The sequence below is a fragment of the Suncus etruscus genome, chromosome 14 (genome assembly GCF_024139225.1).
Source record: "Suncus etruscus isolate mSunEtr1 chromosome 14, mSunEtr1.pri.cur, whole genome shotgun sequence".
In the NCBI taxonomy this organism is placed as follows: domain Eukaryota; kingdom Metazoa; phylum Chordata; class Mammalia; order Eulipotyphla; family Soricidae; genus Suncus; species Suncus etruscus.
The window spans coordinates 16839391-16911479 of record NC_064861.1 but is presented as its reverse complement, the minus strand read 5'-3'; the positions used below and the strand labels follow the sequence as shown (position 1 = coordinate 16911479).

The window sequence follows — 72089 nt, the reverse complement described above, 5'->3', positions numbered from 1 at the left end:
AGGGGAGATGATTCCCTTGAAGAATGAGATTTATCAAACCACCAACACAGGAGGTATTTTTGCAAGCATGGAGAGCAGCTTAACTGATGGCTGACTCCTTAGGAAACAAACCCAGGAGAGAATAAGTGCTGTGGGCTGGAAGGAAGGAAAGTACCTTCTGAAGGAAGCTGCTGGTCCACTTGTCTGCAAGTGCTGAAGAGGAATGTGCAAAGAAACACCCAACAAGGTTCCAGGGAAAGGATATTGCGTGCTTTGGCAGGGAAGAAAGAAGGTTTTCTAGATTCAGGATCAGTCTCATCCCATTGCTCCTCACTTCACTGACCATATGTGTGGGGTGGTAGCAGACGAGCATGTCCACCAGCTGGAGACATGAGCTGGCATTTATTGATGGAGGAGGCTGCCTGCACACACAGACAGAAAAGGACTGTGGCATTCCTGTCAGGCTTCTGGATGGAAGCTGAGTCTCTCGGGCTTATTTTTCTGCTGAAAACATTTCAGCTCCTTGGCAGATGCTGGCTTTCCTGCCTGCAATGGCCTGAAGGCGGGGTTCCTACTCCTAAACTGCCTGAGCACCAGTCCTTGGTTATGCCTCCCCCCTGCTCCAGCTGACCATGAACTCTCTACTGATTCCAGAATGCAAATTTCTCTCATTTGTGCTTCTATTCTGTCCTCCAAAGTAGCCTATCCCAACCACTAACAGAACTCCACCTTCAGATGCTCCATGGACTATGGCCATTTTCCTCTGTGAAGGCAGCTCTCCTGGCCCCTGACAGAGTGCTCTGTCCAAGGTAACTATGGTACCTACAGTAAGAGGAGCACCACCTCTTCATTCTGGCTTGCTTTGCTATTCTCTTGTCCATTTGGATATGTGAAATAGTCGTGAGAATATTTTCATGTCCGTGGAATTATGGCTACTTGCCTAGTTTACACCTCATTATTTCTGGGGTCAAATAGAGGAGATGAAATAAACTGTTAGGAACTAACCTCTGATGATTCTGCAATATTCCTAGTGCTCCACAGGTTATGCCAGAATTCTTTCACCTTTGACAACCCATCTAGTCACTCAGTTGGGGCCAATACCGAGTCTATGGTGCAGGTATTTTAACTACTAGACCTTTCCTTTTAGGTGACCAACTGGATCCTCCATCCTTCTTTTGAACACTGAAGTGACTGAAGACATAAAACTGGACAGAGACTTGGGTGGGGGTCATACCTCATTCTCTTGCTCCAGCTACAGTTACTGCAACAAATACACAAAGGCATCTTCAGAAAGAGAACAGCTGGAGAAGGGGATATTTCCAGGATCTTTTCAGAGGGCTATGTTTGACTGATAATAATACTTATGATCCTAGAGACTGTTGATAAAAAGAGTGAGAAAAGAGAGAATATATGCACCTGTCATACTTGGCTGAGTTTTTGATATGGTAGTCACTTTGCTAAGCACTTATTTTATCACATTTAATGCATCCACCACTTGTATTATTGGATATTGTTTAATCCGTTGTACACCCGAGGAAACTGAGGCAAGATAGCATTAGGAAGCTTGCCTGAGGTTTCAAAGCTAATGAATAGTAGAGTGAAAATTTGCATTATGTCTTTCTGACTCCAAATGAAACAATTATGGTGTCCTTCAGAATTTCAATTAGAAAAGTGAACAAGTCATAAAATGCAAAGGGAAAGCACAAGTCATATTCTCCTGGACATGCACTTTAGTGATACACTAGGGGACTCAACTCCTATTGAGAACAAGAAAACAGAAGCAAAAATACACAAATGGAATCATATTCTGTTGTAAAGCTCTGCACACTGAAAAGAACTTGCACCCCAATGAAGACCTCCCATGGAATAGAAGAAGATAGCTGCACATCTTAAATCCAACCACGGGCTGATAATATATACAGAAACTCAGAAAGTTCAGCATAAGAAACAACCCATTCAAAAAGGAGCAGAAGATGTGACTCATCACTTCTCCAAAGATGCCCGAATAGATGGCAAGCAGATACATGAAAGGATGATCTTGCTAAAGCATCCAGAGTCAGTCTCCCTTGCTAAAAAGACTCATTGATTGCTTACAGGTCTGCCACACTTTGGAAACCCTTGTGTCTTGTGAACAGTCTGTTCAAGACCTGGAGAGTTCAATTTATTTCTAAAAGAGGTAAATTTCTCTTAAAGAGGAAAAAAATGAAAAGAAATTTAAAAAGTACAGTTAGAAGAAACAAACAGAAAGAAATTCAAGAGTATGGGGGCCCCACAGGGGCAATGGTTAAGGGTCTCAGGTACATTAGAGTGAGAAAGCAGCAGTAATGCTATAATTCAAACTACAATAAAATCAAGAAGACCCAAGCTACAACAACCAAGCATCAATATATGCCTATTAGGGACTGGATTGATAGTATACAGTTGGTAGGGGACTTGCCCTGCACACAACTAAACTGGGTTTGATCAACTGAACCCCATATGGTCCCTGAGCCTGCTAGGAGTGAGTCCGGAGAATAGTCAGGAATAAGCCCTGACCGCTGCTGGTCCCCAAACAGAAGTAAACAAAGTATTTCAACTTTTGAATTTATTTTGGCAAAATTATTATTTTTTCAAAAATTTCAAGCCATAGTTATCAGTCAAATGGGGTGGGGTGGAGTGAAAGAACCTGGGGATATTGGTGAAGGGAAGTTGACACTGGTGTTGAGACTGATTCTTAAAATCAATTCTGTGTAAATCACATTGTAAATTACAGGATAAATATATATATATATATTATATAATACTAAATAAATACTAAATTCTACTAAAATAAGGGGCTGGAGTGGTGGCACAAGGGGTAATGCATTTGACTTGCCTGTGCTAGCCTAGGACAGACCACAGTTCTACCCCCGCCCCCCCCCCCCCGGCATCCCATATGGTCCCCCAAGCCAGGAGCGATTTCTGAGCACATAGCCAGGAGTAACCCCTGTGCATCACTGGGTGTGACACAAAAACAAGCAAACAAAAAAGCTAAAATAAAACACCACTGTATTCTGTTTGGTACCTCAGATATTACTCTCCTTTCATGAAAATTACTCTGAGAATGAACTCTTCATTGGAAAGGACTGAGTGATCCTTTTTAATGGTGGTGATTGAACACAAAATGAGCCGGCCAAATCTGATGAGAAACTGTTTTTCAGAAATCTTCCTGACTTTCAGAGCAGAATACATCTCCTTACCCACAATCCACACTAAGAAATTGAATTGCCTAAACACTCTTCATGACTTAACTGTTTTAATTTAACCCTTCTTAACTGTGCTCCTTCTAAGCTCCTGTCTGCCAAAGCTGGTCTCTAACATTTTAATTCTTGGAGGCACCAGGGAGGCTTATCATCAAGTTCAAGATGTGGCCCTATTAATGACACTTATAAAGTCTGCTTCAGTTATAAGATACGACAGAGGGCTGCCAGGCAATGTTGCTTGAGCATGCAAACCCTATGGGGTTCTACAGGCCTCCACAGTCCACATGCCCCCAGTTCTAGCCGAACAGTGATCATTCCTCTGCTCAGACAAGCCTCTCTTGAAAATTATAGGACCCCTCCAAGTAAATGAGCTCCAGAGCCTCCAGACATGTGCTAACACACAGGAGCTCTTCTGCCTAAAACAGAGGTCCTGCTCCAATTTTCCATCAAAATCAATAGGCAATCTTAAACAACAATCTCAATCAAGACTTCTTGTTTTTTGTTTGTTTGTTTGTTTTGTTTTGTTTTTGGGTCACACCCGGCAGCGCTCAGGAGTTGCTCCTGGCTCTACACTCAGAAATCGCTCCTGGTAGGTTCGGGAGACCATATGGGATGCTGGGATTCGAACCACCATCCTTTGGCATGCAAGGCAAATGCACTTCCTTCGTGATATCTCTCCGGCCCCAAGACTTCTTTAATACAAATATTAAAAAGCCATGTCTTAGAAATTTCAAACCACTGTGCCAAAAAGAAAGAAAAATCCTAGTCTTTGCCAATATATTGAGGAAAAATAAAGAAAATGATTGAATGTTAAGAGAATGGTTCAGAAGCAAAGGATTTCACTGATGCAACTAAGGTTATGTGCTAGGGATGGAAACCAGTTTCAAAAATTGTCATCATTGTGTAATTGAGTTTTATGTTGAGCATTGAGAAATAGGATGAAAACTTCCTTCTGAGAGATGTAGGCAAATGGCAAACATTAATTGAATGGAAGGGAGGAAAGAACAATTAAAAAATATCTTCTTTTCCCAATGGGTCATACATAAAGAACGCTGATTAAAACTGGGAAAGAGTGATTGCTAGAGCATGAGCCCTATCTGCCCTTGGTCCTGAGTTCAATCTCTAGCACTGCATGGTCTCTGCCAGCACCCAGGTGCCCCACCAATAATAAGCACTAACTGATTAGGCCCACATGGGTCATTGAATATCACAGGAGTGGACCTTGTACCACTGAGCAGTGCTTAGGAAGCCCAAATAGAGAGGAGAAAAAAAAAAAGAACAACAAATGATACTAATAATAAGGATGCATGTAAGATCTTCTACTAAATTGAAATGACACAGAGCCACTTCTTTCTTCATTCTGATTGAATACTTGAGGACTAAAATATAAGTGATTCAGGGTTTGTTTTCAATTACCTTTACCCAGTCTCTCCTCCTTTTACCCCATAAATAACTGAAAGAAACTTGGGTCTACTTTTCCGTAATGCTTAACCACAGTTAATTATATCTGCACAAGATATAACCCATCTCTATATTTCTTAAAGATTTAGCTACTTCTCTCCATGCATTGCCCATAAAACATACTTTAATTCTATAAAAATCTGCCAAAGTCTGTTTTGTTATTCATTCTACTGCTTTTATATATTTATGATTCTTTTTAGCCAATTTTTTCTTCTGTGCATTTTTGTGTTACATGATTCCTCGAATTTGGAAATTATTTTCTTATTTTTATAAAATATTTTACAGGGTCTACACCCAGTTTTATGGATGCCAAAGATTGAAGCCAGAATCACAAACATGCTAGGCACACACTATCGCTTTAACAATATACCCAAGTCATATTTTCTTAGTGAACTACATGAATATTATAACAGTTTGATAATATCAAAAGGAAAACGACTAATCCTTCATTTTATTTTACATTTTTATTCATTAAAAATAGATAGAGATAACGAGAAGGTTAAGGCATTTGCTTTCCATGTGGCCAACAACAGTTTGATTCCTAATAGTATATATGGTCCTAAGAGAACAGACAGAAGTGATCCCTGAACACAGTCAGTAGTTAGCCCTGAGTAATTTTAGGTGTGACACTCAAGTCAAAATTCAAACAAAACCAAAAGATATAATAAGATATACTTTCATTGACAACAGAACGTAATGTGTTATAAAATATCAAAACATTGCAATGGTGAAGGGGAGTGTTCTTTTTATGACTGAAACCCAACTACAAACATGTTTTGATCATGGTGCTTAAGTAAAGGTACTACTTAAAAAAATAAAGTATCAAAAACACTTCAGGCCTATTTTCTCATTTTGATTCCATTATCACCATCATCTTCCATTCACAGGCTAATTCCCTCACACACGTAAGCACACCTTCGAGAGCTAAGCCAGTCATCCTCACTGCTAACATCTGATTCATCCAAAATCTCTCACATGGCATTGGAGAAGACAAAGACAAAACTGATTTCCGGCCACAGCAGGGACAGTGGACATCACATTGTAGTCCTATGTTGGATTACTGGTCCTACCCTAATCAATATTTATACTCCACCCTAGGATGCATCTGTGATGGGATTATTGAATTATTTATTCCTTACTTGATATTTGTCTTCCACCCTAGGGTGTGGCCTGGATCATGTCAATAAAAGCAGGTGTCTTAGGAAGGCAGATGCTCCACTAAGCTGCATTTCTTCTTAGGAGTAGAAAACTTATCTGGTTGGGTTCCTTGCTTGAGTGCTGGATTTCCTAAATGCATTCTTGTACCTCATCACTGTGTGGACTTTTTCCTGTGTCAATGTTTGCTTCCAGTCCTGCATCTCACCAGATCCTCATATTGGAACCCTTGGCTCTATACTAGCAGTCCTATGGTGTTTTGGAGGGTACAGTGGCATTGAGAAAAATAAATTTGGCATTAGTCTTCATATCCAGGGCTGGTCATGTCTGGGGTTGGGTAAAGTTCAAATGACAGCAGTTCAGGATTGAGATAATCAAGATGAGAATTTTGAGATCTAAGGTATCAAAGACTCTTAAGTCTTTTGTTTGTTTGTTTTCATTTTGGAGCAACACCTGTCTGTGTTTAGGGATTATTCTTGGCAGGATCAGGGAACTATATGGGATGTCCTGGATCAAATTTGGGTCAGCCACCTTCAAGGTAAATGCCCTGTCCACTATACTATTTCTCTGATCCAGACTCAAAAATATTTATCTTTTTGTTTTGTTTTGGTTTGTTTTGAGTCACACCCAGCAGTGCTTAGGGGTTACTCCTGGCTCTATACCCAGAAATCGCTCCTGGCAGGCTCAGGGGACCATATGGGATGCCAGGACTCGAACCACTGTCCCCCTGCATGCAAGGCAAATGCCTCCAACTTCATGCCACCTCTCCGGCCCTCAAAAGTCTTTACCTTAACAAATCATTCATTTTTTCCAGTTGATAGGCCTATTGGGAATAACTATTAATAAAAAATAAAGTCATTTGTTTGGGCATAAAACTTGTGCCCCAGGAAAAGAAGGAATATCATCAAAGCAAAGAGGAAAAGATGGAGTTTCCACTATTAGTGTCCAGTGTGTGAGGAAATAGATGGCCCTTGTCCTCCCTGAGCTTCAAAGTGTCCTTACAACATTTCTCTATGCCACTAAGATCAGATCAGATATTTCAATATATTTATTCCTATTCCTTCATAGTACAAAATGCCTACACATTACATACATTTGTTGGAACCCACTTTGCTTCTTTAAGAAGACATCTTGAACAACTTTGCTTATCATTCATCACTAAAGAGTTTCCTCCTCTTTTCTCTACTGGACATCATGTATAGAACAGCTGTATCAAAATGGAGTTAACCAAGCTTTTTATGGGTTGCTCCCAAACTTCTAACAACACAGTAATGAAGAGTTTGTGAAAGACGATACAGTCTTACACGTGGCACTTCATAATAAGCAGGGTGGAGTCTCAGAGAACGCAATGCATCAATGGCCTGTGTAGCTGTAACTCTGCAAAGTGATCCCCACAGACTTGCACCCACAGACTCTTCTTCCAGGGCCCTGATTGTTTACACTAAGAAAGCTGTAACCCAGGAAGATCCAAGCACCTGCTGAGTCCAGGCAGCTTTCCTGTCCACCTGAATCTCTCAGAATGCATATTTGGTCTATGCTGATCTCCAGGAATTCAACTAGAAAAATTCCTTTAATCTCAAATGAAATTAACAGCTGAGGAAGACTAAGTCCATTTCTCTACTGAAAGGGGGGAAAATGGTGATGCTGGAAAGTGAGAAAGAGTAAAAGGAAGCAGAAGAAGGAGCAATAACATAAAATTCACCTTGTGCAATGAAACAGATGGATTGTATTAGCGTGCATGTCCAAAAACAGCAACCTCATTAACAAATGCAGTCACAATTCACGTTTTCTTTTTTCTTTTCTTTTTTTTCTTTTGGTTTTTGGGTCACACCCGGCAGCGCTCAGGGGTTCTTCCTGGCTCTATGCTCAGAAATAGCTCCTGGCAGGCACAAGGGACCATCTGGGATGCTGGAATTCGAACCACTGTCCTGCGTCTAAGGCAAAAGCCTTACCGCTGGGCTATCTCTCTGGCCCCCCAATTCACATTTTCAAACATTGCAATACCCACTTGATTTTCAACAGTCTCTATCTCTTCTGGTCAAAGCTGGTCTTACCTGTATTCTTTAAATTAGTTTGAAAATTATATTTTGAAAGCTGTGAACCTCCATATATTCAAATCAATAACAAGCTCCTATGTTTACTTTATTTGTTGTTGTTGTTTCTTAGCCACACTCAGTGACACTCAGGGATTACTCCTGGCTAAGCAGTCAGAAATCACTCTTGGCTTGGGGGACCATATGGGACTCTGTGGGATCAAACCACAGACTGTCTTAGTTAGCATGTGCAAGGCAGATGCTTTACTGCTTACGCCACTGCTCCGGCCCCTCCTGTGTTTTCTTTCTTTTTTTTTTTTTTTTAAATATCTTTATTTAAGTACCATGGTTACAAACATGCTTGTAATTGTGTTTTAGTTATAAAAAAAGAACACCCCTCCCTCACCAGTGCAACATTTTCACCACCAATGCCCCTCAACTCCCTCCTCCCCCTCCCCTTGCCTGTATTTGAGACAGGCATTTTATTTCTCTCACTCAGTACCATTGTCATAATAGTTGTCAGTGTCGTTATTTCTCTCATGGGCTGGTCCTTTTAGCCCTCATTTACATTGTCTCTGGGTGTATATACAATAATGTCTTTTATTTTCTTAAACCCCATAGATGAGTGAAACTATTCTGTGTCTATCTCTCTCTCTGACTTATTTCACTCAGCATAACAGTTTCCATGTCCATGACTTCATTTTTTCTGACAGTTGCATTGTATTCCATTGTGTAAATGTATCACAGTCTCTATAGCCAGAATATAGTCAGAATCTGGAAACAACCCAGATGCCTGACAACATATAAATGGCTAAAGAAACTCCTATTTTTTTTATCTGACCCTCTGCCTGCTCCCTTGACTCCTTTAAAAGAGCTTATCAAGATTCCCCTGCCAATGGGTAGGGTGCTTGCCTTGCACACAGCCAACCCAGGCTCAATCTCCTGCCATATATGGCCTTGAGTCTCACCAGGAGTGATTCCTGAGTACAAAGCCAGACGTAAGTTCTGAACACAGATAGGTATAGCCTAAAAGGTGGGTCTCCCTCCCTGGATCAAAAATTGTTTGGCTTAAATGTTTTAAATGCTTAAATAAAAGACATAAACACCCAGTTTCCTGTCACACCCAAATATCTTGGCCTAACTGGTATCTTGGCTCAAGTACAAAAGGTACACATTTGTCCTTGGTCACAAAAATTAGAAAAATATCTTAAGCAGTTTGCACCAAGAAGACATTAAACAAACGCAGGTGATAAGGTCTGAGCAATAGCAAATAAGCAAACAAGCCCCTATGCAGAGCCAATATTTATTTAAGAGATAAGTGGGGCGCTGCCGCTCAGCCGCCATCTATATTAGTCACAGGAAGTAGACAAGGAAAGGTGAATGGCATGGCAGTCATTGATTCTGCAACTCCCAGATTCCAGAACCTACGGGCAGTTGACAAATCTTCCAGCAGGGGGCAGTGGCAGGCTTCACAGTCAGATTACAGAGAGCAAAGCTGATGGCGACCACCTATAACACCTGAGTTTTGCAAGTGAAACGAAAGTTTCCACAAACAAATTGTTGTTTTTTTGTTGTTGGGTTTTTTTTGGTGGGGGGGGGGCACATCCAGCAGTCACAAATAAACTCTTATGTCCAAATCCAGTTTTTGGACTATAACTCAGAGGGAATATAACTCAGTCCCTTCTCTCCTCAACACACATACAACTCACATCTCAGCTGAGGGTGACCACAAAGAGAATTCTGCATCTAATTGAATTTTCTCCAGGCTTTTGATCTACAAATTATTTGGCTTGGAAATTATGCATGCTCTAGTTTGGATAATTAATTCAACTAGTAGCAATTTCTCACTTTAATGAAGGGAGGATGAAAGAAAATGCAAAATTTAATGCACACTTAAAAGGTGTTAATTTCTTTAGGTATCCACCAGTTTGAGAAAGGTAAGTAAGGTACCTACACCCTCTCTGTCTACTCTACAGGATCCAAGAGGTGACTTTGTAGAGAGCCTTAGCTGGGCTCAGTTTCTCTTGTTGTTTCATGTTCACAAATCCATAAACCCTTCCACAAGAACAGCCTAACAGAACACCTGGAAGGGTTACTATTAATTTAACTATCTGAGTAACACAAATATGCATGATTGTTTTTAGGTGTGGAGGTGACATGAGGTCACCTTCATTTCAGTCATTCTATTGCTTTCAAAGAGACTGAAAAAAAAAAAGTATGTTTCAGGGGGCTTGGTGGTGAAGCTCTGCAAGCCTCAGAACATGTGTTGACCTGTGGTGTCACCTCAGGAGTGTGTGTTCCTCAGCCATATCACTCTGTACAAAAGTTGAAAAAGAGGCTGATTTCAGCTTATGGCTTGTGCAAAATAATAATAATAATAGTCTATGTGTACATGTATGTGTGCACACATACAATAAGAATTTGGGAGGACATGCTCCAAATGCTACCGGAAAGACTGAGTCCTGTGAGAGGAAGTGGTGGCTAGGAAGAAAACAAACTCCAGCCATTGCGCAAATTTCGAATAAAGTCAGACTGTATTTATGGATGACTTGGAAGAAAAGGTGAGATTTAGCTCATTGAATTCAAATTACAAAATAAAGTTTCAATTGATAAAGCAAAGTCTGAGTGCTATTCCATATAAACCATCCAGAAAAACCTTTTTTTCTGGTTTTGCATCCTTTGCCTCAAAAGGAGAAATCTAGGGAGACAAAAGCATCTCTTGAGGCTTGTTCTATTGATATAGAACAATAGTTAGGATGTTTGCCTTGCATGTGACCAACCCAGGTCCAATCCTCAGCCTGGTTTCTCAAATCACCACCAGAAAGAATTCCTGAGTGCAGAGAGAGGAGTAACCCCTGAATACTACCAAGTGTGGCCCCCAAACAAAACCAAAACAAAGCTTCTCTTTTCGTTTATTGTCAGAAAGACTCTGGTTAGAAACTATTTCTGTCAATGACATTCTCCTGCAGAGAAAAAGAAATATCATCCAACTTTAGTGTTTCCACTTGTCTTCTCCTATGACACAGGAGAGACGCTGGACAATCAATTCCAATCAAGTTTGTTCCTGTGTCCTTTTAGTTTCCTTCAAAGAATGTTCTTTTTCGGAGCCAATCTCTGTGCGCTATTAACCTCTGCACCGAGCAGCTCAGCAGACTGAATTCTGATCACTCACCCCGAGACATATCCCTGATCACTGATTGCTTTGCCTGGCTCTTTCCCAAGCCTGCAGTTCAGCCCTGGCATTCTGACGCAGAAGCCTTCAAGAAAGCAAGACTCTGAGAGCATTTTCTTGATGTGATCAGAAAATCTACTTCTTCCTCTCCTCCAGGAACAAATTGAACTGGAAAGCTCTGTCACCATTATCTAATTCAATTCTGCTTGGAGCATTGGAACCTGACTGTGTCTAGACACTCCATCAAATGTGGCCTTTGTGTGGACAGGCGTGTCTGCCTGTCCTCAAGCAGCTTCCCCTCCCCAAAACCAAATCAGCATCTCTCCATTTCAGACGAGAGCTATCGTGATCAGGGTGGTATGGCCATCGACAGCATCTCTCAATTTCAGACTCTCCTCTTAGAGCACATGCACTCTGAACTTCCGATATTGTTTAAAGCTAAAGTGGTAAAGAAAGGAGCTTTTATGTGTGTGTGTAAATATACACACAGGCACACACACATATATCATCTGGGAGGTGCATATAAGAGACAATATGATTGGTCTTTAGCTAAGTAATCTTATAGGATGTTCTATAATAAATCAAATCCATTGGTTGGTTTGTTTTTTGAGTTTGGGAGCCATACTCAAAGGTGCTCAGGGTTACCCCTGGCTCTGCATTGAGGGATTGCTTCTGGTGGTGTCCAGGAACATATGAGATGCTGAGGATCAAATCTGGGTCAGTATTGTGCAAGGCAAATGCCTCTCCTTGTTTAATGTACTATAGTTTGGGCCAGATCCATTGGTTTTCACACTCATTGGCTTGAACTCATTGAAGGATGTAACCGAGATAGCGATGCTACCCACTCTAGTTCAGTTGGGCAGGCTAGCACATGGAGGAGAGGCAAGACTGAAAGTAGAAAAAGTTGTCTGATGTTTCACAATTGTAGGAAACACCATGAGTCCCAAGTGGATAGAGCCAGATCAACATGCCAAACATCATGGTGACCCTACAGGAGACCAGATACAAGAAGAAAAAAGATCACAAAGAGTGATCAGTTATTTATGAAGGGAAAGTGATTGGACAGATACAGACTTCACAATAATACCAATGATAAAATAAAATAATTCAGGAACAGTTTCTGAGAGCTTACGGGAAAGGTATCATTCCAAATGTCAGATAAAACAACCACCCTAAGAAATGAGAGTCCCAGAGGTAAGTTTGAATCAAGATTTTTCAGACAAAGAATCTAAAGAAGATTCTACACATGCTTCTTTCTTATCATTTACTCAACTGGTGACACCATAAAATGGCTATTTCTAGCTTACTAGAGTCAATAAAATTCTAACTCCAAAATATTTACCCTCAGAAGAAATAAAACAAACCACCAATGACTGTCTCCTTCTGTGCAGAGCATCCTGACAATTGTTTATGACATGAAGGTTCCTACCACAGCAAGATCTGTGGGGGAATCTCCCCTCAATGCACCTTGGTGCCAAACATCAAACCTATGTTCAGAGTCAGAAAATGTATGTCCAGGCCCCCAGTCCTTCCCTTCACTGGTCCTGTGACTCTGGACTTCAATATCAAATGTAGAAAGAGTACTGAGAAAGTAAGTTCATCTTGTCAAAGCCAACCTCTGTGTCTCTTCTAGGAACTGTACCCACAGCCATGTGGGCAGGGGCCATGCTGAATGCCTTAAAGAAACACATTCAAATGAACCTGGAATAGGCAAAGATCTCAGAACTCCCATCTGATCTCAACAAGTATAGATGTGGAGCCTGCAAGTATTCAACTTTACATAAGGACAATATCTAGGGGGCTGGAGAGAAACTACAGTGAGTAAGGTGCTTGTTTTGTACACAACAACCCAGGTTTGATCCCAGGCATTCCATATAGTATCCTGAGCACCACCAAAAGAAATTCATGAGTGCCAGAAACTGGAGTAACTTTAGAGGATTACCAGGTATTGCCCCCAAACAAATAAACCAAAACCCACAAAGACATCTGAAGAGTTTAAAAGTTCAACACATTAGGTGAACTCTCTTCCCACCCTCCACAGCACCTATACATCCCAAATCCTTGATCTTCTGCCCACCTTCTGCTGATCCAAGTCACCCAGGGTGATGACTTTCTACTCCCCCTTCTTCCTTGCAGAGACCTTATGGGAAATTAGTTCTTCCTTCTCACACTTTCTTCTGGTCTGATTTAAGTTACTACTCTCCAACATCCAACAGAGTAAAAGATGATTTATCATCATGACTTTAATGACCATAAGGCCAAAGGAACATTTCCCACAGGGCATTATCTTACATCTTAATTATAAGTTTATGTATTATTCAGTCAGAACCAGAAACTTCACTTTGGATTCACGTTAAACCATTAGTCTTCATTTGTGACTCTCCGTCTCTCCCCTTCACTTACAAATGAATGGTCATTTCATTCCAGAGCCTTCTCTAATTACACTTTAGTTAGCAGCACCTTTTCCATAGTGCCCCTGACTTCCTGGATGTTCGGCTGAGCTCCTTGCTGATGAGAGGTAGGTACAAAGTAGGAAGGATGCTTATCACCCAGAAATAAAGAAGGGGCTGCTCAGAGAAAAGATCAATGGGTTAATACTAGGATAGTGCTTTCCAAGTTCATACACTGTGGATGGCACAATGCATACACTCAGATAAATGTGCCTGCCCCCTAAATTACTTGATAATTCCTCGATAGATGCTCAGAAATGCAATAGGCTTTATTCATAAACTTGCCATTAATTAAGAAGAGCTTAAATTAGTCAAGTGCTTCCTTGGTGCATCCTGGTCCTTAGCATGGCCCTACCTTGTTTTTCTCTCTCTCCACTGTATTTCCAACGTTCCCAGCTTTTCCTCTTTCCTGTGTTGGGCATCTCTGTAGATGAGCACTATCTTCTTCTGACATGTGTCCATGTGGAATGACCCAACTATTCATAGTCTACAAAGTCCCAAATTCAAAGTATTAATTGCATCACAGAGAGATAGTCCAACACTTAATAGAGCACTTGACTTGCACATAGCTAAATTGGATCAATTCCTAGTACTGAATAAGTTTCCCTGAGGACTGACCTCTGAGTTCTAACCCAGGAGTAAATCCTGAGCACAGTGGTTTTTGTCCCAACCACTTCACCCCCAAGAAATCTACCTGAAAGTGAAGTTAGTTTTTGAAAGATATAAAAATGTCAACTCACAGCCATTCCAGTCCAGGTTGTGTGTTTTATGCTGTGTCAATGGTTTCAGTGGTGCAGAGAAGACACAAATCTTTTTCATCATGACATGGGAATCCATAGCTCCTACAGCCTTAAGTCAGGGACAAAGTCACCAAAAATATACTTTCCTCTCTTCAGATTATTTTCTATTTTTAGATAAAATCTATATACTATAAAGCATATATTTTAATATATGCCAGATAGATATTTATTTGAATATGCAAATTCAGTAACCACCAATCAGATCAATATCAAGAAAATTCCTTACCTTGGTGAGCAGCAAGACCAAAGCATGTAAAATAGTGCTTGAGTGTGCAAACACCACAACTAAAACATGTAATTACCAGCAAGCACAACAAAATGTGGAATATTATTCTACCATTAAAGAAAAGGACATTTTGCCATTGGCAATATCACTGATAAACTTTCAAGGTATTTATGCCAAGTAAAATAAGCTGAAAACAGAGACATAATATGATATCCATGATATATGGACAAAAAGATCACCACCAACAAGACCATAGATGTAGAAAAGAGACTAATGACTGCTGGAGGCAAATTTTGAGAAGGGAGAAAAGGATCAAGAGGTTCAAAAAGGGTACAAGTTTTCAGTTCCTAAACAAGAAAGTACAAGGAACATAACATTCATTTACTTCAATGAATAAAAATGTGTAACTGTGTGTAGTAACATGTTGATGGAACTTAGAGTGGTGATTATTGTGCAATACTTGCAAATATCAAATTTTCACCCTGACTCCTTGAAACTAATACAACATCATTATGTCACAATTAAAAATATATTAAGCCAAGACATGCAAGCTCAAAGAATAAAATTTACAAAAAGCACTAAGACTTATCACTTGGAGAGGATTAAAGAAGAAAACAAACACTGGTTTTGCTTGGTTGATTCGTGTTCACTGATAATATTTGGGGCTATTAGAATGAAAACTGCATCTGTTTTATCCAACAGATTCCAGTATGGAGGGCCTATCCCAGAGAAACAGTTACAAAGAAGTGAAAGAATAATTTCAACATACTTGAAATAGTGAAAACAGAAACAAACTCAGTTATTGGAAGCTCATTCATCATCAGAGCACATTCATGCATCAAGTCCCTTGCAGCTGTTTTAAGAGAATGGAGTCAATCTCTCTGTATAGTTCTCCAAGGGGAAATTCTGCTGCTTCCTTGAGGAGCCATTTACCAGAAAACAAACCAGTTGTCCCACCTGGACAGAGGGTGTGCAACTGGGTAGATGCTAAAGATGTTATTAAACCTCCAATGAACACAGAACAGCTTCTTATGATGAATTATAGGGTTCTGAGTGTCAATCATGGCCAGTTTAAGAAACCTTTCTTCATTAATGGGAAAAAATGCTAACGATAAGTGGTTGGGGTGGAGGGAAGAAACCAGGAGCTCACGTATCACTTCTTTACATGCCAATGACTCAGATTCAGTCTCCAGCATTGGTCTCCTTTACCCCACCAGGAGCTCTGAGCACTGCTAGATGTGGTCCAAACCAAAAAGTAATCTAAATTACTAATTAGTAATCTAATTAATTAATTAATTAATTAGTAATATAAATTAGTAATTAAAGAACTAGAGATATAATACCCTTTAGATGATTACAAATAAGAAAACTATATTATGTCCTTGAAAAATGCTGACAGAACATCAAGGTCATTACATCAAAATATTCTCAAAATGGGGAGTTGCTTATAGACAGCACAGAAGATCAGGCACTTGCCTTGCAGGCAGCAGACCAGGTTCATTCAGGTACCCCAAACCCTGCCAGGAGTGATCTGAGCACCTGCAGAAGTTCTCTCCCAAAGAAAATCCACTTAGTAAACTAGACCCAGAGGAATATTTCAAAGACCTAGCAGTGATTATTCCATTGAAAGCATACAACGACTTATTAAATGATTATGAATCAATAATTTCTGAATGGTTCAGAAATGAATTCCAGAAGGAAATGATAATCAATGAATTCCTGGATTTGATAAGCAATATCTACCATAAAGCAAAGGCACTTTTTTTCACATAATGCTTAAAATACAGAGACATTTCCTTATCAGGGATCTGAAGGTCGGGGAAGAGATAAGGGAAGAAGCAAAAGGTCTATTTAAACAAGAGAAGGAAAAGCAATTAGTAAAGACAATCAATCTGATGGTCTCCCAGAAAACTTATCCTTTGTTCATCTCATCTACCTTCCTCCATTCCTGCCTGCCAGCTTGGCCCCAATCACGTGGGTACACATCACCGAGAAGAAAGAAACCCATATGGGCCCATCATTAATTAAAAGCCAAATCTTCACCACTGCATTCATTAGCCATCTTTCTCCCAAGCTTTCCATCAGTGTCCCTGAAATTGCCTTTGTCCTGCTGGGACCTGCCACTCCCTCCCATTTTTCTTCTCTCATTTATTTTCTGGCCTGCACAAGTCTGACCCCTTGATGCTTTAAACTAGTGGTTCCAAAGCATGGCCCACAGCCAGATTGGTAGCAGGTGAGGTTCTGCTTTCTGAGCTGCGAACTGAACCCAAATGACAGGTGCTTTTTTTGTCATTGCTTCTGTTTTATTTTTGCTTTTAATCGGAGACCCTTCAGCATTTCCAAAGTTGTTGATTTTGTACTTCACGAATGCCAGCCATCAAAGAACAGGCCCTAATTTAATCAATCCACCTTGCATGCCTTTTTTGTACCACTCTTGTTTCTGTTCATCACCAATGCTGGTTTTAAGTTTGTTTTCCACCCAGAGGCATCAATGGTTTCAAAAATTGAATAAGGGGATTGAGCACTAGTCACATCTATGCAGTCTTGGACTTGATCTTCAGCACTACAAAACAAAAAAGCAGAATTTGAAGGGCCCAGAGGAATGGCAGAGTGGATTAGACCACCTGCTATGCAAGCAGAGGGTCCTGAGTTTAAATCCCCCATGCCATCACATACCCCAAGCACCATCCTAGCAGCTCTGCTGTCTCTGGCCCTCAGCACCCCCCAAGTGATATAAAGCAGCACCAAAGTCATAATTATGTGTAAGTAACAGAAGTGTGACTCTCAGAGAGCACTGGGACTAAGTTAAGAGATATGTGAGTGTTGGGGTCAGGTGGGCAGACAGCCAGAACACAGTTGTCACAAGTTAGGAGTGAGACCTCCAAAGAACACAGGTGCAAGAGCAGAAGCTAAAGTTGACACCATATCCAGACCTGTGTGTTCTCCAAGTCATTGCAACAAATCAGCAAAAATGACAATGAGGAGGAGTTCTGAATAATAATAAAAATCACCTGAAAGTTCCATGTATTTTGTGTCTCAGAATGCCCAGGGATAGAACCTGAGGTCCAAGGGTAGTTAAAGAGAACAATAATGATCAGAAAGGTGGGATGTTATAGAACCAGGAGATAAATGACTTTTTGAGGGGTTGGGGGCCACATCTGGAGGTGCTCAGGTGTTACTTTTGGCTCTGAACTTTTATTGCTCATAGCAGGGTTCAAAAGATCATGTGGGATGTTGGGTGTGTGCAAGGCAAGTGCCTGTACAATATATTGCTCCAGGCCCAAAAGACCATTTCTTGGTCATGGAGAATTATTTTACCATTTCAAATATATATTGTTTTTTGGGTCACACTCGGTGGTGCTCAGGGATTATTCCTGGCTCTGTGCTCTAAAATCATTCCTGGCAGGCACGGGGTATATGGGATTCCAAGATTCGAACCACTGTTCGTCCTCAATAGGCTGCTTGCAAGGCAAATGCTCTACCATTGTGCTCTCTCCAGCCCAATTTCAAAGATTTTAATGCATTCTGTTACAGTGTTAGCTCAAAGTGTTTCATTGGTTTTCCAAATGTTTTATGCCTGCATTGCAAAAAAAAAAAAAAAAAAAAGACAAATATATTTGGGGACTTAATTACCATTCTGAAGCTTCCATCTATCTTAAATTCAACTTCTTTGAAAAACAATAAAGCTGACCAATGCCACCAGGAATTCAATTAGGCTGTTTCACAGGTAACAGTTGCTTGTTTAGTGGTGCATTCATCCATAAAATGGGGTTCTTTCAGAGTTTGCTGAGTGGAGGTTCTTTTCATTGCATTTTCTTAAAGTCAAAATATAAATGATCAGAAGAAAGAGTGATCCATATCCTGAGGCACTTTTATGGGGTATACCACATATTTACCTAAAGGATTCACTTTAGCTGATATACCACATTTTTAGCTAAAGGATTTTTTTGTTTCCAGATATTTTATTAATTTTATATATATATAAAAAAGGAATAAGAGCTCTAAGAGTTCTGCAAAATAAAAAAATTCTGTTATCTGGGTCTGAAATGTGGTTGTCTATGCTTGTCTTTCTATTGCGCTTGAGATCATCCCAGAGTTGTTGTTGTTGTTGTTGGTGGTGGTGGTGGTTGTCGTCGTCTACATCATATCATCATCATCTTATTATTATTAATTATTATTATCATATTATTACTATTATTCCTCTTCCTCCTTTTTCTCATTTGATTCACTTTCCTTGACCTCCTCTAGCTCCATCTAAAGGACAGCAAACTAAGATTTTGCCTTTTCACACAGCTAAGCAGTGTTCCAGAGCGCACACAGCCCACAGCTCACTGACCCACTCAGTGCTGCTGAGCTCTGAGGATGCTTTCTGATTCTGGAAATACCAACTGCATCAAGGCTCACAGGTTTGTTTGTAAGATTTTCTTATTGTAAATATACATAGGCAACTGGTAGCACCTCCAAATTCCACACTACACACAGTTAATGGAAGCACAGCAAATTTGATGGGAAAGGAACATAGATGCCAACTAGGCAAAAACTATAACACTAGACACTAGAAGGCTCAGCTAACCACCAACAGCTCAGCAAATCCTAACACAATGACTTGAATAAACTCATTGTGAGATATGACCATTTTCACAAATTTTCTTTTACTGGAATATTTTTTTTTGATATTCCACTTAACTTTTTGTTTTAACAAGCAATATAAAATCAATTATTTTGTACCTGCCAAGATGTCAAGTGGGAGTGTGAAAACTGGAATAATGGTAGAGGGGAAGGTCACATTGACGCTGGGTTAAGTATTGAGTTATTATCATAACAGCAGCCCCAGCCCACAGTGAACACTGTTTGGAGGGTCCTGTCCCAAGAAAATAATTTTGTTCCTCTCTTCTGTGTCTTCTTCATTCTCTGCATCCTTGTTTCTCCCATCACCATACAGGCTTCCATGTGCATAATACAAGCCTACAGATTGGGCTTCTGGAATTCATAAAGCAAATGGATTCTTCTCTCTCTCAGTGAGATAAATTAAGAGCATCACATGGGTAAACTTGAGAACCAGAGCAAGTATCTCATGCCTCGTGCTCCCAGGTACCAAGCACCAACCCTTCTTTTTTTTTTTTTTTTTTTTTTTTTTTTTTTTTTTTTTAATTTTCTTTTTTATTTTATTATTATAATAATTTTTGTTTTGACCAAAGTGGATTACAAATCTTTCACAGTAATATTTTAGGTACATAGTGACATTGAATCAGGGGAATTCCCACCACTAATTTTCTCCTCCCTCCACCCCTGTTCCCAGTATGCAGCCCATATCCCTCTCCTTTGACCCCCGAGCTGCTAGTATAAGTGGTCCCCTCTGTGTCTAACTTCTTTTTTTTTTTTTTTCTTTTTTTTTTAATTTTTTTATTATTATTTTAATTATGACAACAAAGATGCAAAGAAAGAGGACAGGGTAAAGTTACAGTGGAAGCCCAATCACCCATAAACAGAATTCTCGGTAGTCCCATCGATGATATCCCAGTCTTGAACTTTCAGCCAAAGAACATTAAGAAAAACAAAACTGAACTCATGTACAATACAATTACTTTGTCCCTCAAATCCCCAGTTGTAGTACATACTATTTCTTAGCAGCACACAATATAATCTAAAGACATTAGGCTTATGTAACTCCTTAAACATTGAGGGCAAAGTACATTTCTCTAGTTCCATGCATATGCTTACTAGTTTAAGTTAGCCTCAAAAGTTTTAGTGGGTTGTTCTTCTTAAGGATTGGAGTCAAGGGAACATAGTAAAAAACGGTATTAAAGTGGCATTTGTTTGCATAGGCCCACCAAAACATAAGGGATCTGGAAAGGCAAATTATGGTCTAAATACAAGGAGACCCTACCCCTGAAGTTTCCTGGCACAGGACTGACTCTAGGCTCCAGGCACACTAGTTTGTCCAATTCAAGTCATCCTCTGTAGTGGCAATACACCTCCATTCCTCACTTAGTCTCTGTTGTTGTTGGTATCATGCTTCTGTATTAAAGATCCTGGAGTCTGCATATCCCATATTGTAGTCAGGATGGTGTGGAGCATCCTCTCATTTCACCTCACACTTATGGGGCAATAGAGAGAACCATGTCCTGTAGAGCAGGTCATTGTTGTTGTCAAGTCTTCTCAGTGTAAACGGAAGTCTCTTTTTAAGAGGTCGATGTCAGACCCTTGGTAGAGTCTTTCCTGGTAGAGGACTGCCTCCAGCTGTAAGCACCAACCCTTCTATGAAAAGCTATATTCAGGCCTTCATACAGTCTTACATGGCAGAAGATTATGGCTCACTTTTGTCCTTTTCCACGTGTATCTTCTGAATCTGTCCTGCCACCTGTCCTGGACCTTCAGACACTCAGAAACGTTCTTATACTTCTGTGTCCTGGAAGTTAGAGGCTGAGGTCACAGCAGGGAGACAGCCAAATGCAGGCTGCTTGAAGAGATCCCTAAAGGCCAAAGGCTAAAGGTCCTCAAGGGGGAACCCCTTCTCTCCTTTTGAATCACTATCCACTTTTTTTATTCTTTTGTACTTTCCCATCAGGATAAGCTGCAAACCTCAGTCTGAGAGTAAGACAGTTTTCTGGGACAAGTCCACCACCCTGTCCCTCTGCTAGAATCTCAATACACCAGCCTAGCACCAACCAGAGGAGCACTGACTTCACAGAGACCTCAGTGACATGCCACTCTCTGGCACCCGCCTCATCTCTCAGGGCCCCACAATTCCCCAAAAGGCCACATTAAACTGTGTCTTCTGGGGTACCAACTTGCCCAGCTTCTTTTTTTTTGGGGGGGGGGGTAAACCCAAAATAGCATGAGGGTGATATCTCAGAGACAAGTCAGAACAATGCCTAACTGAGGTCCTGTTTGGTCCATGAAATACTGAAGAGCACAGGGCCACACTATAGGTGCTTGGACACATTAAGAGTTGTTCCCAGTGATGCTCATGTGATACCAAGGACAGAACCAAGGACACATGCAAAACAAGTGTGTCAGGCTCTGGCCTCTCTCCCCAGCCCTGCTTTCCTGGATCTCAGTCACTAACTCCTGAAGTTTCCAGTGATATAAGGTGCTTCCACAACCCTACAAATGACAAAGCACCAGGGTGCCCACTCACACCTGCAAAGAGGCTCAGTTCACCCTCATCTAGCCCCATGCCCTACTACCCAAGAACGTTTGAGGGGAGAAGAGCAAGGTCAAAAAGACCCTCACGTGCAGTCCAATGCACCATTTCTCTTCCCTCCATTTGCTGTCTACTCCCTTTGCAAAGGGTCCCCCCACCCCACCTTCTAAAACCTTAGAAAACAGACAGTAGTAACCACCCTCGTCTTCACTTTCAGGATCAGCAGCCACTGTCTGGCTTTGAACACAGCAGCCACAGCACACTTGACTTCTACTCAGTGGGCCAGAGGGGAGTCCTTGGAATGGAGATGGGATCTGGCCCTCTACCAGAAAACTACCCTAGTCCTCTCATCTTGGGCCCCCGGTCTGGCTGCTTCAAATGCTCATTCAGAAGATCAGCCCCTGGAATCTTCTTGAAAGCATCATCTGCTCAGCAGAGCTCAAGCTTCTGCCGGCTCCTCCCTCTCAAAGACCTTCTGCAACTTCACCACCAATGTCTGGTCCGAGTTATAGGATGGGGATCGAACACTCTGCCCATGTGTGGAACCATGTGAGGGTTCCTCTGCACATGTGGCACCCCTGCTTTCCTCTGTGTCTGAGCCCTGCATCGTACAGCCCCTCCACAATCACCAGTCACTGCTTCAGGGTTTTACTACTGAACATAACAGTAGTCAGGGGGCCAGAGTGAAAGCGTTTGTTTGCCTTTGTTCTTATACTAAGCATTCACAAAGCAGCAGGTCAGAGGGTGCAGGTGAAGCTAACAGGTAAGATGGAGGAGTTCATCAGGGGTGGACCCACCATAAACTATGACCTTTACAGCAATGTCTACTTAAATTAGCCTTCCAGAAAATCCTGAGTTCCTCCCTCCAAAACAGAAACTCACTTGAAATCACGAGGGAGAAGTTCTTGGCTCCTCGCTTCTGAGAGCCTTCTATTTACTAAAGTGGATTTGAATGCCATAGGGAACAGCAATGTCTACAGTGGGGTTCTGCTATTAAGTCCTTCCCCCATCAGCCTGACTTGTTCTGGGGCCAAGGAAGCATCACTACCCCGCCCTCCAACTTGGCTTTGTGAGCCACAATTTAGTTAGGAGATCAGGAGAGCAGATAAAGGGTTCACCTCTACAGATGCCAAGAAGGATCTGGAGCCAAAGACTGTGCCAGATTGATCTAAGTCGTGTCAGGTAATTTCACTGAAAGTTAGACCTAAGGTCTAATAACAGGGTCAGCCCACATGAAATCAGAAGCAGAGCTCTAGTGTGGAAAGATTAGTTATAGGGTGCTGAGTTCAGTAATAGAGCAATTCTAGACATTTAAAGGAAAAGAAGGCCAACTCTGAGTGGCATGGATTACTGAGACAACACTTGTCCTGAGACAAATCAGGAAGACTTTAAGATCGTCTGTTTCATGTAGCAAAAGCAAATGCTACAAGAATGCATGTAAGATTGAGGATAAAAACAAACAAACAAAAGTGCCTGTACTTCCCTTCTTCCTTGGGAAGGCATATCTGAGTTCTACTATTGTCAGCAGTCACATGGGGCAAGGAAACCCAGAAAGGCTAGAAATTGTGTAGTTGTCTAACTTTAGACAAAAAGGCAGCATTGCTGCTCAAGCACAACTGATACCCATGTATCAAATGAACTGAAGGAGGTTCAAACCATTCCATGGCACTATCATGACATTACAGAACAAATTGCCCTAACCCCCAGGGCACCTCATACAAAACAGTAATTGCCATGTCTAACTCCTCACCATATCACTGAGATGCTGGATGGCTCCAAGGAGCAGGCCCCCTAAGGACCTACCACAGAAAGAAGAAATGTGTATCATTAGGCAGAGACACAGAGGCACATGATATTGTTGATAATTATCTATGCTCGGGAACAGAGATTGCTTTGATGAACAGCAAAGTTCAAGGGAAGTTTCAATGTATATATCAATATAAGAAAATGAGATTTCTGAGATCCAAGCCAGGTGTGACCACCCCTCCTCACTTGTGCAACCAGAGTTTCTCAGCCATAAAGCAAATCAAAGCACAGTGAAGGCCCAGAAGTTTGTTCAAGAGGATCTTCTTACTTAAGAAGCACCCTATTCTACTTCCACTCACTTCTAATTCTTTCTCTTCAACCATGTAGAACAAAAACTCCTTTCCAGTCCAAGTCTGCCCCTTTCCTTTCTAAACATCTCACAGGTCCTTAGCACCAAGCTTAGAATAAAGTTGGCTAACAATTAGAAAGACTGTGTACCATTTACTAGGCCCTTCTTATCAGTTAAGGCCTTCTGGAAATCCATGTGATGACATGTGTTTCTTCTAACAAGCTATATAAGGCAGGAGGGGGTGATGACAGTCCTACTTTTATGAGTGAAGAAGTAATTCATCTGTCCAGAGTGACAGAGTTGGTAAATGCCAAAGCAGGGATGTGAAGAAGTTAATAGAGTTTGGGATGGTTATTCTCACTCAACCATGATGTTTTAGTGCCTGGTGTGAGAGAATGAATGAAAGGGCAAGTGAAATGCACCTCACTGTCCCATTCCTTGGGCCTAAATCATGGTCAAAAACTGTGTCAAATCCAGAGTGGTTCTTACACAAGACACATCACTTTCTGTGAGGGAAGGGAACACATCATTTAAACAGACCCAATAGAAAATTTCATTTCTTCTTCCAGATAATTAAAAAGAAATTAAAGGAAATGTACTACCTTGAAATAAAGCTCCTGGGACCAATAAAATTTAAACAGAAATAAATTAACATTTAATTCTCTACTAAATGTCACCTGGGCTTGCTAGTTAATGTATTCAGAGCAAACAGTCCCCACTGTGTCCCCATTCTGTGCCTTTCATGGAACAAGTCTCACTAATCTGTTATTTGTATCAGGGATTCTGTTCTCAAGCCACAAGCTAATCATTTTCATTTTGACAACACTTCTTGGCCTACAGCTAACCTTCTTGTGGATTATCTCTCTTAATCGTCCAAACAACCCTATGAAAATGCACTGTGGTTCTCCTGCTGGCAAAACTGATGACAAGTGGAAGCTGAGGCCATATTTTCAAGGTCACACAACTTTTAAATGAAACAGGATACAAAATTCAATCCTGGGTCCAGAGCAATAGCACAGAGGGTAGGGTATCTGCCTGGGACATGACCAACCCAGATCCAATCCCAGACATCCCCTATGGTTCCCTGAACCTGCCAGGAGTGATTTCTGAGCTCAGAGCCAGGAGTAACTTCTCAGTTCTACTGGATGTGGCACCCACCCAAAAACAAACAAACAAACAAAAAAACCAAATAAACTAACAAAAACAATCAGCACCCAAGCTCCATGCATAACACCCTTTCTCCACTGCCCCAAGGCAAAATGGAAATTGGTTTTCTTGATGGGCGGCACTGATGACCCCTGTGTAGAAATGTTTAAGATCAAATATCTGGACCTTATCCTCATCTTTGCAATACTTAAGCAGATGATTTGTGCCTGATGCACATACCAATTTTATATATTATATATCTTATATACCTGGCCATGTAAATATTCATTGGGTACAAAGGAGTTGCTAATGGAAAAGCTTAAGATACCCCAGCCTACATTGTATGAAGTGCAGAATGTGAGCTGCAAACAGGCATGCAAACAATGGCATCCTTCAAGTCAAATATAGAAGCAAAATGGAAGATTCCTAAATGTACTTAAATGTGTATCATTAGACAGAGACACAGAGGCACATGATGTTGATGATAATTAACTATGCTCAGGAACAGAGATTGCTTTGATAAACAGCAAAGTTCAAGGGAAGTTTTGATTTATATTGTTAGAAATTTAACACCAATAGACACTTATTATTCTTAAGCAATAGAAACTAAAAATATGGGAAGGAGACAGAACATTGGAAGTATGTTTTTCAATGACAGATCAATCAGAGTTCTTTTAAATGTGTATATTAAACTACCAGTGGCACTTCTCATTAGGTAGTAATGAGATGTTGGGGTTTTGTTTTCTCATTCCTGCATTCACAGTTCACTGCACTAAAAATTATCTGACTTCTGTAATTATGCAATGATTTACATCACAAATTAGACAAATTAAATTGAGAGGACTGGGATAAAGCACCTCTAAATTGCTTCCAATTCTCAGCCCTAAACCTAAAAAAAACACTCACAATAAAATGAACACAATATGATCAAAATAAAAGAAAGTGGCAAAAAACTTGGAGGTTTGAGTAAGTCTAACTAATCTCAAGTCTTGGGAAGTCTAAGAAATAGGGACTGGAGACAGAGCACAGAGGGTATGGTGTTTACCTTCCTTGTGGCTAGCCAACATAGGTTTGATCCCGTCAGAGCTAGAACTAAAGTTTGAGCACCACCCAGTATGGCCCCCCAAAAAACCAAACAAACAAAATTAAGACATAGAAACAGTGACTTATGAGACTGGAGCAATAGATAGCATAGCAGGTATAGTATTTGCCTTGCATGTGACCAACCCAGTTTTCATCCCTGACATCCCATCTGGTCTGCAAGTACCAGCACCACCATGAGTTATTTCCAAATGCTGAATCAGGAGTAATTCCTGAGCATTGATAGGTGTGCCTCACACACACACACACACACACACACACACACACACACACACACACACACACACACACACACACAGAGAGAGAGAGAAAGAGAGAGACAAGAGAGAGAAAGAGAGAGAGTGAAAGAAAGAGAGAGAGAGAAGAAAAAAACAGTCATCACAGGAAAAATACAGAGTTGGGCTTTCCACTTATTATATGGAGCTGCTCTAAATGGAATATCTAAATGGGCATGGGAACTGCTTCTCTCAGTTAAGACAGCAGTACTTGGACCACAGAGAGAGGCACAGGGATCACCCAACCTCCCTAGCAGAGTCAAAAGGACCAAGAATATGATTGGATCCTAAAATCCCAACTCAGGACAGACAGCTCAGGGCCCAAAAGCAACGTGGTTCATCTTCCTAAGACAAACGTTCCCAAGTGAATGGGGCAATTTGCACAAATATTAACTTTCTGAGAGGACATGATACCATGAATAGCACAGTTAGGTTGTATGGAACAGGCAATCCCGACATGCCTGTGTACTGAGGACATTTGGACCAGGGCACATTAAAGGTGCAGGTGCTGGGTTATGGTCACGTGATTGGTCTGAGAATGAGACAAAATGGGCCTGGTTGTTAAACCAGGTCTAATGTGTGACAGTAACTGGAGCAGGAGCACTAGGGAGTCACTCGGGGTGGAAGCTGCTTGCAATGCAAGGGGAAGGTTGCCAGTTCAAGCCTGGTGCAGCCACAGGTGACCCAGCAAGGCCTGCTGTCAGCCATCCCCATGCCACAGGCGACTCAGCTACACACAGGTAGGCATGCATGAGCACCAAAAATCAAGGGGTGCCAACGAGCATTGCAATTAGACACAGGAGCTCTAGGACCACTAGGACCAGGAAGAATAAGCTCAGATTAGCACTGCAGTGATCACTGCTACTGGAATGCACATGATGACTGCAGCCAGGATCATGAACATCAAAGATAGGAGTGTGAGCACCATAGACAGAAGTGGTAAGACCAAAGACAAGGGGCCAGAGAGCTAGCACAGCAGTTGGGCATTTGCCTTGCATGCAGCAGACCCAGGATGGACCTGGATTTGATTCCTTATATCCCATATTGGTCCCCCGAGCCTGCCAGGAGTGATTTCTGAGTGCAGAGCCAGGAGTAACTTCTGAGCACTAACATTGTGGCCCAAAAACCAAAAACCAAAACAAAAACAAAAAACAAAAACAAAAACCCACAGGCAGGAGTGGGAGGACCACAGACAGGTATGTAGATGATTCCCAGCTGATACAACAAAGAAGCAAGTGAATGGGGTTTGTTTTAATTTTATTTTATTTTTGCTTTTTGGGCCACACCTGGTAGTGGTCAGTAGTTATCCCTGGCTCTGATTCAGGAATTACTCCTGGTAGTGCTTGAGGGGTCCATATAGGTTATTGAGGACTGAACTTAGATCATGTGTATGCAAGACAAGTGACCTACTGATACTATCACTTTGGCCCCAGGGTTTTTATTAATCAATTAAAATATTAGGACAAATGCAGAATTGACCTAACATGTCAAAGGTCAGGTTTTCCTAAAACCATGTAAGAGCTTTGCTTCGTTCACTTCTGTTCTGTTCTGGTATCAAGTCCCAACTCAGAGATCACTCAGTATGTGACCTCAAGGTGAGTCCCTCTCTCTAGCTTCACACTGTGCATTGTGTCTGGTCCAGGGAAGTTTGGGAGATATTAGAAGCCTTCTCCTAGCTCTCATTACCCTTTTCTTATTTATAGGTGGAAGCAGATACCAGCTATATTTTTAGCACTGCTTCCAGCCCACTGAAACAGTCAGAGGAAGTTATTTGTTTACAAAGAAGACTCATGAATCTGAATGCTAAAGAGAAATTCCCTTCCCAAGCATAAGCCAGGAGCATAAACTCTTCATTTATTGCAAACGTTCTACTAATAGGCAAAATGGGAGGTTCCCACAAATATGCAATAAATCCTTAACAATGCAATCTTACCTTAAAACCACACAGAGGACCTTGTAGCAAATCCTCTTGGAAAAGAAGCAGAAATGCTACGAAGAGGAGAGGCTGGAGCTGGAAATGTTAAGAATTTAAGGATACAACTATCCACCCTTGCCACCCCAGCTCTACCTCCATAACATATGTGTGCTCTTAGGTCGGGTTCTTTAGGGGCATTCCTGATAGATTACATTTGCCAGGAAACTGGCCATAGAGATCTAGGGAGAGAAGGAAAAGCCTTGGAGAGTGCAGCTTTTTCTTCCTCCCAAAGTGGGGGCTCTCATAGCAGTCTAGGCTACTGCCATATCAGGAAAAAAGGTCAGGCTGCATTTATTACTTCCTAACTGTCTCATAGCCCTTAAAGCCCAGGCTCTGGCAAACCCTCCCTGGCCCTTCAGGCACTGTACTATATAGCAAGACCATTTTGTGCCCTTCCAGAGAGAAAGCACCAAGGAGGCAGAGAACAGGAAAACATGTAAGACATGTACTGTTTCTCCTTAAGCCCTCTCCTGACATTCACTGGAAAAGGAACAGACATAAACCCTGGCACTCTTCATGAGGATATACAATCATTATATTGAAGTAATAACAGGTCCAGTCTTAAAGTAGAAATTCTCAATACAGTCACACTGAGGATATTCTAAAGATATCATCTTCCAGACATTGCTGGGATCTGTTCTTGCTCTCTTCAGAAACATCAATTCCTTAGGAGGTTAGATTTATTAGGTTACTAGATTAGATCTGTTCTAAAAAAGAAGCATGGGTGGAACAGATGAAGCAAAGTAACACTGAAGTAGAAGGCTCTCAACAAAATAGTAGCCAATGTGGGTGTAAGTCTGACCATCTTCCCCAGCCCCTCAATACCTGTTCCACTAGCCACCTTGAAAATTGTGATATGAGTGCCCAGGAAAAGACAAACACATATGACTCCATCAGGAATCATCAACTGTCATACTCCACAGAATCAATTAGCTCTTGAAACATTCCTAGGTTTCTGAGGGTTCAGGCTAGTTCCCTACATGATTCAACTTCAGCTACCCACAAAGAAACTTTAATTTGAGTTGTGTCTAGCACAGGCAGCTAGGAGAGACCTCTTCCCAGCACCACCTCCTTGTAATCCCAGCAGCCTCTTATCTGCTGTCAAGACCCTATTGCAGTTACGCATGCAGGATCAGCATATAAATCCCGTCAACTTCAGGAAAACAATTCAAGGAAGTCATGAAAGTATCCCCAGATGGTTCTCCAACACTTTAATTATTTTTCTTTGTCCTTTGAATCCAGAAGAAACTGAATCTTATTCCTTTGGGTCTCTTGCCTGGTCTTGTTGATTTAGACTCTAAGGAAACCAACTGCTAAACCTTTGTGATTCCTCTTCTCCCACAGAGTCTCACAGTGCCATGCATCTGCTTCACGGCCGAGTAACCATCTCTAATGTGTGAATCATTGATGCAGCAACTACCCCTTGTCCTGCCTCAAAATTATAGCATCAGTGCATTGCAACTGTTCAGTAAAATCAACCACTACTCTGACTCGGGACTTAATAATCCAAAAGGACATTCTGAGTCCATCAAAATTTTGAATTAAGGTATTTTCTTTAGAGGATGGAAAATGAAATAGTAGGAAATAAATGCTCTGGGTGGCCAGAGAAGAACAGGAAGACAATAAAAATGGAAAAAGCCACAAGGATAAAAAATAAATAAATAAAAGTAAAAGGGGAAAGATGGTAGAGAGAAGTGGGTAATGCTTAGCAGGGATCACATGAGGTGGCAGGAATACCCCCCACTGGGAAGCTGGAGGGTTATGTAGTGGGGCCAGGGAAGTTCTCCAGAAAGGCCACAGGGGATAAAGACCACCTCTAGCCCTACACCCCACAAGCCCTTCCCATCTGGCTCAGTAGGCGTGGCTCTTGGTCTAATTGTCTATTTTTCCATCTATAAGAAAATCCCTGTTTCTTCACTCTATTCTGAAAATTTCAGTTGCAGAAAGTGCTATGAAACCGCAGGAGGATGCAATTCCAAAGCTATAGGATCATTATCTGTGTCAGGGAAGAAACCACACACAAATAGATGTTTTAAGAACAAGTGATGATCTCAGGCTTAGAATTCTGTGCAGTCATGGGACTGTAAATTGCAGAAACTCAATCCAAATAAAACGAGTCCTTTCTTAATTAAAATGAAATATTGGGATAAAAAAGAAACAAGGCAGGTCTTGGTGTTGTTTATGGAAGAGATGTTCCTCCTTTTCCGTTATGGTCCAATTACTGTAGTATATATGTAAGTATATATATATTTATATATATATAAAAGTATCATTTTAGTAAAACAACAGAGTTAATTTTTAAAAGATCACAGTGTAATCCCCCCAAAGAAGACAAAATAGAAGCTCAAGGCAGCTGTTACTCCAGAGTCCTTCATGATGAGTGAGGTCAGGTAAAGGATTTTACAAGCATGCACAGCAGCACAGAGGAGCACAGAGGGGGCTCTCAGAAGCAAAAAGGAGATCACAGGAGCACAGAAGAGCATAGAGGAGTTCACTGGAACACAAGGAGATCACAGGGGCACAGAGGAAGACACAGGAGCATTCAGGAGCAGAGAGGAACACAGAGGAGCACACAGGTACACAGGAGTACAGAGGAGTGCACAGGAATGCACAGAGAAGTCCCTGTTCACTCTTTCCAGGTCCCATGTGGCCAACCTCCAGAAGGTGGAGTCGCCCCAGACACTCAACCACTGATAGCCACTGTCCATCACTGCCCAGAACTCCTGTTCTGAGGACAAGTCTAGGGCAGGAGACCTGTTCAAGACTCATGACTTCATCCTCAAAAGCTTGTTTTCCCCAGGAAGCTGATTTCATTACTGGGGAGTTTTTGCAGGGTCCTGCAAACAGTGGTAGAACCTAAGCTACTTAAAGGTCTATAATACAAGATCAGGAGCTGTAGATAGTCTAGTGGTTAGCATTCTTGCTTTGTCTTACACATGGCCCTCTACTATAGTTCCCCGAGTTTACCAGGAGTGATTGCTGTCCACAGAACCAGGAGTAAACTCTGAACACTGCTGGGTGTAGCCCAAATAACAAAAGCAAACAAACTTAAAAGAAGATAAGACCAGCCTCAGTTCACTCACAGCTCTTAATGGGCCTCAACTTCTCCATACACAACACTTTTCACTCTTTGAGGCTTTCCTCTGGCATCTTTACATTCTCTAAAGAATCTACTTGTCTTATTTATTTTCAGTTGATTGGCCAACTATGACTTAGCTGTTATTCATTTCCTCCAAATCCAAGAGCTGTGATTAGCTCTCTCATCTCTACCACCTTTTCTCAAACCTCCAAGTAGAGCCATATGCTCTATAGCCAAGAGATGGTTAAGATTTAGAAATCAAATTTTAGACAACTGCTTAATAATTAGATGTGTAATTTCTTGTAATCATATCACATTAAATGTATAATGTATGTTAATAGTATTATGTAACCATAAAAATCTAATAAATTATTTATGTAGACAATACTACAAGTACCATATGAACATTAAAATTGCATTACTACTCAATTATTTTGTCATAATTATTTTGTTATAAAATGTATTCTGACTATTAGTTCATGTTATAATATAGTCTTATTTTCTTTATTATATACAACTTCCCAAAGTTAAACATTACATTTTCTTCATTCTGTAATTTCAACTGTTTTTATTAGGGGAAAGAGTTCCTTGGGGAGTTGCTAGGACCCAGAAATGCTCAGAATCACCAGGTCATGTCCCAGGCATGCCTGGGGACCACCTGGTGCTGAGACTTCAATCAGAACATCACACATGCTAGGTCTGTACCTCCTGATCTGCATTCCGGGCTCTCAACCCAACCATTCTTCCCAGCGACCCTATGTCATTCCCCTTTCACATGTCTCCTAGGGGGCTCAAATCAAAGACACTGTGCACTTCTTAAGGGTGCGGGAGAAAGGGCTGCCTGGCTGTTGGCCTCCGGTCAATCCTCCTTTTTCTCTAAGCAATTTTTCTGGATCTAACCTGGTGCCTCTGTGTGAGCCCAAAGACTTGAGCTGAGCATTCTGGAAATCTTGGAAAATGACCCTGACTGCAGCCTCACAGTGGAAAAGACCAACTCATCTTCCAAACACATTTCTGTCCCAGTAAGGATGAAATGTCCCAGACGGGGGTGCCAGCTCAGATGGCCAGAAGTGGGTTCAGGTGGACTCTGAGTGGTCCTCAGTTTCCCCCCTTCCTCCGTACTCCAGGGGGGAGGTGCATGGGGAGGAGGGCGGGCAGACATCTGGCCTCCGCTTTCCTCTTTGATTCTGGAGACCTGCTGGTGCCAGGTATGGGGTTTGGGGTGGCCACATACCGGAGCCCTTCTCCCTGGCCTGGGGAGTGCTGGGAGGCTTGGCAGGCCCCCAGCCGTCCTTGTCTTTTTCCCCTGACTCCAGGCCTTCCCTGGGTGCCAGCTCAGATGGCCAGAAGTGGGTTCAGGTGGACACTTAGTGGTCCTCAGGCTTCCCCCCTACCTCTCCCTACACTAATGGAAATGCACTTTGGGAAGAGGGCGGGCCGTTTTAGTACTGGTTTATGTTGGGACAGTCACTGGAATTTTTTTCTCCTTGTTTTCCTATTGATAGTATTGTATGCATATATTTTATATATCCATAATATCCATCTTGTATTGTGACCTTGATACTGCCCTACAAATCTCATTTCTAATATTTTACTGCCTCAGTCCCAACCCTTATTTCCCCACATCTTCCCATGTAGGTGCGGCTCAGGACATGAAGCTCACCACATAGAGTGATGAGTGCAGTTAGAGAAATAACTACACTGAAAACTATCATAACAATGTGAATGAATGAGGGAAAAAGAAAGCCTGCCCCAAGTACAGGTGTGGGTGGGGTGGGGAATAGGTAGATCTGGAAAATTGGTGGTGGGAATCCTGCACTGGTGAAGGGGGGTGTTCTTTACATGACTGTAATCATACAACTACAATTATATTTGTAATCACGGTGTTTAAATAAAGATAATTTATATAAAAAAAAAGAAAGAAATGTCCCAGACGGGAGCAATAGAACAGCAGCAGGGCACTTGTCATATACACGGCTGTCCTGGATTCGATCCCTGACATCTCATATGGTCCCTGAGCCTGCCAAGAGTGATTCCTGAGTGCAGAGCCTGGAGTAACCCCTGAGTATCACCGTGTGTGGTTGAAAGAAAACCAAAAGTAATAAAAAGATAAACTTCCCTCCTTTTCTTGACAGACAATATATATCTTTAATTACTATGAAACAAAAAATGTCACTATTTTATTCATGACACTTTAATATTTACAACTCTACAGACACATATATCTGCATTTATATAGACGTACTTTTGGAAAAAATGTCTTACGTATATACTAAAAAGAGAAAAGAGAGATCTGACACACTTTAGGCCATAATTGATTATTTCTAAATTCTCCTTATTTTAAAAAACAGTAATTTATTTTCTAAAATGTCCTAAGCAACATGTTTCAGCATAGTAAAGCTTATCTGTTACCATGTTGGCTTATACAGTTTATAAAGAACTGTAAATATTTTTAAAAAAATTAAAGCCTTTCCTGTCGAAATTTATTTGCTTAGAATAAAATAAAAAAAAAAACTATATGTTATGCCTAAAATTGGTATTGGGTAAAATGTGCTTTGAGATGGCTTTTTTTCAAAGATTTCAATTAAATTTCTGAAAGGAACTGACAACAAATCCTTTTAAAAAGTAGACTTAGCAGGGGTCAGAGCAATAGCACAGCAGGTAGGATATTTGCCTTGCACATGGCTGACCTGGATTCGATCTCTGAATCCCATATGGTGCCCTGAGCACTGCCAGGAGACTTCCCTGTGCAGAGCCAGGAGTAACATCTGAGAGCCATTGGGTGTGACCCCAAACCAAAGGAAAGCATCAGTTTCATTTTTGTCACTTTTTCCAAAGTGGAGGGGTCAGATTTCATGCACAGCCCATTCAGTGATTCCCATGAAACCACAACACAGCACTTATCTTGGCATTTGAGTACTTATGTCAACCAGTCACTTGCTGCCAAATAAAAATAAATGCCAGGGGCTGGAGAGATAGCATTCTCTTCATGCCTTGCATGAAGAATGGTGGTTTGAATCCCAGCATTCCATATGGTTTCCTGAGCCTGCTAGGAGCAATGTCTGAGCATAGAGCCAAGAGTGACCCCTGGGTACTACCGGGTGTGACCCAAAAACCAAAAAAAAAAAAAAAGAAAGAAAGAAAAGAAAAAATGTCAGGGGCTGGAGCGAAAGAGCATTGGTAGAGCATTTGCCTTGCAAGCAGCTGACCCAGGACAGACCTGGGTTCTATCTCTGGTGTTTCATATGGTCCCCCAAGCCAGGAGCATAGCCAGGAGTAACCCCTGAGCATTACTGGGTGTGGCCCCAAAACCAAAAAAATAATAAATAAATAAATAAATAAATAAATAAATAAATAAATAAATAATGTCAATGGGCCCAACTTGCCTGTATAGCCCTCACACCTCCTACCTGTGAGACTCCACTCCCAGACATGCTCAGAGACACCAGGGAAGTGGCAGAGCCAGGCTGACATCCCTGGACTGCTGCCCTCTATCTCCTGGTCCCTGGTTCTCTCTGCCATCTGTGGGGTGTGAGACCCAGCTCAGTCATCACCACTGCTCAGCTACCCTGCCTCACAGAGAATGGCCAAGAGCATAACCAGAGACCTGCCCTCAATTAGCGTGAGCATGTGCCTGCCACTCAGCTTCGCCTTGAATGTGAGGAGGTGGCTCAGCACTGATTTCCTGTTGGGTTACACCTTATTTTACCCAAAACAAAGCTTTTCCCTGGTTTCTTTGTACTTGGATGGGTTTACTGCCCCACCCAGGGGTGATCTCTGTACTCAATCAGAATGGTACTTCTGGCAGGCATCGAGCGCCATACTAGCGCCATACTGCCAGACTACACGTGTTTCACACTTAGCCTGATCTGGATTGTTTCTTGTGTGGCCCTGATTCAGACTCGTTCATGGGCTCGGAGATATGGTGCGCGGGGTGATCCATGCACCAGCCATGGATCATGCATTGGATACTCAAACTTTCCCAGCTGCCTCTGGGAATTCTGGGTACACACATGTAGGGAGACATCACTGCAGCTCCTCGACGCTGATCAACACAGATCCAGCCTCTCTATTCAACTTCTAGGGAGCCAGCAGTTACCCCAAGTTCCCAAGGCCCCAGGCATCAAATTATGAGCATTTCCTGCAGATTCCCTGGTGTCCAATCCCAAAGCTAAGGAGTACTTAAGAGGCGCTTTCCCATGTCCCTTATACAGCTCTAAATTTCCTCTCTGATCTCAGCTCCTCAGTTGGTCTGATTTCCCAAGTGATGTCCCGATTTCCAACAGGGCCTCAGTACCTTTTGCATCCACTAGGATTTATCCTGATAATGCTGCTGATCCTGACTTCATTTACTGGCCAATGGCAGGCAAGAGAATATGGGGCAGAGCAGAAAGGGCCAGGGCTAACCTTTGGGCTTATCAACAAATGGGGCCCACTCTACAAGGAGCTATACCAGGACTCTGTTCTCCAACCTGAGAGTTGGAGAGTGTCAAGAGCTCAAGGGATTCTGGGAATGCTCATCCTTCAGGATTTCCCAAATCCTTTTCCTCTAACAAGGACCCAATTCAATAATTAAAGAGGTGCATGTGCAGAGAATCATGCTGTCTCTGCAGTATGGTCCCTCTGGCAATCAGGGCTGGCACTCAGCAGCCCTCTGCAAGATATCCAGAGAGCATCCAGGCTCTTTTCCCTCAGAGATGGTGAGCCAACAGCAGGTGCCCATGTGGCACTCACAGTCCTGTGGCTCCTGAACCTCTCAGATGCCAGCAATCTCTCACAGGCCATTGTGTCTCTCCAGCAGAACTCTCCAGATTGGAAAATCATTGGAATAATTTACCAATCATGCTGCTACCAGCCGATGGGGATGAGGGACTTACCTGAGAAGCTACCCAACTTGAAAGCCTTCAAAGTGTCCAGTCAGCTTCTCAGGGTCCCACTTCTGCTACCCAAGATCAAAGGTCAGGTTCCCTAAAGACACAGATTTCAATTCTTGGCTTAATATGGTGAATAGGGGCCAGGCACCACAGTTCCTGACTGAAGGTTACTGGGTCAGAAATCTCTGCTTTAAATACCTGAAATGGTAGTTACAACCACAAATCCCCACCCGAAAAATATAATACCTAATCATTTAAAAATATATTATATATTATACTTACTAGTGGACTTCAGTGAGAAATTCAGATGATGCTACAAACTAGAAGTTTGGCTATCAAAGACCAACAACAAAAGTCAAGTCCAAAACACCAAGAATTGGGGCTTTGTAAATAGGACAGCAAGTAGGGCACTTGCTTTGCAAGTGGCCAATCCTGGTTCAATCCCAGGCACCCCTTATGGCCTCCTGAGCACAACCAGGAGTGATGCCTGAGGCATCGCTGGGTTTGGTACCCCCCAAAGCAAAAGCAAAAACAAACAGGAAAAAAAATCCACACCAAGAACTGACAACCAGTGGAAAAGTGTGAGTCTTGGACAATCTGCCAATTATGTAACAGAATACAAAGATTTAAAATTACCCCACTGAAAAACTGACAAGGACTCAAAATAAAGCATACCTTTGACTTATTCTACATAAGCCTACATCATCTCATAATGAATGACATCAAATATTAATATACTCCATAAATTCTAAATAGAAAATGGACTGAGAGGTGCTTTAAAGAAAACCTTAGCTGAAATATCTCTGAATTCATGAAGCTTCCTTCTGGTTCAAATCTGTCACAAAGGCAAGGATAAAACTGACTGCAGTTTCAGAAGGGGTATAAACAAAAACAAAACAAAGGGCAACAAAAATATTGAGAAACCTTTCTTTTTTACAGTAAATTACATTTGCACCCAGACACAGGGACCTGGAGAAGTGGATTGTTTATGTAACCAGAGCATAGGAAAGTCTGGAGTCATTGAAGACTTTTATTGACTTCTGTTATCAGAATGGTCTTAGACTCCAAGACCATACTTCCTATGCAATAGATTTGCTATTTCCATTTAAAATGCTTTGAGGGCTTTTCTTAGAAGGCTAAAAGGAGTTAGGCAGTATGCGATTTGAACCTTTCATTATGGAAATTGTCCAAATGAAGTACAAATACAACAGAGAAAATAGAAAAGAAGAAAAAAAAGGGAAGAAAAGACTTTGAGTAAATATTGTTATTTCTGCATTTCTGTTGCCTGCTAAAGAACATAAACTTCCAACACTAGCATGAAAACAGAAACCTACACGCAATGTCCAGAATATTCACAAAGTTCCCAGTATTATCAACTTTCTGTCTTGTCATGTATTTAAAAACAAACTAAAAAGAAAACAAAAAGTAGCAGATAAACAAAAACAGAACAGAGATGAGTGGCTAGAGAAGAAATCCAGAACTTCTCAGACTTAACAATAAACACCAAATATCCAATATTTATAAACTTTTCCCAGAGAAAGAAACACATAGGAATAATTTTATTTCTTTCATCTTTTGTTTTATTTTGTTTGTTTTGGGACCACACCTGGCTTTACTCAGGGTTTATTCTTTATCCTGAGGGATCATTCCAGATCAGGGGGCTCAGGTCTGAGCAAAATAAGCTCTTCTCCCACAGTCCCTAAAACTAGAATGTAGTGTTGGGTCTGAGCTAACAGTCCAGTGATAAGACAAAGAGACTACATGGCAATAAAAGTTACAAAGCTGCATTTTATTTGCTTAGCTAGCCAAGGGTCCAAAACTTCCACCTGGGAACAGACTTCCAGTCAAGGACTCCGAGTCTAGGGGAGTGAGGGTATATATAGTCATCACCAAGCATGTCCATACATCAGAGTTGAATGTACAACTTATACACATTTTAGGGGCCGGAGCAGTGGTGAAAGTGGTAGGGTGTTTGCCTTTCATGTGCTAACCTAGGACAGACAGCAGTTTGATTCCCCTGGCGTTTCATATAGTCCCCAAGCCAGGGACAATTTCTGAGAGCATAGTCAGGAGTAACTAACCCCTGAACATCACTGGGTGTGGTCCAAAAACAAAAACAACAACAAAAAGGGGATACACAATTCAAATGCCACATGATACATAATTCAGATGCTACAAGACTGATCTCTGTTAAGGCTTATCCTGAATGCACGGACATGGGTGCTATGTTTCGGGTCTTGTCTCTAACTCTCTGTCTCCAACTCTAATCTGAAGACCACATTCCCACAAGCTAACAAAGGGAGTATACAGAAGCAGTTTTAGCAAAATCTGAAACTTTTATGGAGAAAGCAGAAACCTCAGAGTCCTACAGTATTATGGAAATAATGGTAGTGATTCTAGGTAGAGTTCATTTAAAAACATAAGGGAAAAGCTATTAAGAAGCCAGGCTGAGAATCACAAGATTTAGCCTGGAAGGAACTAGACAGTAATTTTACAAATGGGGAGGCAGTTAATTAGTAATTAACTTTGACATTTCTTCTAATGCTCACAACACAATAACAGTTGTTCAACAATACCTTTGGATGGTAGATGACAGCATAAAATTAAAATTTCTTGTGGGCAGAATGCTCATCCAAAGAGAAATTTGACTGCAAGCCCCAGGAACTGAGGAACTTCAGGCCTGCCCACAAATTGCACCACTGGGTTAAGTACATTCGCACAATATGCCACAAGAAATTTCCGCTGCCAGCAGTACAGGTACCCCCAATAACTTTTTTCAAATCAGTGGAGAAAACAGCCATTAAATGAATTGTGATAAAACAGCATTGCCTATTAAATGACTGTTGTTAGTGAAATTTCAAGAAAAAAATAAAGTTAGAAATCTAGTTCATAAAAGTGATTAAAATGAAAATATTCAAGGCCAGAGAAGTATCACCTCTGGTAGAATGTTTGCCTTGCACTCAGTTGACCTGAGTTTGATTCCCAGTATTCTTTATGGTCCCCCAAGCTTGCCAGGAGCTATTTCTGTGTGCAGAGCCAGGAATAACCTCTGAGTGCCACTAGTGTAGCTCAAAAACCTTAAAAAAAAAAAAAAAGAAAATATATATAGGGATGGAGAGATAGTAAAAGGGTTAAGACACTTGCCTTGCACCACACAAGCTAGGTATGATCCCCAATTTACATGAGATCCCTCAAGCACCATCAGAAGGAAATCCTGAACATAGTACCAGAAACAGACCCTGAGCATCACAGGCTTATGCTTTCAAATTTGAAAATAAAATTATTTAAATACAAATAAACAAAAGAAATATTTTGGGGGAGTGTAGCAGTACTCAGGGCTTACTCCTTTTTTAATTAATTAATTAATTTTTGGTTAATGTCAGAAGGGTCATGTGCTGATGTCGTAACAAGGTTGAAGCGAGGCACATGTTACACAGGCGTGTGAAAACTCGTGCTTATGAACCGGAAAGGGTCTACTCCTTTTTTTAAAAATAAAATTTTAATTTATGCACCATGATTACAAGCATAATTGTAGTTGTGTTTCAGTCATAAACAGAACATCCCCCTTTACAAGTGCACCTACCACCAATGTCCCCTCCCACCTCCCCTACCCCTGCCTGTATTCGAGACAAGCATTCTACTTCTGTCACTCATTAACATTGTCATGCTAGTTGCTAGTGTAGTTATTTCCCAAGGGCTTACTCCTGACTCTGAGCTCAAGGATTTCTTCTACTGGGGCTCAGGGGTGTCAGGGATCTATTCTGGGTTAGCCACATGCAAAGCAGATGACCTATTCACTGTACTACTACTCTGGCTTCAGGAAATCATTCTTAAATCATTAATTCTGAAAGGGCATAAGCAACTCTATGGCTCTTTTTGGTATTGCTAACTGTGTGATGAAAAGGCAGCACTCATCAAACACAGGAAGGGAAAGAACATGGATGGCAAAGGCAGCACAATGGTACTGATAGGGAAACTTGTTCTACTAGAATAGCAAAAGTGAGTGAAGCAAAGAAAAAAGCAGACACTAAGTCCCAAGGATAGCTATGAACAACCACAGCAGGCATCAGGGCCATGTCAAGAAGATTAGACTTTATCCCACGTGCAATGGAAGATTGAAGAGTTGGAAGTAGGGAGTGACAGGATCTCATTTCTGTAGTACTCATCCAGGAAGGCTAAAGGAGGTGTGAAAAGTCATGGCAGGGACTGTGTCGAGAATGCAAAAAGATCGAGGGAAACTTCACAAAGAAGAATGGATTCAGAGGAAATCCAGAATGCTGTCTTGACTTCAAAGCTGTGTCACTGGCCAGCAGCAAAGGCTAGATAGGAGAATAGTATGTCTCTCCATTTGGGCCACGTCCCACCCAAAGAGTAACCCCAAGAATTAGATCAACATCTGAGTGAAAACTCCATGACAATGATCTGAGACTGGGATGATAAATGTGTGATTCACTCACACACCCAATGTAAACCCTGGGACTAAGTTAAATGAAAACAGAACCAACCAATTGGTCTCTTTCTTCCAGAAATCTGGTGGAAGAGAAGAGGCACAGAGAGCAAGACTGAGGAATAGATTGTGGACTGGTAGAGACCAAACTGGCTGCATAACTGAAGTCAACACAAGAGAAAGACGGTGATGTTTTAGACAGGCCATAGGTGTGCAGAGGTCATCTGGGCCAAAGAAAAAGAAACAACAGAGAGCACGTCCCCATGGCCTGGACATGTCTGATCAGAGCAGTGTTCCTGGAAGTATTTAGAGCATAGCCCCATTCCAGTGAGTTAAAGAGGAGGAACTAGAAGCAAACAGGCAGTTCTTGCTAGTAACTTGGGTATCCAACAGAGAAGAGAACCTCAGAACAGTTACTGTCAAGAAGGCCTGAGGATTCCTGTAAACTCCTGAAAATAAGAGCTTTTCTCTACCTTTTTCTCTACTGTGCAAAAAAGAATTTTACTGACTGACTAATTAATATTTATTTTGCATTTTACATTGTACCAGGCACTGGCTATTGTACTTTCTTGTTTCTTTAATTAGACAAGCCATCATCATTTTGAAGATAAAGTTACTGAGATGCTAGGAAACCCACATCTCAAATCTTACTGTTGCAAGATGTAGGATCAAGATTTGAACAGCAGCTTCCCACACACTGCAAGATGCTGCAAGAAAGCAAATCCATGGAGAAAAGAGTGCCCTGGGGAGGATGCAGTGGGTGGGAGTCACACACACAGGGATGGGGCTTAAAAACAAAAGCAAGCATAAATTAGAGAGGCAAAAGAGTAGAAGGATACCCCCTTTCCTACGAAGAGGAAAGACTCGGGGTGAAGATGAGTATCCCTCCTCAATTTGCAGTGATTATTCATAGAATTTGGAAGAAAATACTTTGAAATACTAAAATTTCCCCTCCTCATGAGAGAGGCAATTATGTAACCAAGCAAGGGGTGGCTGATAAGGGCCTGCAGTAGGATCCTGTTTCATGACCTTTGGGGTACACATCCAGCAAGACAGACAGCCAATGTGCTTAAGAAGCATATATAAGGCCGGAGAGATAGCTCAGCGGTAAGGCATTTTTGCTTTAGACGTAGAAGGATGGTGGTTCGAATCCTGGCATCCCATATGGTCCCCCAAGCCTGCCAGGAGCGATTTCTGAACTTAGAGCCAGGAGTAACGCCTAAGTGCTGCCGGGTATGACCCAACAACCAAAACAACCACCCCCTCCAAAAGAAAAACAGAAAAGAAAGGAGAGAGAGAAGAGAGAGACAGAGAGAGAGAGCAATTCTGAGAGAGGGGGGCCAATTCTACTCTAGTGGGAATAAGAATGCCTCCTGAACAGCCTTGAGCTCACACTTGGAACAATGTTTAAGAATTTCCTAGAAGGCATAAAGGCAATTAGATGAGTGGAGGATAGCAAAGCACTTTATAGGCTGCAGAGAATCAAAGCAGCAACCACACTCAAGGATCCAAAAACAGCATCTTAGGGCTGAAATGCAGTGTCAAGAGGGGCTCATGCAAGAGGGCTGGAGAAATAGACAACAGAACCTGAGGACAATCAGTTGTGCCTCTACAAGGAACCCAGGATCTGAGCTGTAGTGGGGATAAGTTTCTGGAGCTACCACATGAGGGAGGCAGATCTGGAGCAGGGTAGATGACTGACTGCCTGGCTTTTCAACAAAGAAAGAAGAGAATCTGAAGCCACAGATATGACAGAAATCAACATGACAACAAAATAACCAGGTGGAGATTACTTTTTTAAGCAAAGGAAAAGCTGATGAGAAAGAAATGAAATATAGGAAGAAGAGATAAAAGCAGTTCATGATTGAATACACTTCAAGACTAGAAAAAGGTCTGAGAAACAAAAACAACATGAAACCAGAAAACAAACAAATTATATTGGCAGAGTTGAAGGAGGGAAAAAAATTAAAAAATAATGATCAGTTACAAACTAAGCTGGAGAAATACAATGAAAAGGGGCTTGAATTTCATACAAAGTATTGGTCACAGATGTCAAATATGTGGAAGGAGAGTGAACAGCCTTTGAGTGACTAGAGATTATAACCTAGAAGGTCAGGACAGGTGCCAAGTAAGGATTCCCTAGGATAGTAGGTCATTCCCTCTATCAACAATGACATCCAATAAACCAGAAGCAAAACCTGCTCCACCAGCAGCTGACACTCTGAGCTGGCCCCAAAGTGGTCCTGGATTAGGAATGCCCGTATCTGAGATGTTCTGCAGGGAAGGAAACAATGATGGGCTCAGGGGATTGGCTAGAGATCAAGGCAGTCTAGGCAATGTGAATTCAACTAAAACAAGGGATCAGCTGTAGCCTAGCATTAAAGAGGGTATGTAGTTTGGAAGTTAATTTGGACCAAGAGATACATTCAACTCTGTTTAATGATTAAGTGGGTTTGGCAAATGAGGAAAACTAAAGAATAAGCCAATGTCCCTACTTCTGTTGCAATGGAAGACTGAGGGGTGGAAGGATACAGAGAATTCAACCAGTATCTATAAAGTCTGAGACACTGGTGAGGCATCAGGCATTAGAAGAGTGGCTCAAGAGCAAGGTTTGACAGGAAACATGGTTTTAGTTCAGAAGGGCATGGGTGGCATTGACCAGGCCAATTGCGCTGGTCCAGTCACTGAGCAAGAGCCCAAGAGAAAATGAAATCAGAAGAGGAGATTGAGAAACTTCAGCCTTGGGATACAAAGAGCTGATTAGCACTAGATGTCCAGGAGACCAATACACTAACTAGGTGCGTAATTGTTTGGAAATTAATTAATAGAAGGCTAACTTTACTAAATACATGGCTGTTGATTTAACATAGCTAACATAGTGTGGGCCCACTGAACACAAATGCATCTCCCCATCACAGTAGCATGACCTTCACAGGCAAGGAGTTTCTCAAGACAAATACTCTCCCTTAAACTCCCTTCTCTTGCAATTTTCTCCTCTGAACAATTCTGAATCATTAAATGACACAGCTTCTAATTAACCTAGTAATACCTCCTAATTATCACATGTGCTCAAGTCAAGGATTTCAAATCTCTCTAGATAGAACAGTTATAAGACTGTAAAAGTTCTTCTTTGGACACTATGACTATTAGATCATTCTTTCATTTAGCTATGGAGCCAGGGATTGAGTCCAAGGTCTTATAAATACAGGCACTCTACCACTGAGCCATTTCACACACTGTCGTTTTCATTTTAAATGGATAGCTTCCTCAGAGCTTAATGGATGATAAAGGGTAAGACCTACTCTTCCATCACCTAATCTCTTTGCTTTTGAGGGAAGTATGTTGGAGGAAGAAATATCAAGGATTCTTGGGGAAAGTTAAATGATCCATTAGCCAATAAAATCTCTCTTGAAAAATATAAATAAAAATTACTTTTGAAAAAAAATAAATTGATGCATTGAACGATGAGGAAAAATGTCATCAGCTTTCTCTCAATTTTCAGTGATCTAAAAATTCTTATTTAGGCCCTGAAAATACAATTTTTTTCTCATCATTAGGCCACATTGAAAAATAAGTTTTGTGTCCCATATTTCAAGTGATATAGTATTTGGCTTGTCCCCTCCCCAGGATGGCCTATAATATGTGAAGAGAAAGCTTAAAAAAACTCTTCTCCCTTACTTTACACGGGGTTTTTGAGATAATTTCTGACAACAAAATTTCACTATGGGGCTAAGGAGGAGGTGAGATTCCTAGGATCTAGGTGTGGAAACTCTTCCCAGGTCTCTCTGAAGAAACTGAAGAGACAACATGGTCATGCTGTAAATTCACAGAATATTTTGAAGGCTCCAACATATGAGAGAGAGAGAGAGAGAGAGAGAGAGAGAGAGAGAGAGAGAGAGAGAGAGAGAGAGAGCACTTTATGGCCACCATGGGCATGAGAAAGAAGGAGGTTAAGTGTTTCTTCAAGCTCCTCCCTCCATTTCCCTGCAGGCACTTAAGGAACACACTCTCAGGAAAGTAGCGCCAAGTGCTTCCAAAGCATTTCAGTCCCACTTTTTTTCCTATTAGAAAAGGCTCTCTGATGTTCATCCATCAAAGAGGATCATAAAGTTCCACGTGCTCACTTTTCTCAGCTTCCATTCCTCCTCCTCCTCGCACATGCTGAACCCAGCAACGTACTCTTAGCATGTTGTTTCTTCCAGGTAGCCTGACTTTTCTTTTTTTTTTTTTTGCCACACCCATTTGATGCTCAGGGGTTACTCCTGGCTAAGTGCTCAGAAATTGCCCCTGGCTTTGGGGGACCATATGGGATGCCGGGGGATCGAACCCCAGTCCTTCCTTGGCTAGCGCTTGCAAGGCAGGCACCTTAATCTAGCACCACCTCACTGCCCCCCTGACTTTACTTTTCAAGAAAAAGTTTTTCATGACAAAGCTTCACAAAGTGTCAAGATAGCAGAAATCATTATGGAGTACACACTGCAAATAACATCGTGCATGGAAATTAGATGCATCATTCTATTCTGGAAACCCTGTTCTTAGTAGGGCACAAACAGGCACAACATTGGGCACTTCTTTGGGGGCACATCAATGGGCAACATGGCCATGCTATGAATTCACAGATTTAGATTCTGGGGAATTTGGAATAAACTCTTTGGAAAGCTCATTCTCTATTGAGTTGGGCACAGAGGCAATGGAATGTGTGTGTGTGTGTGTGTGTGTGTGTGTGTGTGTGTGTTTAATGCATGCATGCATTAAAGCCTTTGAATTGAACTGGGATTGAAAATTACCTCACCTTCTTTGGGTCTTAGAATAGAGGCAGTGGGCCAGAGGGGTGTTCATCAAGATATTAGTGAGATACAGTAGAAGGAGACAGCTCCCCACCTTCGCCCTAGTCCCTTAGAAATTCTTTCCGCTAGGAACTACAGAAAACCCAAATAGACAACAGGAGACAGTGGGCTTGGGGGTCACATTTCAGTCTCTGGTTCTTGTGTGAGTGCTCTGGGGGCTATCACTGATTTTCACTTTTCATTAGAAAGGGAAACTCATTCCTGAATGCCTGATTCTCTCCCATTCCCCAACTTCACCAAGCTTCCACAATTCACATCACCTTTAGTGCAAAGCATTCCACAGATACATATCTCTTGCAAAATTGACTGGGGTTCCCTAAGATTTGATTTAATTCTGATTACAAAAGGGAATTCAAGAACATAACAGGGTTCACTCAGGCTAACACAGGCTTGTTCTCGTATGCTTATATATTCATATAAACACCCACTGAATATGCATATATTTTATTTACTTATGCAGACACAAAGGCATATAGAACTAGTAATAATCACCACCAAAAGCTATTTCACTTGGAAGATTATTTAATGCATCTGTTCTGATCATTTCCAGATGAGTTTTACTTTCTTCAAAAATATCTTTCTATATATATATTCCCCTGAATACTCATCTTACCTGGATTTCGTCTCCATAGAAATGCAGAGGGAAAAAAATAACATTTTGTAATCAAACACAAATACATCTTGTCTAGTGCTTATGAAGTTGCACTGTTCCCAACAGTAATATACAACCAATCCAAGAAGCATTTCGTAGGGGTGGTGTGATAGTACAACAAGTACTATCTGCTTTGCACATGGCTGATCTGGGTTCGATTCCAAGCAACCCATACGGTCCCCTGAGCAGCACCAGGAGTGATTTCTAAGTTGCAGAGCCAGAAGTAACCACTGAGCATCACAGGCCTGGCCCCAAAACAAACAAACAAAAAGGGCATCTCTAACTTGAAAACACCTTGGCTAAAGGGGGCTTGAAATCTCAAACCACACCCAAGACATGACCTGTCTTGATCTGACCTGTCTAGATTTTGCTTATTCAACCATGACTTATTTCACAAGGATTGCGGGCAACTTCAAGAACTCCAGGCAACACAAATCCAACTGAATCTGCTCCTTTTAGATGAAACTTGAAAATGTTCTTTTTCGGGCTAGGAGAGATAGCCCAGCGGCGCTTGCCTTGCAAGCAGCCAATCCAGGACCAAAGGTGGTTGGTTCGAATCCCGGTGTCTCATATGGTCCCTCCTGCCTGCCAGGAGCTATTTCTGAGCAGATAGCCAGTAGTAAACCCTGAGCACCGCCGGGTGTGGCCCAACACCCCCCCCCCATGTTCTTTTTCTTGGGTGTTCTGCTAGGCCACATTTAAAATGTCTTAAAACTTTGAGACATCATCTGTTACTCCTTACTCAGAATTCTCTTAATCCCTTTTAATGCCTTTGATGATTTCTTCATATTAAAAGTACAGTGTCATAGGCTGAAGCGATAGCAAGAGGGTAGGTCATTTGCCTTGTACGCGGTCTACCTGGGTTTGATCCCAAGCTTTCTGAGCCTGTATGGAGTGATTCCTGAGAGCAGAGCCAGGAGGAACTCCCAAGTTCTGCCGGGTGTCGCTCCCAAACCAAAAATAAAAATAATAAATTTTAAAAATAAACTAGAATGTTGATTTATAAATATGTTAGTAATCTGAGAGAGATTTGTATCAACCCTGGTTTGAACTCAGGCAACCCATATGATCCCCAGAGCAACAGCTGAGCATCATAGGTGTGGCCCCCAAACAAACAAAAAGGCATCTCTGCCTTCTGGTAAGGCATTTGCCTTGCATGCGACTGATCCAGTTTGGATTCTCGGCATCCCATATGCTACCCAACTTCAGCCTGCTAAGGGCGATTTCTGAGCGCAGAGCCAGGAGTAACCCCTGAATGTGGCCTCTGGGTGTGGCTCCAAACCTAAAAATAAAAAATAATTAAAAAAAAGCATCTTTAACTCGAACCCACTCCGCTCCCGGGGCTAAAGATATCTGCAGACTTCCAAATCCGATTCAGGCTGAATGACTTGTGCGGCAAACCAAGGTTCATCTTGCCTTGGCCTCCACCCCTAGTTTTGAAAACCAACTGAGGTATCCAAGGACAAACGTGGTAGGCAAGCGCTGGGGTCGGGTGTCCGCTGCCTTTCCACTCCAGCTGTAAACAACGACGGAGCCGACTCTTTTTCTCCTTGGCCCTTTCCTAGCCAGGGTCAGTCTCTGACCTGTGTCTCCGCCCTGCGTCCAGACCTGACAGTAGAGGGCTCAGTGACAGGTCCCACCCACCTCACCCTGGACCCGCACCTCCAACCCCGCGCCACCGGACCTTGCAGGGCTGCACCCGGGCTGGGCTCCTGAGCCCGCAGCCACCGAGTTGCCCTCCAGCGGGAAGAAACCTGCTTAAGCTCCCACTTGCAGTCCCGAATTCCCCCCACGGTCCTGCCCTGCGGGAGCCACGAGTGGGCCCGCCCGGTCCCTGTGATTAGCTTGACTCGCGTCTCCACTTTAAAGATGCTGGGGTTTCCCTTTAGAAAAGGGGCGGGGTAGGAATAGGGCTTTGCGAGCCGGAGAGATAATAACACAGCGGGGAAGGCGCTAGCCTTGCACGAGTTCTACCGGGGTTCCATCCCCAGCATTGCTTAGGGTCCCCGAGTCCACCGGGAGTGATCCCCGTGTCCTCCAACAACAACGACGACGACGACGACGACGAATGGGGCTTTGAAGGACCTCCTAGTCCAAATTAGGGTTTTCGGGGGACGAAACTCACAGCAAGGGGGCGGCCGAGCGCTAAGCCGGGTCTCCATTGGGTTCCCGCGCCTGGGCGGGCGGCGCCGCCGGGGACCCCGGGGGATCTCCCACTCGGATCCGGACGTGTCCCTGAGGTCCCCGCAGCGGACGCGTTTGGAAATGCATCCGTCTTGGCAAACGCCGGGGCAGCCACCCGGTGAAGGGGATTCGTTAGGCCTGAAGACGGGGGCGAGGACAGCGTCTCCTCCTTGTTCCTAGAAGCCTCTTGTGCGCGTCCAGCGCAAGCGCTTTCCGAAATCAGAAAAACACAGTGAAGAGTGTGTGTGTGTGTGTGTGTGTGTGTGTGTGTGTGTGTGTGTGTGTGTGTGTGTGTGTGTGTGTGTGTGTGTGTGTGTGTGTGTAGGGGGGATGGGGATGGGGGGATGTTGTACTCTACCTGGCAACACTCCCCACCCCTGCCTTACATCCCAATGTCTTCCAGCCCGTCTGAGGGATTCCCTTCTGTGCTGCTTCTGTGCGCTTCGGGGCGCACGTTCTGTTCCTGAATCCCTCCCCTCAACACCAATTGTTTGGTCTCCAGGTCAGGAACCCAGGAATTTGGACTCAACTGAGTTTCTCTGCAGTGTTTCCTGGACCGAACCTATGATCACAGCATCTTTGAAAATGAATCCATGTTTTTGCAATGCCCCCTGAGAAAAGTAAAATGGGGGAGAGGGGTCTCAATGATTCCCACCTTCCTAGAGATCTCTGTAGAGTCATACCTCAGTGCCTGGACACCTGTCTTACTGCCTGCTGCCTGAGGTCACTGACAGTGAGAAGGGCCAAGGTCTCGAATGAGGAGAGAAATAATCAGGCCCTCCACCTTCTCTCCAGCTGCACCACCAACCCCCTAGTTTCCTATTCTTCCATAGCCTTAGTTTAGAAGGTTCTGGGGTTATTGTTGTTGCCATTCTGGTTCAATTAAAAGTCAACAATAGGGGCCGGAGAGTCAGCATGGAGTAAGGCGTTTGCCTTGTTTGCAGAGGGTCAGTGGTTCCAATCCCAGCATCCCATAAGGTCCCCAGAGCCTGCCAGGAGCAATTTCTGAGCATAGAGCCAGGAGTAACCCCTGAGCACTGCCGGATGTGACCCCCCAAACAAACAAACAAACAAAAAAGTCAACAATAATTTGGATTAAACTGATGGAGAGACACAGTACAGCATTAGGGCAATTAGGGCACTTGCCTTGCACCACAGTAAGAGGGATCCAATTGCCCTACCATCCCATATCCTGAGCCTCATCAGGAGTGATCTCGGAGCACAGAGTAAGCCCTAAGCACAGCTGGGTGTGGCTTATACAACAACAAAATCTGTATTTAATGTGATAGTCATAAAAATGTTTCATCATTTCCAGGAGACAACAAAACAGTTTGTTGGGACAAACATGTTCAAAGCATAAAGAATAAAGGATTCAAGTCATCATTCAACCCAAATGATGGATTCAGGAGTCAACAAAAAGAACTTAGGGGAAACTTTCCTACTAGCCATCAGATCAGTTCATGTAAAGCTGGAATACTCATAGTGAAGGACCTGAGTTGCCCTGACTGAACTCTGAACCAGAGAAAGGCCTTTGAACTGCAGAAAGGCCTTTTGGGGTATACTTTGTTTTATGTGTGTAGTTCCCTGTTCTTGAAGAGTGTTCCTTGTGCTTGAGAATAAATTCCACTTTTCTGTGGCATAATGCAATATCCAATTATAAATTGCAAGGAACCACTTAAGGCATCTGACCAAACCACATAGGACATCTGGCCATGCAATTTAAGGCTAATTTTCCATTTCCCCAATGTGGACTTCCCTGAGAAAACCCTATTCGTTTGGCTTGCAACCCTGGACATGGTCACTTCTCAGGGAGGTGGCCCTGACCAGTCAGTTTGGAACTGTTGGTAGATGGAATAAAGTCTTGTTTTGCTTTATTTCAATTGTGCAATCCCATCCTTTGACTCTGGACAACAGTCATTGCATCTGAAGAGAGAAAAAACAATATCCTCAAACAATATCCTTAAATTAGTGGTTAAAAGTGACATTAAAACAACTTGTGAAAAATAAATAAATAAGTGGGGCCAAGCAGTGGTGCAAGCAGTAAGGCGTTTGCCTTGCACGTACTAATGTAAGCCTCTTAAGAGCCACCTGAGAAATTCTCTTAGGTCAAAAGCATCTCTTCCTGATATGCCACATGAGCCACCAAAAGGAAGCAAGGATCTGAGGTCCATATAGCTCAGCATATCATTTGCCTTGCTGAAGCTCAATACCTAATAGTTTCTAAATCATCTTTGTTGTCAAAGGTTATTTATTAGTAAAAGGCAATCAATATAAATGACAACAACAACAACAGTAATTAAGTGCCTGGTTGTAATGAGATGTTCTTTGGGAGTTGGGCTGAGATTCTGTTACCTCACAGTTCCCAGAAAGGAAAGGGATATCCCATACCCCTATCCAGGGAAGATAGGAGAAACTGGTTCAGTAATAATTCTCTGCAATAAGTATTCCACACAGATATGAAGGCTATAGTAGGCAATAAAACTCACACTGCAAGCTGTTTACCCACAAGCCAGTTGCTCCAACACATGGAACCACAAGCCTAGATGACAGCCCCAGCTAAACTATCCTGCCTTCTATTTATTGAAGTTCAATTCAAGACCATTCCCAAGAGGAGGGAAAAAAAAAACAAACAGATAAAAGGCAATGAGAAAACAAGACCAACAGAAAATAATTAAAATACAAGTGAGAAATATTTTATACAAATGGGAACTATTCCAAAGGCCTCAATTTCCCCTTTTTTAATTCTCTAAAATTTAAAACAAAATAGAAAATAAGTAACAGGTCCCAAAAAGACAAGGAAAAAACTAAACTAAATGAATAGCAATAATTTACATAGGTGCATCAAAAAGAAAAATGAAAAATAAAACCCTTTAGGCCTAATAACAGGGTTTCTTACCCATCAATATGAGTCAAGGAACTAACTACAGGCTCCAGACTAATTCACAATCCCCAAAGCACATTCTTTAAAGTTCTCAAAAAGTCTTCCTTTGTAGACTAGATGACAAAGCCAAAGTTCAGAGTTCATGTATCTGGAAGATTATGAAGCAATCGGAGAGTCTCAAGTAATCCACAGTTAGAGAATTTAGGAGGATATGTAATGAAAAACTACAATGGCTGGTCATTTGACTCTAAGCCACACACTGGCCCTAGTCCTGAGTAAACTTCCCAGAGAAGGCAATGGTCTTCAGTATTTTAGCTGCTCCAACTACATATCAGGGTGGGTCTTACTCCTGCACTTGGGCTACAATAGCAACCAAGGGACAAAATCTCTTCCTGCCTAAACTCAATATCTAACAGGAAGAGAGACACACAAGAACAAAACAAATATACTGTGAACATAGTGCAGCCATGATCCTGAAGAAAGAACAATTAGAGCAGGGGTGGGAGAGGAGTTCTCCCTGGGGGTTGAATACTGTCCTCTGAAATAAGACCAGATCTGAGTGGTACTACAGCTGGTAGGACATGTGGCCAAACTAGCCTCAATTCCCATCACCCCATATGCTACCTCGAGCACCCCCAAAAATGCTCCCTAAATACAGAGCCAGGAGTGATACCTGAGTGCTGTAAGGTAGGGCCCCAAAAACAAAAACCAAAAATAAATCAGTACATGATAACTGTTAGGTAGGGCTGGGGAAGTGGCTAAAGGCATAGAGCATATACCTGGGGTATAGGTTGTGTCCCCACCTAGCTCCATAGGCACAGCTCCGGTGATCCCCCCAGCACTGCCTGACACTACTCTTGTCCTGCCTGCCCAACACTCCCTAAGGGAGACCTTACCCTATGGTTCTGCCATCCAGGCACCCTACTGGACACTCTGCAAACAGGGAGGGGAGGCTGCCAACAGCTCACTGCATCTGGTCCTCTCTCCTCCTGTGGTGTAAGTCCCTTGATTCAGGCCTAACACTGAATATTCAGTGATGCTAAGGGAAACTGAAGGATGTCCACCAGACCCCTCTGATCCATTTCACATTGTATGCTTAAGGCATACACACAGGCCCAGATGCTCTCTGGGGGTAGGAAAGAACCCTCCTTCTTTGGGGCCTCCAACAAACCCCTGAGACTTCCAGGTAAGATGATTAAAAACAGGGGATAAGAGAGATTTTTATGCCTTTTGTTTGTTTGGGGGGCAATGCTCAGGGTTTACTTCTGGTTCTGCACTCCAAAATCATTCCTGGCAGTGATTAGGAGACCATATGGAATGCGAGGGATCTAACCTTTGTCAGCCACATGCAAGGTGGCTGGACATCTCACGGGATATCCCACTGGACATCTGGACAATAGACAGTGGACATCTCACTGGCCCCTTTTATGAATTTTTATAAATGCAAATTTGTTCCTTCTTGGTCCACACTGTCATTTCTTTTTAGCAAAGAAAATACAGCAAATCAGTTCTCGGGATTCATGACTGTTGAGGGCCTGGGCGGAAACATTCTAGAATTTGTCTGCAGTGACATTTTACTTCATAAAACTTTATAAACTTTATAAACCTTTCCTGATTCTACTCTCTAAAGTGCTCATACGTGCCTTCTTTGGGAGGCGCTCACTTTAATAGATGATATTTTAATGTTTATTACGGGAACAATTCCATTCATCCACTAGGAAAATGATGGGTCTCCCTAAGTCAGTATTTATTATTTTCTCATTTCCTAGAATTCAATTTCATAATTAGTAGTACTAGGAGATGGGAAGTGTGTCATGGAAATGAATACAGACATGCAATTTTGGACCCTCAAGCTTGAGTGCCAAATGGCCATCTCTTGTCTCCATTTCATTAAAGAGTCACTGGTTGCCCAGACTTAATTAAATGCACACTGGGGTTCAGAGCAAGTTCATGACCAAATTCAAGCTATGTTCATAGGTATTCAATATTGCCTTTCATAAGAAAAAGGGGTCACTTTTTGACTTAAAAAATGACTTTTTGAATCCTGAGTCAGGTCAAAACTCTCCCAGTCCACTGCCCCCAGGTCTGAGGCCTGTTCCAGGAAGGCAGAGCAGGGAGAGGCAGAGGGTGGAACATTGCTGAGAGACATCAGAGACTGAGGCAACTGCCTTTTAATACTATGGTTATTATTATCATCAGAGGCCTCTACTATTAAGAGAGATCATCTACGCATTGCAGGGTGTGGCCCTCCAAAAAATAGCGAAAGTAATTGCATAACTGATAATTGCATATCCATTGAATATCTCCTATGCTAGCAATAAATAAACTGCCATTACATTAGATAAAAAGGGGAGCTGAAGAACAGAGCCTACAGGTCATTTTTTAAAAATATTTTTTGGCTTTGGGCCACACCCAGAGATGCTCAGGATTTACTCCTGGCACTGCACTGAGAAAGTTTGAGGGACCTAACAAAGTTTAAGGGACCACGTGAAATGCAGAGACTGAATCTAGGTCAACTGTGTGCAAGGCAAATGCCCTACCTGGTGTCCTACAACTAAAGCCTTCAGGTCATACTTTAAAATATATTCTTTTTTTTTTTGGGCCACACCCAGCAGTGCTCAGGGGTTACTCCTGTCTGTCTGCTCAGAAATAGCTCCTGGCAGGCACGGGGGACCATATGGGACACCGGGATTCGAACCAACCACCTTTGGTCCTAGATCGGCTGCTTGCAAGGCAAACGCCGCTTTGCTATCTCTCCGGACCCTAAATATATATTCTTGACAAGAAAATGTCTGTGTTTAATTGGATCCAGGGTCTGGATAGATCTAAATGTGCTTTGTTGGACATGGCATGTGATAGATGGTTCAAAGGGGATTATTGGGTGGTGGGGGGCTGAAGCGCTGGTACCATGGGCAGAGCACTTGTCTCACACCTTACCCACTTGGGTTTTATTGAAAGAATGGAAGGTTTCAATTCTCTCTGCTTCCAAATTCTGTCACAAAACTAAGGAGCACTCTTGGGTGACACAGACCCCTATGTGGCCCCTGGACAGCCACAAAAGAGTCTGTCCCTTTAAGGGCTGAGAAATCAGTTAGAAAAGACCCCCTGATAACTGTCTTTAGAGTTTAGAAGCAGTTGCCTGGGGGACAATGTAAACCCCCAAGTGCAAGGGTGGTGACTATTTCTCCTGGGTGTTTCTCCCTGATGCTGGCTGCACTCAGAGAGGGTTCACTGGAAAAATGTTGGCTGAACTAATTGTTTCTGCTACCTTGTAGCTTCTGCCTTTCCCTCTCCACTAGTCCTCTCTCTGATTCAGTCTTTGCCCTGGCCCCAACCCCAGCTTGCTTTCTCCCTTTTTCTGCCCAGAGGTTGGCTCTAAGGCCCTTGGTTTCCCTACTCTGCCTGTTCCCCCATTAATCCGGTTTCCAGAAAATTCCATGTCAGAGTCATGCATGCTCAGCCTCTTGCAGCTCACCTCCACAGAAAGGTGGCCTTAGGAATTTCATACGGATGGATCTTTCTGAGTCATCTTAAGCCAAAGAAAATTAGGGAAAGTGAAGCCCTTCATCCACTCACTGTTTCATTCCATAAAACAAAACCATAGGACTAAAGTACCAGTAGTGAGTCAGCTGATTTTTTTCAATATATTGGAATTGTGACCCCCAAAATACCTCCAAGCATTTACATGAAACTTTTGTAGGGGATTGAGGGACTTTCCTCAACATAAATAAAACCATTTATCACAGACCCTCAGCACACATCATATTCAATGGTGAAAACAGAAAAGCCTTCTCTCAAAGACCAGACACATTCCCAACAAGGCAGCCTGATCTTCTCTTCTATTCAATACATTTTTAGATTGAATATCAGAAGTCCTGACCATAGCTATTAGGCAAAAGAGAGATATTAAGGACAGGACATTCAGATCAGAAAAAGGAGTAACCAAATTCTCACTATTTACAGACAATGGGATACTATACTTAGAATATCCTAGACTCCACCAAAAATGCTCCAAGCAACAATAGACTTATACAGTAATGGCACAAGCTATAAAATCAGTGTGCAGAAATTCATGGCTCTTCTATGTGCAAATAATAAAACAGAAGAGAGAGAATATTTTTAAATCCCATTCACAATTATGCCTCAGAAAACCAAATACCTCTGACTCAGCTTTTAAAAGAGATGAACTACTTACACACCAAAAACAAAACAAAACAAAACAAAACAAAACCCTACAGACATAACTACTAAACATATCCCCAATTCATGGATGGGAAAATTAATATCATCATAATGTCAATCTTGCCCAAAGCATTATACAGATTCAATAAAAATACCCATGACCTTTTTGAAAGACATGAATCAACTGTTGTTGAAATCTCTATGGGATAGAAAACACTTCCAAAGAACCAAAGCAATTCTAGAGAAAAAAGATAAGCTTTTCTCTCCTCGACTTTAAACTATACTGTAAAGTTTTGCTGCCCAAGCTTAACTACCTCTGGGAGTACCCTGTGAACAGAGCCTGAAGTAACTCCTGAACCCCTCTAAGAGAGACCCCAAACAATGGGCCTGCTGGATGGGTTGGAGGAAGAAAAGAGAAGCAGAGTTGGGCTGGTGTATTGGAAAGTCATGGCTGTGACTGCAGTGCTGAGTATGAGATGCTTGCAGGCAGGGTGCAGGGCCTAAAGGAAGATCAAGGAGAGTGTGGGTCTACAGCCCCCATACCTTCTGTGCCTTGTAACTACATCATGGCATCTCATGTCATAACCAAAGCCAAATGTTTTTAATTGTTTTGGCTAAGTTAGACCCCAAATGTCCAACAAGTATGTATAACCTAACCTCAGCCCTTGGGGTGTGTGGTGGAGAATGACTAGCCTAAACTGAGGTAGGGGGTGTTTTTATTTAGTTGTGAACTTGCCATAATCCCTCACACCAAGGACAGCTGTTTCAGCAGGTATCATACCACTTTCCCTTCATGATGCCACAGTGATTTTCTACCCACTAGTTACTAGTTATTCCATCTGCCTCTTTCACTCAATAAGAATATGCACCCCTGTTTCTCTCGAGCCACCCACTGTCCCCAGCATCTATAGACTAACTGCAGTGTCTCAGTGCCCTGGAGCATCCCTAGCACATGGTTTTTGAATCAACTTGCTAAACATCTCTCTAATCCTCTTCCTTTGTCTCAAATCCAACCATTTCCATCCACTCCACTTGAGCAGCTCTTTTTCTAGAAAGAACTCTTTCCCACTTCATTTTTGCAGCAGCTGCAGCCAGTCTTGGCCAGAATGAGGACATGGAGTTGGGAGATCAGAGGAATGAACCAACATCTACAAGCCACATGCTGTGACCTGGTGGAGGCCCTGGTCTCTTTTCTTTCTGGGCCCCTGACAAGAGTCAAGCTCTTTGCAATAGGACCAAAGTTATGCTCACACAATGAACCAAATCAAACTTGCTCTGCTCCCTCATATACTTAAATAATGGAGGCCAAGTAGAGGGGCCAAGGGTTCCCTGTACCCAATAGGTTAATGCTATGTAGGTGGAGAGAGCAGGTGGTTACTGGAGACAACTTTTAAACATGATTTCAAGGCTTTCTGAATGGCTCTCAAAATCACTCATACTCTGAATCATTGCAAAGGATTTTCCATGGTAAGGGGGTGAGTGTAGTGGTTTTGGATTTGGATTTGGTTTTGGTTTTTAAGAGTAAAAGAAACACTGGAATCCCTTGTGGGAATTCCCAAGGACTCTGAGAAAAACAGATTTTCTGCACCCTAATGAGAATTAAACACTTATTAGCTTCCAGGGCAGAAGAGCTGCCAGACCCCTTCTCCTGGTGAGCTGCTTCATGTACCTCCAGCCTCTGTTCTCAAGTCACCTTCCTCCTACTCACATGACACACTCAGCTGTCACAGCTCCCTGGTAAAGGGAGCCCTAAACCCTCTTCAGCCTGAAATTAAGCCTGGGAAAGAAAACAGAACAGGCTTTATGCAGAGGCAAAGTGATCCAGTAGGCCCTGTCTCTCCCTCCCAAAATCAGAGGGTCCCAATTTCTTATCAAGTCAAATAAGGAGGAAATACCTTACATGAGGCCTCTACTTATTTACGTTTTGCGCTAACTTTATAATTAGAGATGCACCCCCCCCACACACACATACATATTGAAATTAAAATCCTCGCCTAGCTTTCCAAAGTGACATGGCGCCATCTAGTGCTGTTATAATAGCAACATCCCCAAACACTCCACCATGGAGTTCCAGAAGTAAATCAAATCCCATGTTTTTTGATCATCTGCTATAGAAATACCAGATTCTTGTACTTTTATTTTCCTCATAACTCTGAAGTCTTTCACAATCCCGAGCCTTCCTGAGTTTGATGGAGATTACTGACATTGTCGTAGAAGAGAGAGGCGTTTTGCCAGCAATTTCCTCATCACTATGAGTGCGGAAGTAAGTGGTCACTGGGCTGCCAAGTTTGAGCCAAGTCCTGATTACATTTATTACAGCTCTTCCCAGGGAAAAAATAGTGACTGTTTAGCATTTATATTGCACTTTTCATCTCTAAACCACTTTACAGAACCTCTCTGATGAATTCCCCAATGCCCTTACGAAGTAGCTATTACTCTCTGCTATTAGTTCCTTTACAGAAGCTTTTAAGGGCAGTTTTCACTGTGTGTGAGTGGACTGTATTTGCCTAAAAGAATTTCTCCAAAGATTACTATCCATACTCAAAGAAAAATTACTATTTTAAAACTTCACGATTTTTTCCTTGGGGGGGGGCATTGTATAATTAATTTAAATAGTGACTATATTACTGCTTTTCTTTTTCGGAGACACGAGTATCAAGGTAAAGGCACTTATTCTAGTATCACTGAGACTTTTTCCTACTGTCTATTCTCTGCCCCTCACCAGAGTATTTTTGCCTAAAGTAAAAGCAGTGCTGAACCCTTCAAATAAACCCCGAGGGGCTGGAGAGATAGTACAGTGGGTAGGGCACTTGTCTTGCATGCAGCTGACCTGGATTCAGTCCATCGCTCCTCTGGTTCCTGAGTTCAGAGCCAGGAGTTACTCTTAAGTACTGCCTGGTGGGAACCCAAACCCCAAAATAAGTAAATAGATGTAAAATTAAAAATAAAACCTGAATTATTTGAGATGGACAGGCTACTAAACCTCTTAAGTTTGAGTTCTAGGTTAGGTTACACTAAGAAATTAGCTTCTTTTGGGGGGGTTGGTTTATGCGTTACACCTGGCGACATTCAGGGGTTACTCCTGGCTCTATGCTTCGAAATTGCTCCTGGCAGGTTCGGGGGACTATATGGGATGCTGGGATTCAAAGCACCATCCTTCTGCATACAAGGCAAATGCCCAACCTTCATGCTATTTCTCTGGCCCTTCTTTTTAAACTAAACTTTTTAAACCATCACTGCAAATTTAATCACCATTCATAGACCAGCTATTTATTGTAACATTTTTGTAAGACTGTCAAGGGTTAAAAATTAGACAATACCCATCTCCACCAAGAGAAGAGCTGGTCATGATAAAAGACACCAGATAATGTGTGAAGCCAGGAAAGAAAAATAGAACATTTCCCCATACCATAAGTCAGGTGGACTAACTGCAAGAGAATAGCAGAATGTTATACCATATCCTAAACTAGTGGTCAGCAACCCTTTTTTTTTTTCAACTGAGCCACGATTGAAACTGATTTTGAGAGCCACACAGGGCACGCACTGACAGAGGCTAGGAGCAGAGTCCTGACTCCTGGAGCAGCTGCCGGGCACACAGAAGAGCCAAATTAAAAGTGTGAAGAGCCACATTGCCCTGGCATTGACTTACTCTACTCTAAAGAGGTTCTCTTAACACCCAGACGACTCAGCAGCAACTTGCTTGCAGGGCAGGTTTCTCTGCATTTAATGGTGAGGTGAAACCAGAAGATGCTCCACAGCATCCTGACTTTGATGAAGGAGATGCACAGAAACCAGAACCTTTTTTTTTTTTTTTTTTTTTTTTTTTTTTGTGGGTCACACCAGGCAGTGCTCAGGGGTTCCTCCTGGCTCTATGCTCAGAAATTGCACCTGGCAGGCTCAGGGGACCCTATGGGATGCAGGGATTTGAACCACCATCCTTCTGCATGCAAAGCAAAGCCCTACCTCCAAGCAATCTCTCCTACCCTAGAAATCAGAATCTTTAACTATAGGAACCTGACACCAACAACAGCTAATGTGTGAAAAAATTTCACCAGGACCACAGAGAAAATGACTCAGGGGTTGGACAACCTAGTATGCCTGGATCCCAGAGTCCGGTCTAATGCCAGAAAATTTCAGGAGTAAGGTCTCCTTGTATTCACCAAGGTTTTTTTTTTTCCCTTTGGTTTTATCTATATTTTGCTGGGCCTATGCAAACAACAATTGCCACTCTCACACCATTATTACAGTATTTTTTAAAAACTCTTATCCTTTAACAGAAAAAAAAGAAAAGCTTACTAAACAGTGCTTTAATGAGTTCATTTGTGATTCAATAATTTTCAAAAATATTCTTGCGGGCCAGAGAAATAGCATGGAGGTAAGGTGTTTGCCTTGCATGCAGAAGGAAAGTGGTTTGAATCCCGGCATCCCAGATGGTCCTTCGAGCCTGCCAAAGGCTATTTCTGGGCATAGAGCCAGGAGTAGTGCTGCTGGGTGTGACCCAAAAACCAAATATCTATACATATATATACACTTTCTTTTTTTTAATTTTTTTTATTTTTAATTATGAGAACAATGATGCAAAGAGGACAAGGTAAAGTTACAGTGAAAGAACAATCGCCCATAAACAGAGTTCTCAGAAGAAATCCCCTTGCTGATGCCTAAATATTGAACTTACAGTCAAAGAACATTAAGAAAAATAAGGCAGAACCCATGTACAATTACTTTGTCCACAAATCCCCAGATTGTAGTACATTATAACATTTCTTAGCAGTACACAAAGCAACCTAAGGCCATGAGATTAATATGACTCCTTAACTTTGAAGGCATAGTATTTTCATATATATACACTTTCTACTGAACTTTTTCTTCTTTCCTTTTTCTTCCATCTCTTTAGTTTTTCATTCACTTTTCTATATATTTTTTAAGTTATGTTGCTTTCGGTATTCCTAAAACAAGTGTATTATGATCAGTTATGTCAACTATGTGATGCATTTTCTTTAAATAAATTTAAAAAGAAAGAATGGAGGATGGTGGATGAAGGGTGGAGGAGCGTTGCCCGGGAGGTCCTTGGAATCCCCCCCAAACTGAGGCTTTTAAGTAAAAACCCGGCTGGCCAGTGACCTCCTTTGGCCAGCAGGGGGCGTCGGAGGCGCGTGGTGAGCCGGTGAAAGTCAGCCTCGACCTCGGACCACCCCTTCCCAACCCGGGGCCCTAAAACAAAACGCCGAACCGCCCAACCTTCAGCTCTCTCCATGTTTTCCAGGGATGTCGTGCACTTTGGGGGACGAAAGCCACACTCCCCACCCCCAGCCGAATTTGGATCCAAAGCCACCTCTGACCCCCGAGGTCTGCACTACTCGTGTCTACACCGCCGACGTCCCCTGGACAGTGTCTGTGTGTGTGCTCACAGATAGGTCCACCGCCTTCTCCGTCGCATCTCCAGCCTTGGGCTCCAGTCCTCAGTTCAGACTCCTGCGGGTTTCAGGCTGGTCCTGGCTCCTCTCCTCATCCTCTAGGTGGGGAAGGGACTGGGCCAGAAAATGGGAGTCAAATGCACAAAAGCAAGCGCAGCCCTGAGAAACAAGTTTCCCGCCCAGCCTGTGTCATTCCAGACAAGGCCTTCCAGGGACACCCCGGCCAGACGCGGGGTGCAGCTCCCTCTCCCCGCAGGAATGAGCCCCAGCCGGCTTGGGCTCTGCCACCCACTAATGACACGTCTCCTAATGAGCTGGAGGCTGCTGGCAGACACTCGGGACCCCCCTGCCCGCTGAGGAAGGAAGGTGGTGACTTGGTGGCCTGGAGCGCTGGAGCTAGGGGCTCACACTGGGTCCCTCCTGGCTGGGGACCCTCATCTCTCCCATCCCCCTTTCCAGGTGAGGCAGGGTAGGAGTGCAAACTCACCCCAACAGTGGAATCCTGATCCATGCAAACCTCAGACTTAGACTTGTGTTCGTTTTTGTTTGTTGGTTGGTTTGTTTTGTTTTTGGGTTACACCCGGCAGCGCTCAGGGGTTCCTCCTGGCTCTATGCTCAGAAATCGCTCCTGGAAGGCTCAGGGGACCATATGGGATGCCTGGATTCGAACCGCCGTCCTTCTGCACACTAGGCAAACGCCCTACCTCCATGCTATCTCTCTGGCCTTAATTGGTTTGGGGGCCACACCCAGCAGCTCTCAAGGATTCCTGCTGCCTCAGTGCTCAGAAATTGCTCCTGGCAGGCTCAGGGGACCTTATGGAATGCCGGGGATCAAACCTAGGTGCGTCCTGGTTGGCTGTGTGCAAGGCAAATGCCTTACCGCTGTGCTATCTCTCCAGCCCCACCATCCTTCATTTTTAAATTTTATTTATATTTTGGGTTTTGGGCTACACCCGACGGCCCTCAGGCCAGGGAATGCCAGAGATAGAACCCCGCTTTGTCTGGGATCAGCCGTGTGCAAGACACTCTACCCCTGTGCTACCCTTCTGGCCCACTGAGATGCTGATGGCACCCAAGAGACCCCTTTGGTGGAGGGTGGCAAAGGGCAATCATTGCTTGGGGGGGGGGGGGCTCTGCTGCGATAATCCAATCAACCAATGCCCCGTAAGCCTTGCTGGGACAGCCTGGATCCAATGAAACCCTTCATCTGCTTGGCCCAGGGGCCTTGGAGCCAACCACTGAATCGACCGGGTTGCTAGGCAGACGTGGCCCCTGCCGGCCCCTTTGCCCGGACCTCAGAGACAGTCCCCAGCCCAGCTCCTGCCCCTCTTGCCCTGGCTTCCTCGTGCACCCATTTCCCTCCCCTCTGCCTGCTGGGAGGGTTCGTGCTTCCAACAGTTAACTGAAAGATTAAGGGCACGATGGTCTGACCCAGTAGGACTCAGCCAGGAAGCAGATCCCACAGACATTCCGCACTCGTGCCAAAGGGAGGGGAATTTGAAAGTGGCTTGGGAGCCTGAAAAGTGCTGCTGCTGCTGCTGGCAAAGGGTCGGTGCGATGTGAGAGTCTGTTGCCTGACTGTGTGCCTGAATGTTCTAGAACATTTTTAGTAGTATTTTATTATTCTTTTTTTTGGGGGGGAGGGCTTACACCCAGCGGCACTCAGGGGTCACTTTTGGCTCTGTGAACAGAAATCACCCCTGGCCGGCTCATGGGACCATATGGAATGCCGGGAATCAAACCTTGGTTGTCTGCGTACAAGTCAAACGCCCTACAGCTGTGCTGTCGCTCCGGCCCTTGTTCTAGAATGTAACATAGCATGAATCATAACCACACTGTACTAAAGGAGGCACTTTGTTTTATGAACCCCACTCTACAGAGAAGGAAATCGTGGATCAAAAGTAACTTGAAGGAGTTGAAGAGATAGCACAGGGGTAGGGAATTTGCCTTGCACATGGCCAACCTTAGACCAACACGGGTTCATTTCCCGGCATCCCATATGGTCCCCTGAGCCTGTCAGTAGCGATTTCTGGGCAGAGCCACAAGTAATCCCTGAGTGCTGCCAGGTGTCACCTAAAAACCAAAAAAAAAAAAAAAAAAAAGAAGTAACTTGCAGAGAGTAGGAGGAGGAGTACAGCTACTAGGATGCTTGCTTGGGGGCCGTAGCTGGTGGTGTTCAGGGGTAACTCCTGGCTCTGTGCTTAGGAATTACTCCTGGCAGTGCTCAGAGGAGCATATGGGATGCCAGGAATCGAACCCAGGTCAGCCACATGGAAGGCAAGGACCCTTCCCACTGTCCTATCTCTCTGGCCTGTAGCCCTGCGATTTTGGTTGAGGCCCACAAGTTAGGGTTGCGAAGGCTCACACATACATGCTTACAGGAAGAGACAACTGAGGACAGACAGACAGACAGACACACACACACACACACACACACACACCCCTCTGCTGGTTGTATTACACACACCTGCCCGTCTTATTACTGGCAGTACCAGGGCTCAGTCGCCAGGGTGGAAGGACCCCAGGTTCAGACCTGCTTGATGGCAAGGCAGGAGCTCAGAACAGCTCTGGGCCTCGGTTTCATGCCCAGAGTGGGGGCCTTTCTGTAGCCTCAGGCCCTGACGTGGCACCTCCCGTCCTCTGCCCGCTGGCAAGGCCCACCCACTCTGCCACGTGCAGGAAGCCCACTAGAAGTCCCCTCACGCTCTCCCCATGGGGTGGCCAGAGCACACCCTCCTGCCGGAACAGGGCTCCGAGGTCCCTTGGCGTGCCCCCCCCCCTTTCTGTCCCAGGCTGTGCTGGGTCTCTGCCTCCCGGTTCGGGGTGTTCCAACGTCTCCCCACTGCTCAGGCTTGGAGGGCCTCAAAATAGCAGCTGCTTCCAAGACAGGAATAGACATCTGGGGTGGCTGCCTCAGCTTCCCTCCGGGGCCCCGGGGCCAGCTTCGCCCCACAGCTGTCAGTCACCCACAGGGAGTGTCACCGCAGCCATAGTTGGGTCAGTGAGGCCAACCGGACCCAACACTGGCTGAGGCCTGATTCTGGCACCTTCTCACGGGTGCCCAAGATCCTGTCGTGGAAGCTGGGGAAACTGAGGCCCAGAGAGCAGAGCAGGTGCTTGAGAACATGGGGAGTCAGGAAGAGCAGTTTTGGGGGCTGTGAGTGGCGGGATTGGGGAGCCGGTTGACGGGTAGAGCATGAGACTGGGAGGTAACTCGCACCTGTGGCCTTGGACTTCACACCTGGGTGACTCGGGTTGTAGTTTTGTTACCTGTAAAATGGACACCACAGGCTGAGAGAGAAATAGAACAGCGAGTGGGACACTTTGCCTCCCACGCCACTGACTCGCTGACTCGGTTTGATCTGGCATCATATTATCATCCTCTGAGCCCTGCCAGGAGTAAGCCCTGAGCACTGTCGGCGTGGCCCTTCACAAAAAAACCCAAAATACATAGTAATGTCCTCTAATGTGGCATCTGGTTGGGGGCGACAAAAATGTCCCCCTATTTTAGCATTTTAGACTCCACATTTCCATTTGCTGCTCCATGTTAGAATGATGGGAAATGCCCAGGGAGTAGCAGGGTGTGGGCTGTGCTGGAGGTGGGCCAGGCATTCCCCCTCAGATTTTACTTCAGATGTGTCCAGAATTCTGGTCCAGGGAAGAGGCGCCATTGCCAAATGCAGGCCTGCCTACATGAGGTCCTGTTCTTTCTCTGGCACCACATGGAGTCACTGAAAAGCACACCAAATGAGAAATCTAGCAGACCTCTCTCCAGGCCCTGAGGCTCAGTGAAACACTTCCGAAGGGTGCATGAAGAAACTCAATTATTCAAGGAAACTCTTGTGGAGAGGGTCTTACGTGCAGAATCAGACACTTTGTGGGAAAACATGCCAATCTCTTGGCACCTCCAATTTTTTAGAGTTCTGTGGGATCTTTTAACTACAGCTTGTCCTTATGGATTGTAGGAGATGCCAGTGTTATGTTTGATTTGCCACTCCTTACAAAATTATTGAAAACTTTCCTGGTGTAGTCTGGGTCATTGTCTGTCTTTATGTTTTGGGGAAACCCATAACAGAAAAGCACTGAAGCATGAAGGTGCAAATTTCTTTAGCTCATCATGAAGTCAGTGAAACTCCCCCATATAAAATGAGAATATGTATCTACCATCACATGAAGATAAGTTTTTTTGGGGGGAGTCAACATGTGTAATATCAATTTGCCTTAATTAATTAGTGTGTAATCTTCATGGGTTTGTTGGCCCCAGCTACATGTGTTCTTTTCTTCAAAGGTGCACAAATGGTACATGTATCAACTACTTGTCTGGCTTGCTTCCATGGAATATGATAGTTGATATGCAAACAAAAGGCATTTGTATGAAGGGCTCCATGTTCTTCTGCAGGTAACTTAAATAGTGACATGACCAAACAAGCAGCTGTTTCATTGCCGAAAGCCATGGGCCTTGAAAGTCTAGAGTGGGCTCTTATGTGAATACTAAATATTGGCTCAGAATATTTTTGTGGAAGAGCTTGTAATTGCTGCAGCAAATCTTGAACAACTTGGTCATGAGCATAAAGAGGCAGTTGTTATGCCTGGGAATAGTCTACTATGTAAGCTAAATTGCTTACTATATTTTATTGCTGGCCCAGTACTGATGCCTTCTCTTACCCAGCAGGAAGGGCAGAGCCTCACCTAGTGACAAGAGGTTCCCCGACCAGCAGAGAGCCCCTCCTCAGTCATATAGCCTGTAACCACTGGTGGCCAGCTTCAGACCTACAAGGTCCAGCCCACCTGCTCAGGCTGCCTGGTGAGGAGCCCAGCTTTTCTGCAGTCTGAGGGGTCTCAGGTGGCCCCACCATCTCCAACCATCCTCCTAGCTGAGCCCCTCCGGGATCAAGCAGTATCTTCCCTCCCCCTGACTCTTTCCTTCCAAATGGCACCCAAGCATCATCGACCTAGGCCTGGGTAGGAGGGCACAAAGGGAGAAGAGTGCTGGCAGATGAAGCAGAGCAGGGCTGGAGGCCTGGGGGACCTGCTGGTGGACTGAAAGGACAGTATGTGAGGGAGGAGAGTGTCCTGGACCCATGGCCCCTCTCTTTCTCTCCTTTCCAGAACCCTTCCCAGGACCTCCCCTCTTGTCTACTCCCTCCTCATGTCCTCCTGTTCCTGTCCCAGCAGCTCCCTCTGTGTGTCTCCCCTTCTCACTCTCTGCTTCCTCCCACTGCTGACAGCAAGTCTACTGGACCTTAGAGCCCCCTGCCCGTGCCACCTCTGTCTGCCATTTCTGAGCTCCCCCAAGATGGCTCTTCCATGACTCCAAAGCAAGTCCCCAGCCTCAAGATCCTGTCCCCATTTCCCTGTGACTTGGACCATCCTCGTGCTTAGAAGGACACCCAAGTGTGGTATTGGGGAAGCTCGTGCCTTCTCTCAGTTTATCTGGTTTGTTCTCGATACCCCCTAGGTATCCTGAGGCCTGATGACAAGGTACCCAAATATGCCACATCGCCCTCTTCAAGTGTGTACCCACCCACACATGAATAGGGAGTGAGCCCAGCCCCATTCATCCCTGTCCTCCCAGCCCTGTGCACAGCATCTGCTACATAGCTGCTTTCTGGGTCACTGACCCTATTCTTGTTGAAGTCACTTGGCTGAGAATCAAAGGCATTTTGGAACGATGGCAAACAAGTGTGCCTGCTGGTTTGGGTTGTTTGGGGTGCTCAGTGGGAGTTGAAGGGCTTCATTCATGGGGCCCAGTGCTATGGTTAGGGTAGATCCTATATATATATAGAGATGATGATCTGCATATAAATATATATTTATGCACATAATATAAATATATAATATATTATAATAATAAATAATATAATAAATATAAATAATAAAAATATATAGTATAAATAATTTATATATATGCAGGTCCTCATCTAGACACAAGAGGGTCGGCAACAGACAGCCAGGATGGCAGACAGGTATGGATTGTCCTGGTGGGCCCTGCAGAGGGGCCACAAAAGAACAGGGGAAAGGAGAGACTGTGGAAGTGCCTGACTGGGAGGAAAAGTTCAGGACTGCTATCGCCCAACTCTCCTGTGACACTCAGCAGTTGGTGAGACTGTTCACCAATAGTGGGGACTTTTCTGGGTCCCGCTGTCAGGCCTCATCTGGGGGTGCAGGTGATATCTTGGACATGGAGAGGCCTCTAAGACAAATTCCCCACAATCCAGAAGCAGATTTTTGCACTGGCAAAAGAGCTTTGCGCCCTGTTCAGTGACACACACGCACATAGCCTGGTGCAGATCCATTGCCATTTATTTGAACAAGGGAGGAAATAGGACAGAGAATGTCAGAGAATATCTTCCCCTTCCTCTCTCTTCTGCCGCCAATGATCGGGAATCATGGCAAAATGAGCTCCAGTCATCGCAAAGAGTGTTGGAACTCAGTCGCAGAACCAACTGTAGCAGTGATGCTGCTGTCCCAGTGTTTTTTTAGAAACTATTTGGCCTATAAAGGACAGGTTATGAGACAGACCCAGGGGCCTTGATGGGACCTTCGCAAAGATATTCTAGCACATATCCTTGGAACACAACATCCTGCTGCACCTGACCATTTCGGCCCCAACCTGCCCAACACCGTGAAGCAGAAGCTTTCCACTAAAGTGGAGGGCACCTGCACCGGGCAAGTATGGCTTTGTGGTTGCTGTTATTCCCTTCGACGACATTGGTGCTGGTGTGATCCAGCCGGGCAGAGGCTTTGTCCTGTCCTAGTCAAGGGCCTGGTTTTCCATCCCTTTAAAGGGGAAGTTGTGGATGCCATCGTCACCCAGGTTAACAAGGTTGGAGTCTTCATTGAAATTGGACCCATGTCCGGCTTTATCTTGAGACATTCCATCCCATAGGAGATGGAGTTTGATCCTAATTCCAATCCTCCGTGTGACAAGATTCTGGATGAGGACATCGTGATTCAGCAGGAAGATGACATTCAGCTGAAGATCGTGGGCATCCGCGTGGACAAGAATGACATTTTTGCGATCGGCTCTGATGGACAATTACTTGGGGCTTGTGAGCTGAGTGCCAGGGCCCCACTTGGTCCTTATCTTGAAGGTGTGGCTGTCACACTTTTTCTGTTGTTCAAAGAGTTCGTTTGGCACCTGTGGGAGAGCCAGGAAGGTTTCTATTGAACCCAGAAAAGCACCTGGTCCATCTTATATCTTCACACACCCAGATGTTTTATCTTTTTTCTTTATTTTTTAAATTTTTTTTCTAAACTGTGTCTTCTACTATAAAAGGTTTTGGTTTCTCATTAAATTTTTATCTTCTTTTTTAAATAAATAATATCTTTATTTTAAAAACTCACATGTTCTATCCATGTGATTTCTAATCAGCCTATAAATAGTTTAAGACCATACCGGTGGCTGGAGTCAGTGGGAGCTGCAGACCAGTCTGCTGGGTAGGCTGAGCTCACTCCCCAATCTTCTGACCTCCCCTGGGTGTTCCGGGAAATGGTGCCTCGCATTTGCAGACCTTCCTGGGTCAAATGCAGACCTTCCTGGGCCGGCATCCGCCGACTGAGACCCAGGGAGCCTTGTTGTTACTAGGGACGGCAATGTCCACAGAGTGCAGAGGAGAGTCTTTCACAGAGCCATCGTTGGCGACTGAACATCAGATGCCTCTGTGAGGGACTGATGGTCGGCCCCAGGGTCAGGAGCCACCCAAAGCCGCTCCCAGAAAGCTGCCTATATTTTTTGAGGGAAACGGCCAGGGGTCAGAGTGGCTCCAGCGGCAGCAGCTGGACAACTTCAGGACAGCCAGTCTTCTGGCTGAGATGACACTGGCCTCAGCTGGGTTTTCTTTGATTTTTCTTTCCCCCGGTACCCTAGTGGGACATGAGCTGGGTTTTCCGTGGCCACAAGGGCCCGAGCTGCCAGCAGAAGCTTCTCCCAGCTGAGTTTGAGGACATCGTCCTTCTTTCCTGGCAGGACATCGAGGTCTCTGGACATTGGGAAATTTCCCCTTCAGCTATGCCGGGCGTGGAGGACAACGCCACATGGAACCCTCGCTGGGTGGTACACAAAGAATTGGGGGCATTTTTTAACAAAATGTCTGTGTGGCCTTCCGGTGTGCGGGAGCACTTGGTGGCCTGCAATCAAGTAGCGAATGAGGCCCAGCAATGTTGTGTGGGTCTCATTCTGTGCTCCTTGGTTTGGGTGGTCCCCAAGGAGCTACAGTGATTTTTCTTCGACCAAAGGGAGATGGAGGGGAGGAAGGTGGGGAAGAGGAAGGTGGGGTGGGAGAAGGTAGGGAGCACGAGGGCGGGAAGTATAGGGTGGGGTTAGATGAGGGAGACCTGAACGGGAGAGGATCCATTCAGGAGGGAGAGTTTGGTGAATGCAGCCCAGCCCTGTCCTGTGCCCTGTTTCGGGGCCAACGGCATGTCCCGGGCTTCGGTGTGGCCCGCCATCCCAGGGTGGGTGGCTCCCAGAGGCATGTTGCCTAGGAGACTGGGTGGTAAGTGCAGGGTTCTCCCTCTGGCTCTGCCTCGGCGCCAGGTGTTGTTGGCATCTGTGTGCAAGAGGTAGGGTGTGGTGTGCTTGTGGGGTGCCTCCTAGTCCCTCCACGGTGAGTTGCCAGGCTTACCGAGGCCCACGCACTAGTCTGACGGGCAGAGTCCAGGCGGGCTGTTTCTCCTGCAGGCTCACTGTCTGTGCCGCCACATCCGTCTTCCTCTCCAACTCCTCCTCCTCTTCCACTCCTGCCACATCTCTCGCTGTGGGTCTCACCAGGGTCTCAGACACCCATGGAAGTGGTGGGGCCTGGGGTAGAGGCTTAGACACCGCCTCTCTAAGGAGCCCCGGTCTCCTGACTCTCCAAAGGCGGCTGCTCACCCTGGGCCCCTCCATTCACACTCCTCCGAGGTCAACTGCACCTTGGCCAGCTGGGCCCGCAGCGCCTCCTCCTCCATGGCCAGCGCTTGAATGTGTTTCTAAAGGGGCAGGAAGCAGGAGGGAGGCAGAAAGGCTGAGAGGAGCGGGTCCCAGGCTACCTTGCCAGGAGCCTCAAACTCTCTCTCTCTCTCTCTCTCTCTCTCTCTCTCTCTCTCTCTCTCTCTCTCTCTCTCTCTCGTCTCTCTCTCCTCTTATCTCTCTCTCCTCTCGTCTCTCTCATCTCTTATCTCTCTCACTTTTTCTCACTCTCTCTCTCTCCAGCATCTCCCTCAGGTCCAACAGGACTTTCTCTACCTCTACCTAATCGTAGCTTTTCTCCAGCTGGAGCCTGGCCAGGAGCTGATTTTGTCTCTGGACTATATTTACCAGTTCTTTATTCTCTCCAGCCAAGTGCTGGTAGGCCGCCCCGTGTTGCCTGAAGGCCTCCACGTACTTCAGGTCACCGCCACAGCAGTGATGCGACTGCTGAAGTAGGGATGCATCATGGGCCTGTGGGAATGATGCTGGGGGTAAGGCCAGGTAGCAGGAGAGGACAGACCAGTTGAGAGATGAGGGGCACAAAGTAGGACTGAGTAGGAAGAGTATAAGAGTGCCTGATCCTCTGGGGCCGGAGAGATAGCCTGGCAGTAAGGCATTTGCCTTGCATGCAGAAGGTCGGTGGTTTGAATCCCGGCTTCCCATAGGGTCCCCTGAGCCTGCCAGGAGCTATTTCTGAGCCTAGAGCCAGGAGGAACCCCTGAGCGCTGCCGGGTGTGACCAAAAAAAAAAAAAAAAAGTGCCCACCCTTCCTCTTCCTGACTCTTTCCTGGCAGCCTCCCATTTCCCAGGAACCTCGCTCGGCTCTGCAGACAGTGGCCAAGTCTATGCTGCCTTCGATCCAGACTGGGAGGCCTCCTGCCTTGCGCCAGGAACCTTCCTTGAGCCTCTGAGCTCACTTGACAGACAGGAAGACCAGGCTAGAGGAGCAAAGACTCTGACCCCAAGCTAAGTCCAGGGGACCTTGGTATCGATAGCCAGGAGGACCATTGACTGGTTTCACAGTTCTGTCCTGGAGCTGTTCCTGGGACTCCTACTGTGCATCAGGGAACAGAGCACAGGGATGAAACCAGTGGAGTGGTGTCATCAGGGCAGCTCACGCCTAGGCATGCTGGGCGAGTCGACATCTCAGCCTCAGAGCCCACAGCAGGAGGCGCTGCCCCAGCTCCAGGTTGAAGTGGTTCAAGTTCCCTTCCTCTGGACCTGAATTGGACTGGGGCAAGACTCACCGGTGCCTGCTGGAAGGTCTCAGCCTCTGCCTGTAGGAACCCGCAACCAAGGTGGTGTCACTGAAAGAGGGAGCAGACAGTCGAGGCCCCCGAAGTCTCACACATACCCTAGCTTTCCTCGTCTGAAATCCCAACTCTGAATCCAGCCCACCTCTCTTGGGGAAGCCATGACTTCTCACACCCCCTGATGCTCTAGGCCTCATACCAAGAAGCTGCTTCCCTTGGGTGGGTTAACCCCAGGCCCTCTGACAGTGCTGGGAGGGGACCCAGGTGACAAGGAAAAAAAAAAAAAAAACAAACACAGGTTTCCCTCTCCCAGGGCTCAGACTTCTCTGCATTGTTATGATGGGAAAATTCTGGGAGACTGAACATTGGCCCCAAACCCCACCTGCAGCCCGGTAGAGAATGACACTGAGGTGCAGAGAGAAGGCAAGATTCGCCCGTCTGCTGCTCCAACCTTTCTCCTTGGGTCAAAAGGCCCCATCCCCGGTGCCACCTCCCATGGCATTCTACAGGCCCCAGACCTGGTCCTTCCCTTGTCACAGGCTGGAAAGTCCTGAGCCCACATGGTGCCAGCCCTGAAACTCACTCGAGTACTGAGCATGTGCGGCCTGCCATGTCTAGATGGTCTTCATAGCTTTCTCATGTTCTCGTGTTAACCTGGCACACTGCCAAAAACAGGGGAAGGGTGGTGGGATTGGGTGGCAGAATGTTAGCACAGGGCAGAGGGAAGGGGTCTGAGAAAAGCACAGCCCTGGCTTGAATCCCCAGCATCACACTAGGACCTCTGGTGTCCATCCTGAGCACTCTTGGCTGTGGCACAACTGAAACCATGAAACCAGGGAAGGGGCACATGTGGAAGGCATGGCTGGGGGGCTCTCTCTTCGCACCCCAAGTTTGCTCTGGCATGGCATGGCATGGCATAGCATGTTGGTAGAGCGGGTTCCATTGACACCAAGGTCACAGCCTACCTCCTGAACGGCCTGCATGAGTTGTTGTTCTGAGATCTCTTGACTCTGGGCCTGCAGTTTCCAGGTGTTTTTTTCGAGTTGCGCCAGAGCCAGCTGCCTTTTGAGCTGCAAGATGGTTTCAC

The 72089-nt window shown here is 43.9% G+C and overlaps 2 pseudogenes; one reads left to right on the top strand and one right to left on the bottom strand.

The window, feature by feature from the left end:
* Positions 1–39566: 39566 nt before the first annotated feature.
* On the bottom strand, positions 39567–39662 carry LOC126028859 (uncharacterized; annotated as a pseudogene).
* Positions 39663–67172: 27510 nt separating this feature from the next.
* LOC126028307 (DNA-directed RNA polymerase II subunit RPB7-like) lies at positions 67173–67857 on the top strand (annotated as a pseudogene).
* Positions 67858–72089: the final 4232 nt, after the last annotated feature.